The sequence below is a fragment of the Miscanthus floridulus genome, chromosome 5 (assembly GCF_019320115.1).
Source record: "Miscanthus floridulus cultivar M001 chromosome 5, ASM1932011v1, whole genome shotgun sequence".
Lineage (NCBI taxonomy): Eukaryota > Viridiplantae > Streptophyta > Magnoliopsida > Poales > Poaceae > Miscanthus > Miscanthus floridulus.
The window spans coordinates 8,059,075-8,131,163 of NC_089584.1; the positions used below are offsets into that span (position 1 = coordinate 8,059,075).

The 72,089-nt window shown below is 44.6% G+C and overlaps 1 protein-coding gene, 1 long non-coding RNA gene and 1 pseudogene across 7 annotated transcripts; 1 reads left to right on the forward strand and 2 right to left on the reverse strand.

The window, feature by feature from the left end:
* Positions 1 to 742: 742 nt before the first annotated feature.
* LOC136454207 (uncharacterized) lies at positions 743 to 3,595 on the reverse strand (annotated as a pseudogene).
* Positions 3,596 to 23,661: 20,066 nt separating this feature from the next.
* LOC136454208 (uncharacterized) lies at positions 23,662 to 24,951 on the reverse strand. The gene has a single exon (XM_066454715.1). The coding sequence runs from the start codon at positions 24,949 to 24,951 to the stop codon at positions 23,662 to 23,664; it is 1,290 nt and encodes a 429-aa protein (XP_066310812.1).
* A 2,976-nt stretch (positions 24,952 to 27,927) lies between these two features.
* On the forward strand, positions 27,928 to 54,957 carry LOC136449450 (uncharacterized). Of its 6 annotated transcripts, XR_010758037.1 has the most exons (9): positions 27,928 to 28,674; positions 28,754 to 28,833; positions 29,006 to 29,113; positions 29,191 to 29,250; positions 30,186 to 31,085; positions 31,216 to 32,064; positions 35,598 to 35,666; positions 54,661 to 54,769; positions 54,847 to 54,957. It is a non-coding gene; the product is annotated as an uncharacterized lncRNA (long non-coding RNA). The 6 variants fall into 6 exon arrangements; XR_010758033.1 differs by having other exon boundaries at positions 54,661 to 54,957; XR_010758034.1 differs by having other exon boundaries at positions 31,216 to 31,458; positions 54,661 to 54,957.
* Positions 54,958 to 72,089: the final 17,132 nt, after the last annotated feature.

Sequence of the window (72,089 nt, forward strand, 5' to 3'; positions counted from 1 at the left end):
CTGAATTGAGGCCTTATTGTGTTGTAAATTCAAATATTTGTAGGGATATTCAACACATGCATCGTTTGAGCAGCACTATCAAGTCTCAACATGCGGTTTCTTTAGAATTAAACAATGTGCCAGCTAATAAAAATACTAATGTGGCAGTATCATTGGTGAATAAAGAGAGCAAAATGATGAGAAAACGGTTTTTTCATAAGAAACAATGTCAGCTCTTGCTTCAAAGCTTGAAGAAACTGTCGCTTTTGCGTTGGGATCGAGCTGTAGTTTCCACTGGACTCGTGACTCCCAGATCCTGTGTCAAGGCTGTGTCTGTGTGCTCGGCCGCTCGCACGGCAGTACCAACTCCCAACCAGCGGCGAAGCTAGAGCAAAATGACGGGGGTGCACCTCTTAATTCACAACTACACTAACCGATATGATGTTCAATCAAAAAATAGCATAACTAATGTACAACTACTAGATTTTAATATCAAATTCGACTTCTAGCAATAGAGATGAGAATTTGGTCGAAACATAACACTCACCGTTTAACAAAAAGAAGTGTATTCAGTTGATAGAATGTCAAAATCATGAACAAAACAAGCCCAATATAGCAAAATATGTGATCCAGAAGACCATGATGAAGATCCCACTAGCCTAAAAGGAAAGAAAACAAATAGGTCAATTATTTAGCAAATAAATTGTAGAAGTATCGATTAAAAGTAGATACATTGCATTACCTATCAGAGATCATATTTACGTCATTTTCCTTCCATGGTCATGAAACGATGAACCACAACCTCGTTGCTAACTTTCTTCATTTCTTCTTTCTCTAGATAGCAAATAAGTCTATGACTCAAGTGTTGATCACTCATGCGATTAGACAAGCTTGTTTTGACAATCTTCATTCCAGAAAAGCATCTCTCAACTGTTGCAGTAGCGACAGGCAGTACTAGTACAAGCTTCAAAAGTCGATAGACCAATGGATAACAACGATGTTTCCCTGTCTCAACCATTTTTTGAGAGAGCTCACCAATAGTGTTGATGTTGGAGAATCTAGCATCTTCTCGCACATCGGCAATGTAAAGGCAAAGGTAATGACTAAGGTCTCTCAAATCATCAGTACTAAAATCATCAGGATATAGTTTTGCTAAGCTCATCAAAGTCTCCATATCAAAAGCATGAAATCGATCCCTTGGGTCGAAAGCGACCGAGCAAACAAGCAATTGAGAGCTTGTCTCACTAAAGCGGCTATCAAGCTCTTGAACTAGCCAATCAATAACATCATTAAAGCAATCCACTTCATAGTGATGCTTGTATGTAATTCCTGATTTTTTTCTAGGTTGTCGGGGATCAACATAGGACATCTTCCATTTCCACTCGGTCAATTTCATGCATGTCACAAAACTCATTCACTTCATCTAATAATTTGTCCCACCCATCTCTTCTAAGATTATTCAAATGGAGTCTAGTTGATTTCACACATCCAATGGCATTTACAATGTCTTGATGCCTTGCGTTGCAATGCTAATGACAAGGCATTTGTGGCAGTTAATGTAGTCAACATGAGATGCAAATAAAAGGCAAAGTCAAATGATTTGAAGTATACTAGAAGATTTGATGCTTGATCTCTATTTTTCCAATCTCTGTCATCCTTTTCAACAACTTTTAGCACTTCAACTATTGTAGGAAACATGTTGACTAAACTTTTGAAAGTTTTATAATGAGAACTCCAACGAGTATCTCCGGGTCTTTGAAGGCATTGCTCTTGATTTAACCCTGTCCCAGTCTCAAGTTGCCAACAACCTAATGCCTTTGTCACTTGTTCATGATTAATATCTCTAATCATATCCCTGTCTCTTAGCTAATCCACCCACCACATTTAATAAGATAGAAATCATGCTTAAGAAATTGCTTACGCCCTTATGTTTTCTCATGACTGCCACAATGACTAATTGAAGTTGGTGAGCAAAGCAATGCACATAATAAGCTGTCCTACTTTCTCTCATGATCAATGATTGCAAGCCATTGAACTCACCTCGCATATTGCTAGCACCATCATATCCTTGGCCTCGAACTTGCTTTAAGCTTAGTTTAAACTTTGCAAGTAAAGAATCAATAGATGACTTCAGGTGGGAAGAAGTCGTTTCAGTCACATGCACAACGCCAACAAACCTCTCTTTCACGATCCCACATTTGTCAACATACCTCAAGACCACAACCATTTGTTCTTTGCAAGAAACATCTCTTGACTCATCAACTAGCAAGCAAAACACATCATTGCCCAGTTCTTCAAGGATATAGTGTACAATCTCATTTGCAAAACATTCAACAATGTCCCTTTGAATTTCAGGAGCTAGCAAACAACTATTAGCTGCAGCATTTGTACTCACCGCTTTGCGTAACTCTAGATCATGTTGTGCTAAGCAATCATAAAACTCCTTGAAGTTCCCTTTATTGTTGGATTCTAGTGACTCATCATGACCACGAAAAGGCAATCCTTGCTTCAACAATAGCCTAGCAGTATCAATGGATCCATTCAACCGAGTAAAATAAGCCTTCTTTGCAGTCTCACTTATCTGATTGTAAGCAACATCTATGTGTTGCCTTCTTTGTAACAAATCATCACACTTCTTCATTGCATTATAGTAGTGTAAGCCACCAACATCACCAACATGTGACTTTAGCCTTCCTTTCCTATGATAACCATTCCAACCATTAACTATAAATGATTCATATCTTGCATCCTTCTTTTCTCTGAATAAGAAACAACAAAAGCAATATGCTCTGTCCTTTGACTCACTATATTCAAGCCAACTTCCAAACTCATCAAACCATTCCGGGATAAATCTTCTCGGCTTGTCTCCAATATCTGAAACAGGAAAATTACATGTGCGAGGCTGGCAAGGTCCATTTTCCAAATATTTTCTTCTGACCTTTTCTCTATGGTTAGGATGGTAAGCATCAATTTGTTTTCTCAAGCCTGGATCATATTTAATCTCCTCTTCCCAATTGAGATCATCTAGACATGAATTTCTGTTATTGTTGGCGGTGTCTGTGTCTGGAGCTTTCCGTTTATAAAACCTCTCCATGATTACCTATAATGTGCAAGCATAATCAAATTGCAGATCCATACTATCATAAATGTATATGCATATACTAAAAAGAGAAAACCCCAATTAATCACTAACCCTAAACTGCAACCTACTCAATTTCAACATATAACCAGGAAGAATCGAAATCGGATGTGAGGCTTAACTTGATTGAAATACAAGATAAATAAATTGAGGGTTTGATTCCTTGCCTTTTCTTTTGGAGCAGAAGTCCAGAACAGAGATAGCTAGAGAGGCCGTGAGGGTGAGCACCCTCACATCAGGCTGTTGCCGCGACCATCGGGCGCTCGGCTCGGCTCGACGAGATGACGACAGGGAAGGGGAAGGGGCGCCGGCGTCAGCGACCAGCAGGGATCGTCGCCGGCATGGCGGCATCAGTGCCTTGCCACCCCTGCCCAGCTGCCCTTGCGTAGTTGCGTCGCTGGCTCGCTGCGTCAGGCGAAACGCCGCGGCCTCCTCGCCCCTCGCGAACTCGCGCGCGGCCACGGCGAAAATTCCCATGGAGACAGGCAGACAGCCGTGCGTGGAGACTCGATTGGCATCCTTCTCCTGGAAGCAACCTGCGACGTGGGCTTGGGCCAGTGGGGGTTGTCTGCTTTTGGGCCGGGGGGTGCACAAACGGTGGAAATTTGCTCCTCATAACATAGTTTCGATTTTGGCCTGGGTGCCTAGGCATCCAGCGCTCTCAACGTGGCTTCGCCCGTGCTCCCAACCATTCAGCTCCGCCATGCTACCTACTGCATGTCGTGTGGGCGCCTGAGGCTGTCCGCACCGCAGACCTGCAAGCGCACCTGCAGCACGCGCGCGCCTGTAAAGCCCGCAACGCGCGCCTGTAAATCGTCCGGAAGCGTAGCGGCCGCACAGCGCTGCGCCAATTCCAGCGTACCGGCCACACACACGCTAAATATTGTAGCAAGAGAGAGAGAGAGAGTAGGTGAGAGAGAGAAAGAGGAGGGAGGGAAATAAAATATGAAATAGTGGGTATAGAGTATGGGATAGAGATAACACGGGTGCGAGAGAAATGGATATAGAGTAGAGAATCTCGATGACTAGGATAGAATATTCCTTTTTAGAGATAGAAATAGAGGTCGACGAGTGCGGATAACCTGATCGTGCGCCACTCCGCGCGTGCAGTTACATGCGCTACCTCACCTCAATACCTCATCGCCTTGTTCGTTTGGTTTACAAGACATATTTTTTTAATAAATAAATATTATTTTCTCTTACAATAAACATTCACTCGTGATATATCAACCGAGCAAACAGGGCACGTATATGCCGCCTGCCCCATGGCCCCATGCAAGTGCCCGACCCCGGTGCAGCGCGCTGCTGCCGCCCGCAGCCATGCCTGTGGCCCCGTTGAGCTGCCGGCCTGCCGCGTGTGCTCCGGCCGGATCCTGTGGTCTCTGGAGAGGCAAGTTGGGAAAGAAAGAAAGAAGCGGATATGTTTGAGAAAACGGACGGTAAAAATCTAAAGCTCTTCCATGCAAAGAAAGTAGAGGTTGGAGGATATAACTTCTTGCTACAGTGTCTTAGTCTGTAGAAACAACCTCATGTAGGGGTGGAGCTAGAAAGTGGATATTTTTAATGTTAGGAGGGGCCAACAATATTCAATTTTTAAATTTTATTTTATTTTTAAAAATTTCAGTGAAAAACTCACATTCATAGGGCCTGGGCCCTGCCCCGCCCCGCCTTGTCTCTGCTCCTGACCTCATGGTTTTAGGGTTTGAGTCTGTCGTTAGCTCCAGTTCCTTAAGATCGATTTGTTGCACTGATGAAAAGCCTACACTCTTTGTCCCAACATAAGTACACATTTAAAATATGGTGTAGAGATCAATTATATATTGTATTTCGAAAATGAAAAAAATAGCGAAACCTACTAGTGGTCCACGATCTAAACGTACACTTATTATGGGACACATTTAAAATACTAGAAGTACACTTATTTTGTAACGTATGATCAAATAGCGGCGGGAGAGAGAACAAGATATGACGAAATCTCAATGTCTGAGGAGATAGGGCATGCTATGTGGGTACCAAACCATGGAATAAACTTTAGGTATATATAGGTCACTATCTAAACGAGTAGACTAAGAGTAAGAGGTGAAGTACTAGTTAGTCAAACCAAATGAATTCAGATTAGAAGGTGACACCGAATATCGAATTACGCTACGTCAATGTTCCGCTACCTTCCTCTTTCTTTCTTCATCAAAACAAGGGCACCTCGGTCTTTGTCCAAAAATACTGCTATCAATGTTTTAAATTATAAACCGTTTTAACTTTTAACTATGTATCTAGACATAATGTGTATTTAGATACGTAGCAAAATGTACTAGTATGTACCTAAACAAACTAAAATAATTGACAATTTATAATGAAGAGAATATAAATAGCACAAGACTGAACTCTAGTTCTAATAATGACTAGTGTTGACTAAACGATTCAAGCACAGACCCTAGCCTAGCCATGTGCCCATGTACCGAAGGGCAGCGTCCTTGTGTTTCAGATGGAGTAGGACATGTAGGCACTAGGCAGTCACGAGAAAGATCGACGACTCCCATCCATGGACATGGACATGGACATGTACATATCGCATCCGCTCCTTCCCGTTCCATTTCCTCCTGCCACAGCGGGTCTGTTCCCAACGTATTTTTCTCTTATAATAAAAATAGCTTCGGCCCACTTTAATATCACTCAGCCGCAGCGCGACATGTTTCTCGGCCTGCTACTGTCAGCACAGGAGCCTAGAGCTGTGGGCACGGGCGGCGGCAGGGGGTATGCCCCTGTATGCCACCCAAGATTTGGCAGACAAACAGCCTGTTCGGCATCGTGGATTATTTACTGCTGGCTGGTTTGGTGTGAGAAAAAACACTGTTCCTGGCTGGAAATTTACGATCGTTTACGAGTAAGCGAACAGGCTGATATGTATATATACACACTAATACACAGGTTTATACGTATCTTGTTACATTCCCTCGTAGGCCCAATAGAACAGCCATTTCCTGTAGCCCACGAAGGAAGCCTAGAATACATTCTGCGTGACTCCATCGCCCGGCCGTAGCACGAGCACGGAGCACCTCCCACACTCTGGCGACCGGTGCCGCTGGGCAGCACCTCGCCACCTCCCCCACTCCGGCCGACTCGCCCCCTGCCCTCCACCTCGCCGGCTTGCCCGGTCGCCCCCTGTGGCCCTGCCCTTTTCCCTGCTACGGTTGCCTCCTCCCAGGTCCCAGCGCGAAGGAGCCGGCCACTGGCGGCAGCGGCGCCCCTTCTGCAGCACCTTCCAGCGACCGGCGCCCTCCCCCTCGGCCTCAGCGCTCGGCGGCTTCGAGCAAGGTGAGCAGAGAAGATGCAGAACACCCCAGGGCCTAGATCCACTCTATGGTTCAGTGATCTAATGAAAATTTCTTTTTCTAATTCTCTTGGTTGTATTCTTTATTTTTGTAATGTAGATGAAGAAGAAGGGTGTTAACATATTTGCATCGTGGGAGAAAGCTGCAAAGGCAAAGGCAAAGGGAAAAAACTCCACATCCACACCAAATACTCATTCCGCTGAGATTGAGAGTAATGGAGCGATATGCAGTTAGCACTTGTGCCAGCACAGAATGATGGTGAAGCTCCCCAACTTGTGCCAATGCGGAATGATAATTTATTTATGTTTCGAACTTGTACTTTGGTTATTATTATGGATTTGTTTTGTCCATTATAACTTAACGTCTTGCTTTGAAATTTTACCCGTGTGGCATACCCAGCCGCAAATTTCTGGCTCCGCCACTGGCTGTGGGGCCGTGGGGTTGTGGCTGACGCCTAGAGCCCAGAGCCCAGGACACATCATCCCGTGCAATGCAATGGATCATCGTCGAGCTTCTCCATGTGTGTGGGTCGACGAAAAAAAAAACAGAAATGCTATACAACACATATGTGTTTTAGCAAAAAAAAGATTTTTTTTTATCTCTATCTCTCTTTCTCACCGCCGTCGGCGCCCGCGCCCGCGCCGGCCATGGCAGTGGCGGTGGCGGCGGTGGCCGCGTCGGCCATGGCAGTGGCGGCGACAGCGGATCTGTGATTTGTCCTTCCATAGAAAAAAAATGTGATTTGTGATCTGTGATCTGTGAAAAGTTGGAAGTTGGAGGTAGAAGAAGGGTGGAGGCTGTTGGATCTTAATCCTATGGTGTAAAAAAATTCATACGTTGAAACTGCATAAAACACATGATTGTGTAGTGGACAGACTCATAAGAAATGGTTAACAGAACATGTCTACTCCTGTCTACAGTACACCCGTTCATTCGCAGTAGTTTCAGGCTTCAGAGATGTGAAACAGATGTTGCAGCGGGTCCTCTATGCCAGTCAATACTCCTTGTATTGGTCATTCGATTCGGCCCATGCCAGGCTCGCTCATCCCAGAAGTCAGGCGCCGACTCGCGCAATGCATGCATTATCGTGAAGATTCTCTATATGTGTGTGTTGGTGGAAAGAAATGGTTCAAATGAGAAGTCTACACAAGTTCAGTAGCCAGTGACCAAGGACGAAATAAAATTAAGATAGGACAGAATTAATGGCTCTGTTTGCTTCTCTTATAATCCGTCTTTTTCAGCTTGTTTTTTTTTATCCGGAACAATGTTTTCAATCGTAACAAATGAGCCGAAACATTGTTTCGGCTTGTTTTTTCAGCGAAGCGAACGGGGCCAATCACATCGTCAACACCATGACACGTGGCATAATGGCTTTAGAGTATCTCTATCAGATCTCTGATTTCTTCTTCCCTATAATCAGGTATACGAGATCTCTCATAAGCAATATGAGGATATGAGACCTTTACTCCAGCAGATTGTAAAAAATCTCATTCTGATTTAAGAGATAGATCTCCCCTTTCTTTTATGAGAGAAGGTGATAGATTTAGAAGACCTCATAAAGAATATAGGGATAAGAGATGTGATAGGAGATTTACTGTAACTGTTACATTTCCTATTTAAGGCGTAGGGGAGAGTATAAGAGATTGGGTAGAGATGTGCTCTTATATGTAGCCGTCCTCCTCATAAATACATGTACTGAAAACAGACTCTCTAACATTCTTTATGACAAAACTTTTGACCAGTGTCTTGAAAAAAAAACAATTTTACTTGATCGCATGAAAACAAAGTAACTAAATTTATCTGTGAAAAAATGTTTTGGTATATTCAACCCTACATCAATTTCTATTTCTACACTGTCAATATGTTCACGGAAGAAGAGAATAATAAGTAAGCAGAGATTGATTTGTGCCTTTGTGTGCTTTTGCCGTCTCTTTGAACATTTTTATCTTGTACACGCAATGCTTTTGTTGAGGATACAGAACGAAGCAAAGGTAACTGTATGATCTATCTTGAAACTGAGCTTCTTTATTGACAGAGCCGTTCCGTTGAAGTTTAATTTAGAGAGACAAATGATGTTATCAAATGGAGAAAATAAGGATGGAAAGAGGCTACAACGTGCAGTGCTCTTGAATCTTGATCATTGCAGAATGGCATATGGCTATTTGACGGACTGGGAAGAGCTGCCATGAGCTAAACGCTCGCTGTCTGCCCATTAAGCAAACAAAATGAGTGTCTCAAAAAAGTATTAGCAGTCCAAAGGACAATAACAGTCCACCAACAAGTCCACTTCATGCCTCCTCTTCTCAAATCGCATCTACAGAGCAGTCGTGGCGTTCGCTGTCCAGCCATTCAATGAATCAGAGGCTAGAAAATTAAAGAGTAGAGGTATTCCTGCAAATGCAAGGTATGGCGAGTAAAGCCCTCCTTGGCTCCGCCCCAGTCCGTAGTAGTTTAAGCTTCAGTGATTGGGCCCATGTTGGTTCCACTCGGCCCTGCTTTGATTGGGCCCACCCAATACTCCGTGTGTTGATCATTCCTCGGCCCTTGCCTTGATTGAGGCCACTGTTTAGACCTTGCTCGGTTCTTTGATCTAGAGACACCTCCCCTCCAAAAAAGACAAAAGAAAAATCTGTAAGTATCCTTTTGCTTCACTAATAATAAACCTTTAGCAACACTACTGGATATCTTATTACTCCTTTTTCTATACTACTACCTCTATCTGCAATTCTCACATTTCAAGGAGTGAAACAGTTTAAACTTTAACTAAAATTATATAAAAAAATACTAACACTCATGGGACAAAATAAGTATCATTAGATTAATTATAGAATATATTTTCATAATAAATTTATTTAGAGACATAAATGCTAATATTATGTACTATAAATTTAGTCAAACTTAAGGTCCTATTTTGATTGGAGGATTCACAAAGGATTTTCAAAGGAATGCACTTCTATAGAAATTTTTCGAAGATTGCTGTTTGGAATGGAGGAAAGATGCATCCCATTCCAAAGGAAAGGATTCCTATGCTGTACAAAACGTAGGGAAAAAAAGCATCCACTCAAAGTCAATGGCTTGCTCGGTCGCTCGCTCATCACGGGCCTGCGGTTGTGACTCGCCGCCGCGACCGCTCGTGCTTGCACTCACACTGTCACACAGTCACCTGCACCGCTGCAGCCTCGGTGGCTCACGCCAGCCACGTGCCCACACCACCGTCGTGACGAAGAAAGGCTAGGAAGATGAGAACGGCCAGAGCTCGGGAAGATAAAAGTTTTTTTTTTTATGAAACGGGACGATAAAAAGTTAGAAACATATAGGAGAGAGAACGGTCAAAGAGACTACTATGCTTAAGGCTATAGATGAATTAAAAAATAGTATCCCAAATGACTTGAAAAGCACCTAAACCAGGTTAGGATGGATCAATGGCCATAATCGCTGCGTAGATACATGTGATGATCTAAACCTGTTCCTGCAATCCAAACGGCTCAAAGTATCTATTCCTGCGTTTTGAAATACTGTAGTTTTCCACCTTTCACTTGATTCTATTCCTATGTTTTTTCTCATTCCTCTGTTTTGCTTCCTTTGTTCCAAACAGACCCTAAGTTAATTTGACCGGCACAGTTCCTATAATTACATTTTTTTTTTGATAGACAGAGGGTTTTGCTTTTTTTTAGCGACTTCAACAGTGAATGATATAACCACCGCCAATGGAACATTTATCTCTATTAGCGTTAGGCTAAGTTAATTATAAGTAGAATAGGTCTATTTCTACGATTCAACTGGTCGTATGTTAGATCAACCGCTAGTAGAAATAGATCTTTACGGACGGTTCTAAACCGTGGGCCTACAAACTACTTTGTACTTATGTCTGTATTTTGTGTGGCATAAGTGGGGAAAAGACACAAATTGTCCCAAGAAACCGTTTTTGTATTGTACTAGTGACGACCCTAGGGTTTGTGCTGATTTCGCCACTAAATGAACGTCACCCTGCACACCCGTCTCTTTTGCCATGCGTGGCCCCAACGTTCCACAGATGAGCATTCCCGTTCCAACAACATTCGACAGCCCGTGTTGCTACGGGGATTCCAAATAATTTAAAAAAAATTAGACTATTTATATTTATAGTTATATGAATAAAACAATCTTAAATTAATTTTGGTGAATGGTTTGACACATCGATGTGGACAGCTAAATGCATGTTAGTGAATGAAGAGATAACTATCATAATTACATGTGCTAGTTGGCTATAATTGCAAGTTCTAGTGGATTATTGACGTGTATAGCTTGCATGTTGAGAGAAATCTCTAGTGGGGTTTAACTTTATAAGAGTATATTAATTAATTGCAAGTTTCTAGTGGATTGTTGATGTAGATAGCTTACATGTTGAGAGAAATCTCTAGTGGGTTTAGCTTTATAAGAGTATAAGATTTCCCGGGCAGAAAAAAAATGGCATCTTCAGTTAAGTACCATTCCCTTTTACACTACTTGAACTTCTGTAGCCAAGCATGTCAGTTTAGGGTCTCCCACCCTCCATACCCCGCTAAGTACAGTCCAGAAATTTTTTTGACGTTAGTTAAATACAGTCCAGAATTTTCCCCAACGTGTTCATATTTTCTCATTCTCCACATGTTTATCCCAATTCCCACGTTTTTTTTACAAATACACTGATCATGAAATTAGTCACAACTCACAAGATCCGTAGACCATCTCGATCGCTCACACAGTCACACCCACAGGTTAGAAATCTTGCATGGTTGAAACACGAGTACACGACCCATATACTGATACAGCGGCATGCATCGAATCAAATGTCACGACACTGCCTACCTATATATGGATTCTTCAGTTCATTTCCACTAGGCGAGCATTGCTACCATATCCCTCGCCGATCACATTTGCCGCCCCTTCACTGATACTATCGAGATCGACAGATACCTCAGCCGCCGCTCCGCTAGGTTCTCCATTCTCCATAGATGTCCCCGACAGTGGATGACCATCCTCTGATCCATGACCATGAGGGTGCAGGTCATACCTAGCGGTGTACTCCACCAGCATCCCTATTGCAGTCACCAGTTCGCCACCGCTGCTCAGCTGCTTGGCGTGGGAAACCTCGGTGCAGTGGCGTGCGGCGTACCACAGCATCTCGATCCACACTCCGGCGATCATTTCCAGCACGTCAGGTATACCTGAGCGCTCGCTAAGGAGCAACCCGGTGAGCCCAGCGGCGTCGATGTAAGCGAGACCGTGGGGGTTCTTATCTTCCTCTCCCATCATCTGAACGGAAAAGGATGCTGCTGGACTAGCACGGTCGTCGTCGTCGTCCGATCTGTCTCTGTACTCGCGGTAAAGCAATCTAGCTAGGTTTTCCCTTGGTGTCAGCGTCGGGTCCATGCCGTCCTTGTCAGCTGAGTGTTGTTGCCAGAGCGTGACCAAACCGTCACAGTTGTTGTCATACCGGCTGTTCCGAACCCGGCCCGGAAGTATGTGGGGCTGGACGACGAAGAGGAACAGCTAGCATGTAGTCGGAGAGCTCCTTGACGGCTTTGGCTAGGCGATGGTGATCCTCCGCGGCTGGCTCAGGCTGGCGGCGGCAGCAGAGGTACACGTCGGTGGCGACATGGCAGATGAGGATGCTCCGGTCGAAGTCGGTGTCATTAACGCTCTAGCTGATCTCATCGTATAATATGCGACTACCGCTTGCCCCCGGCGGGTAAGTTATTTGCTGAAGCGTCCACCGGCCCGTGCGTCCCTCATGTCCGCTGTTAGATTGATCTCTAATTTTAAATTGGGTCTAACGGTCTAGTTGGGCCTTTGATCCGCGTCCTGATTGGGGGCGTCCAACCCACTATGGCTGGAGGGTCTCTGTCACACTGCGCAATAAATAGAGGTGGGGACCGACGGCTCTGAGTACGAGGTTCGCCTGAGCCGAGCTCCCCACCGAAACCTAAACCCTAATCCCGATCAGAGAGAGGCGCAACCAGTGACGGGAAGCCACCAGCCGCGCCGCCCCGTTCCACCGACGTCGATGACTTCATCGCCCTCTTCACTGACCGTCGCTCCCTCGCGTAGACACCGGCACAACAACCATGCCCGACGCCTCTGGATCGAAGGCCTACGATGGTCAGTAACCTAGCACTATTCCTCCCTCTAATCTTTGTCTAGTAGATGTGCTAGGACATGTTATCCATTTACAAGATGTACCCGACTAGATTTATGACTATGTGATTAGAATAGATTAACATTGGTACCAGAGCCAGGTTAACAGTGTGTAGATCTAGTATAGTAATGTAGACGGGGATCCCGATCTTCCGTCAGGTGATGGTAACCATCGTTGTGGCGGAGAATGACACACCGATCCGGCTTCAGATCGAAAGATCGAACCCTGCAATCTTAGCACCACAGCTCCTCTGGTTATCAACCAAGTCACGGGCCAAGTTGACCTCGCCAAGAAGGCTAATCCCTGCCTGCACAACGAAGAACACAAGCAAGAACAAGAAAGAAAGCAACCAAATTGCAGATGAATGATTAATCTCACGAGTTGGGGTCTTACAAACCGATGAACGGCGAAACTGTTCTTGACAGAATAATCTAAGCAAAACCCTAATGGAGGGGCGACGGCTGTTTATAAAGACTCTAAGGTTGTGCAAGACCCCTGGACGCGCCCCTAATGGGCCCAAACTCGATACATGGTCCAACGGACCCAAAAGACGGTGTCGCAGCACCTTGGCAGATTCTGGACGCTGACTTGTTTCGACGATTCCCGTTGATTCCGAATAGCTTTTGATGTGAAACCACTTGGATTGGCTTCCTTATCAAATTAGCTTTCCATCCATATATGGATCATCAAAAACGGAGTCCGGATGCATCCTGGGCGACCAGTTTAAGGCAGACTGGTCCTGTAGGCCGAGGCAGACTCGAATTCGTGTTGGACTGGGCCTCCGGCTTGTGTTGGACGTCCTTGCTGGTCATCATCACCTCCTCCACGTCCTCTTAGTCCCTCTTGACCCTCTCCAATGTTCCTAAGCAAGATAACATCATTAGGTAATAGTCTATTCTCAAAAGTATGAAAATGATCGCTTAAGAACGAGCTCACCTGTAAATTGAGTTGACACATTCGAGTCCGGGTCATTGGACCTTGCATGACGGTTGGATGATCAGCTGGTACATCCAAAGGAGTGATGTCCTCATCATCCTCCCCCTCTTGAATTGGAGTCGTCATCGACTCAAGCTCATCTTCTTCTCCCAAATAAGGTTTCAAATCTGCAATGTTAAATGTGGGACTAACCCCGAACTCGGGTGGTAACTCAAGTTTGTATGCATTATCATTTATTTTCTCAATAATCTTATAAGGACCAGCTGCTCTTGGCATTAATTTAGACTTACGTAGCTTAGGAAATCCATCTTTTCTTAAATGTAACCAAACCAAATCACCCGGTTCAAGTTTAATCTCTTTTCTACCTTTACTACCAGCAATTCTATACTTTTCATTCATGCTTTCAATATTTGCTTTAGTTGTTTCATGTAACTTACGAATAAAATTAGCACGCTCTCTAGCATCACTATGTATTCTCTCAGTGGTAGGTAAAGGCAAAAGATCAATAGGAGCACGGGGGTTAAAACCATACACTACCTGAAAAGGACTTACCTTGGTGGTGGAATGTTCCGCCCTATTATATGCAAACTCCACATGCGGCAAACACTCTTCCCACATCTTCAAATTGCGCCTCAAAATGGCTCTCAACATGGTGGACAATGTTCGATTCACAACCTCAGTTTGCCCATCAGTTTGGGGATGACATGTTGTAGAAAATAGCAGCTTGGTCCCTAATTTATTCCATAACATGCGCTAAAAATGACTCAAGAATTTTGCATCACGATCTAAAACAATAGTAGAAGGCATACCATACAAGTGAACAATTTCTTGAAAGAAAAGGTCAGCAATATGAACAGCATCGTCGCTCTTATGACAAGGAATAAAATGTGCCATCTTAGAAAAACGATCAACCACCACAAAAATACTATCCCTCCCTCTCTTAGTCCTTGGCAATCCCAACACAAAATCCATAGATATATCTGCCCAAGGAGTAGAAGGAACAGGAAGAGGCATATATAAACCATGTGGGTTCAATCACGACTTAGCTTTTTGACATGTGGCACACCGCGCCACGTACCGCTCCACATCACGCCTCATCCTAGGCCAAAAGAAGTGTGTGGACAATACCTCCTTCGTCTTCTTGGCACCAAAATGTCCCATCAATCTGCCTCCATGTGCCTCCTGCAACAACAAAAGACGAACGGAACCAACTGGAATGCATAGACGGTTAGCTCTAAACAAAAACCCATCGCGGATCATAAACTTATTCTATGTGCGTCCCTCTCTACAATTAAGCAACACATTCTTAAAATCAGGATCAAGCGCATATTGTTCTTTAATGGATTGAAGACCAAAAATCCGGCAATCAAGTTGAGACAGCAATGTATATCTTCTAGACAAAGCATCAGCAATCACATTATCCTTCCCTTTCTTGTGTTTGATAATATAAGGAAAAGACTCAATAAATTCAACCCATTTAGCATGCCTACGATTCAGATTATTTTGAGAGCGAAGATACTTAAGTGATTCATGATAAGAATGAATAACAAATTCTTTAGGCCACAAATAATGACGCCACGTCTCTAAAGAACGGATAAGTGCATACAATTCTTTATCATACGTGGAATAATTAAGAATAGGACTATGTAATTTTTCACTAAAGTAAGCAACATGTTTACCATCTTGCATCAAAACACCACCAATGCCAAGTCCACTAGCATCACATTCTAGCTCAAAAGTCTTACCAAAATTTGGAAATTGCAGCAATGGTGCGTGTGTAAGCTTGTCCTTCAAAGTGTTAAAGGACTCCTCATGTGCCTCTCCCCAATGAAACACCACTCATTTCTTCGTCAACCCATGCAATGGGGCAGCAATGGTGCTGAAATCTTTGATGAAGCGGCGGTAGAATCCTGCAAGACTAAGAAAACTCCTCACCTGTGTGATGGTTTGGGGAACCGGCCAGCTCTTTATAGCTTCAATTTTCATCTCGTCCACCTCAATTCCCTGTGGAGTTACAACATAGCCAAGAAAAGAAACTCGATCCGTGCAAAAGATGCACTTCTCAAGGTTACCAAATAAACGTGCATCACGTAAGGCATTAAAAATAGCACATAAGTGATCCATATGTTCATCAAAAGACTTGCTGTAAATCAATATATCATCAAAGTAAACTATCACAAAATGACCAATAAAAACTCTTAAAACCTCATTCATTAAGCGCATGAAAGTGCTAGATGCATTTGTCAAACCAAAAGGCATAATTAACCACTCATACAATCCGAATTTAGTTTTAAATGCAGTTTTTCATTCATCTCCAAGTTTCATTCTAATCTGGTGGTAGCCACTTCGCAAGTCAATCTTAGTGAAAATTATAGAACCACACAACTCATCAAGCATGTCGTCTAGCCTAGGAATAGGATGACGATACCGAATAGTAATATTATTGATGGCTCTACAATCAACACACATACGCCAACTTCCATCTTTCTTAGGAACCAAAAGTATAGGAACGGCACAAGGACTAAGGCTTTCACGTACATACCCATGGTCCAAAAGGTCATGGACTTGCCACTGAATTTTCTTAGTCTCCTTAGGATTGGTTCGATATGTAGCTCGGTTGGGCAAGGTCGCTCCCGGAATCAAATCGATTTGATGCTCTATCCCTCTCATAGGTGGCAGTCCCAGGGGTATCTCAGCTGGAAAAATGTCCTCATACTCCTGCAAAAGGTTAGTGATAGCAGGAGGTACCGAGCTAACAATATCATCAAGTAAAAACATAGCTCGTTTGCATACCAAAGCATAGCAAATATCATCATCAGAAATTTCAGTAAAGTCATATTTTATTGCAAGCATAACACCACCCTTCAATTTAATCCCCTCAGCCTTAGAAATAGATGTAGACTTATCCTTTTTAGGTGGGAAAATAGAATTAGCAACTTGTTGATTTTCAGATTGAACATCATTCAAACTAGCAGCGCGTTCTCTATCAGCTTGTACAATTTGAGCAGGGGTCAAAGGTACCAAAGTAATTTTCTTTCCTTTATGCACAAAAGTGTATTTATTACTTCTACCATAGTGTGTAGCATCATTATCATGTTCCCAAGGATGACCCAATAAAAGTGAACAAGCTTGTATAGGTACCACATCATAATTAACAGAATCAGCATAAGAACTAATGGAAAATGAAACTCTGCAAGTTTGTGTTACCTTTGCTTTACCAGAATCATTTAGCCACTGAATATGATATGGGCGTGGGTGTGGGTGTGTGGTCAAGCTAAGCTTCTTGACCAAATCAGAACTCACCAAATTGTTGCAGCTACCTCCATCAATAATGACACGTGCTCGACGGTCGCTGATGACAAAGAAAATCTGGAACAAGTTATGGCGTTGTAGCTTCTTAGGTTGCTGGACTTGTGAGCTGAGCACCCGCTGTACAATAATGCTCCTATAGGACGCCGTGGCCTCGTCACCAAGGACGTCGCCGTCCTCCTCATCTGCATCTTGGTCTTCTTCATCCTCAATGTCAGAGGTGCTGATGTAACCATCTTCTATAGCAATATATGCCCGCTGACTTGGGTAGTCCTTCTGCACATGGCCAATGCCATGGCAGCAGTGGCACTGAATACCCGAAGTGCGTCCCGTCGATACAACGAATGAGGAACTCTTGGTAGGCACCTGTAAAGAATTTTTACCTGAATCTAAAGGTCGTGCGGGAGGTGTCTTAGGTGTAGCGAAAACTCCAGAGGAGGCTGTTGGTCGCTTGCTCACTGGTGGAGGCGTCCAAAAAGTGGTTGGCTTGGTCAGCCCCGAAGATGGTGCCGAGCATGGCGTGTATGTACTGGTGCTGACCTTGCTCTTGCCCTGCTATTCACGCCCCTGCAATTCCTTTTCTGTAAGCATAGTAAACTGAAACAACTGGTTGACAGTGTTAAATTCTTTATAATCAACAATGTCCTGAATGTCACGCCTCAAACCAGAATAAATACAACAAATGACATCTTCGTTTCCCTCTACAACACTACAGCGCATCAATCCCTTTTGGAGCTCACCATAGTAATCTTGTACAGATTTATCTCCTTGTTCTAAACGCATCAATTTCTTATGCAAGTCTCTATGATAAGAAGGAGGAACAAAACGATCACGCATAGCTACCTTAAGTTCTTCCCATGTACTAGGTAAAGCATTCTGTGTAGCTAGCCCATTCCACCAAATAATAGCAAAATCCTTAAACTCACTAGTAGCTTGTCTAACTCTATGCTGCTCAGGTACAAGATGGGCACTAAACTTTTGTTCTACCGTCATCTCCCAATCAAGATATCCCTCAGCATCATAATGACCCAAAAAGATGGTATTGTGAACTTAATCTTAGCATAAGAATCCTCGGGCACACGGTGATTATTACCTTGACGGTGGTGGTGGACACCACCCATACCTGTCGTGTTGCGGTAAAGACGTTACCGTAATCTCTCTTGTTAGATAGCTGCTCGACCTATGTTTCCAGCGGCATCATGCATCGTGTCTTGACCATCGGTGTTGCTGCCGGAAACATCGTTGGTGCCCACCACAAAGGTTTCCAACTCAGTAACCTTATCGGTTAGCGTGGAAATTCGCTTGTCCAATCTCTCCATGCTATTGCCAATGTTGAGTTCAATGAGTGCGTCATTGACGGCCTTCCTGATGGCCTCATTCATTCTTTTTTGGGCATCCTCTACAACAGCTTGTAGTTGCTCTTGGCTGACACACTCGCTGAAACCCTTAGGATTGTTATCTGCAGTCTGTTCACCTCTTGCCATTGAAAACACAAAAACAGGAACAAACAGGTGAAAGTTATCCCTACCAAATGACTACGTGGGTGTAGTGGTGTCACTTTTCACAGTAAGTGGAAGCATCTTACCAAGCTCTTACCAAGTTCTTACCAACGCAAGCAGTGGGTGGTACAACCAGCGGCTGGTTCGTGATACCTGTAAGGTAGTGGTACCGAGATTGCAAGGCCCTTTGTCTGTACTGATCTGAAGAATTTGTGGAGCTTGGAAGGCAAACAAAGAATAATATGTATATCTGGCACATAAGTCAGTAACAGAAAGTAATGCTGAATTATAGTCCAAAGTACTCGTTCTCGTTGCTGGTCTAAAATGTTGCAAGTACCAGGTTGTGACAAAAGTATGGTGGATAGTAAGGTGATTGGTATGAGAAAAACAAGTATGGTGGATAGAAACAGAAACACAAATAAGGAATCAGACAGCACACGCAAACACAGCTCACTTTGGGCTTCTCTATATGCTCCTCTAGATATTATTCCTCTTTTGCCCCTCTCTTTTTTTCTATTTTTAGGCTGTCGATGTTTTTTTTGGGAAATTTTGACTTTTTTATTTTATTTTTTTGATATTTTTCCTTTACTTAGGAGCACAAAAGCAGTAACCATAGAAAATATGAGCTCAAACAAGTGTAAGACGTGGCCTGTGGAATTTTCAGAAAACTGGATGAAAATCGACAAAAACCTTGTGACCACAAAATGAGGATCTTGTGACCACTTTTTGGCCAATCTAAAAATTCCGAACCCACGAAACAAAGACTCTAGGGTCGTGTAAGACCCCCTGGACGTGCCCCTAATGGGCCCAAACTCGATACATGGTCCAACGGACCCAAAAGACGGTGTCGCAGCACCTTGGCAGATTCTAGATACTAACTTATTTCGATGATTCCTGTTGATTTCGAATAGCTTTTGACGTAAAACTACTTGTATTGGCTTCCTTATCAAATTAGCTTTCCATCCATATGTGGATCATCGAAAATAGAGTCCGGATGCGTCCTGGGTGACCAGTTTAAGGCAAACTGGTCCTGGAGGCCGAGGCAGACTCGAATTCGTATTGGACTAGGCCTCCGGCTTGTGTTGGACGTCCTTGCTGGTCATCATCACCTCCTCCATGTCCTCTTAGTCCCTCTTGACCCTCTCCAATGTTCCTAAGCAAGATAACATCATTAGGTAGTAGTCTATTCTCAAAAGTATGAAAAGATCGCTTAAGAACGAGCTCACCTGTAAATTGAGTTGACGCATTCGAGCCTGGGTCATTGGACCTTGCATGATGGTTGGAGGATCAGCTGGTACATCCAAAGGAGTGATGTCCTCATCATATAGGGTAGAGAATTGAAAAAAAATCAAAGAGGAACAGAGGGTTCAATCCGTTTCGGATTAAAACCCTAACCCTAATCGAAAAAGAAATCGTGGTGCAGAGGGTTCAACCGAACCCAAACCCGTCGGGGAAGAAGAACAGTAACCTGTTCAACCGAACCCAAAGTCGTCGGGGAAGAAGAACAATAACCCTAACCCTAGAAAGAGAAAGGGGATGGTAGAGAAGGGGCTTCCTACCTGGGGCCCGACCGTCCCGTCTTCGCCACCGGTCATCTCCATGGTCGGCGCGCGGGAAGAACCAGAGGCGTCGACCGAGCAGGTCATGCCATCGCGTGGCTCTGCCTCGGGCTCGGGTGTCAAGGGCACCGCAGCGCAGACCTTCAATGGCGGTGCGCTCACCCTCGGGTGGACGCACGCACTGGCGAAGGGGCGTACGACGGCACCGCCACTTCCTCCAGCCACCATGCTGCTGCCTATGCTCTGCTCTCCGTCGCGGCGATCAGAGAGGAAAGGGAGGGAGTGAGAATGAGTTATGGTTTGGGGGGTACGGGCCGGTCAGGGATTTTGATCCCCCAAAGACGACTCCTGGCCGTCGGATCTGGATGGACGGCTGAGAGCGTGTTGGACTAGAATCGGCCCAGGCGAGGAGGCACTTTCCCGCCCCAGGCCTAGGTTGCGGCCTAGGCGCGGGGAGACGCCACGAGCGCATGTAAAGAAAATTAAGAAAGATGCCAAACAAAGCGTAGGAATTTTACAGATTATTCACACAGACATCTGTGGTTCATTTCCTATAAAGAGTGTAGATGGTTATGATTCATTCATAACATTCACAGATGATTACTCTCATTGTGGCTACATTTATCCAATCAAAGAAAGAACAGAAGCATTAGATAAATTTAAGATATTTAAGGCAGAAATTGAAAATTAACACAATTTAAAGATTAAGATAGTCAGGTCTGACCGTGGGGGGAGTACTATGGTTGACATACCCCATATGGCCAAGTTCCTGAACCTTTTGCAAGGTTCTTATAGAAGAATGGTATAGTAGCCCAGTATTCTACACTGGATGAACCTCAATAGAATAGAATAGCTGAAAGACGCAATCATACCCTGATGGATATGGTGCGTAGTATAATAAGTTACTCCACCTTACCGTTGAGCCTGTGGATAAAGGTGTTAAAAACCGCAATTCATATTCTCAATAGAGTACCAAGTAAGTCGGTGCCTAAAACACCATATGAGTTATTGACAGAAAGAGTACCCTCACAAAACCACTTACGTGTGTGAGGGAGTCCTGCTGAGGCTAAAGTATTTAACCCAAACATTGGAAAACTAGATCCTAAAACAGTAAGTTGTTATTTTATTGGCTACCTAGAAAAGTCAAAAGGTTTTCATTTCTACTGTCTATACAGACATACAAAGTTTGTGGAAACGAGATACGCTGTCTTCCTAGAGGATGAAATGATGAGGGGGAGCATGATAGCTCGAGAAATTGACCTTGAAGAGAAGCGGGTGTATGCGCCCACTCCAATGATTCATGAGCCATTTTTCTCGCTACCTGCTGTCGCTGCACCGACAGTACAAGATATTATGGTGCCAGCACCTGTTGTTATTCCGCCTGCGACAACAATGAATGACGATGAGGAACCTGTTCTTCAGGATCCTATAGAACCTATTGCCACACATGAGGGGGAGAAACAACAGCCTCAAATAGAAGATGTGCCAAATATGGAGGTCCCTAGAAGGTCTCAAAGAGTTAGAAAATCAGTTATTCCTGCTGACTATGAAGCATATAACACTAAGGAATTTTAAATGGAGGATGATTCCACCTCATTTGAAGAAGCCATGAGAAGTGATCATTCATCAAAGTGGCTTGAGACCATGGAAGATGAAATGAAATCTATGAATACCAATAAAGTTTGGGACTTGAAAATAATTCCTAAAGGAGCCAAAATAGTAGGATGTAAATGGGTCTACAAAACAAAACTTGACTCTCAGGGGAATATAAAGAGATATAAAGCGCGACTTGTGGCAAAAAGCTTTACGCAAAGAGAATGGACTGATTACAATGAGGCATTTTCTCTAGTCTTATGTAAAGATTTCTTCAAAATCATAATGGCATTAGTGGCACATTACGATTTAGAATTACATCAGATGGATGTAAAGACGACATTTCTCAACGGGGACTTAGAGGAAAATATTTACATGGCACAATCGAAAGGTTTTGTCATGAAAGGAAAAGAACGAATGGGATGCCACCTAAAGAAATCTATTTATAGATTAAAACAAGCTTTAAGACAGTGATACTTGAAATTTAATCAGACAATAAGGAATTTTGGGTTTAAAGAGAATATAGAGGACAATTGTGTCTATGCAAAGTTTAAGAATGGAAAGTTTATCTTCCTTATCCTGTATGTGGATGATATCTTACTTGCTAGTAGTGATGTCAGTCTACTACCGGAGACAAAGAAGTTTTTGTCCTCAAAATTTGATATGAAAGACCTTGGTGAAGCTTCGTTCATTCTAGGGATCGAGATTCACCGAGATAGAAGTAAAGGGGTACTAGGACTGTCACAAAAGACATACATAGAAAAGATCTTAAATAAATTCAGTATGCACAAATATAGTCCCTCACCTGCTCCTATAGTCAAGGGTGACATATATTAGGATTTTCAATGCCCTAGGAATCAGTATGAGATCGATCAAATAAAAACGGTTTCATTTGCTTCAGCTGTCGGAAGCTTGCAATATGCTTAAGTATGTATACGCCCTGACTTGGCATTTGTTACCAGGTTACTTGGTAGATTCCAAAGCAATCCTAGAACAAAACACTAGAAATTAGTAAAAAAAGTCTTGCGTTATTTGCAAGGAAGGAAAAGCCTCATGATGACGTATAGAAGATCAGATTCACTTCATACAGTGGGATATTCAGATTCTGATTATGCGGGAGATGATAGAAAATCCACATCTGGATATGTATTTACTCTCGTAGGGGGACCTATTTCATGAAAAAGCTCAAAGCAAACCATCACTACATCGTCCATAATATATGTCGAGTTTGTAGCGTGTTATGAGGCAACGGGATAGGTGAACTGGCTAAAGAAGTTCATACCCGGTTTGAAGGTGGTTGACGACATCTATAGACCACTTAAGTTATACTGCGATAATAATCCGACAGTACAGTATGCTCACAATAATAAGTCAATTGGTGCTGCCAAACACATTGACATAAAGTATTATGTTGTGAAATATAAAGTCCGAGATCATGTCATAAGTCTTGAGCATATAAGTACCAAAAAGATGCCCGTGGATCCACTTACAAAAGGCTTACCACCCAATGTGTTCAGAGAACATGTAGCCGGTATGGGTTTAAGGGAAAGTCTATAATTCCTAAACAAAAGAAGGTCTAAAGTTAAGTATCTATTTCAGAACAGAGTGGTATATTGTAGTTGTTAAATTTATCGGTAATTGACCGTGACGATGAAACATGCTCTATGCGCTAATCTGTAATGGAATGAGTAAAAGTAAATGATATGAAATTGAAAGATGGTAGGAGATCAAGGGAAAGATTGTTATATTGATCTCTAATATTAAACTAGGCCCAATGGCCCAGTTGGGCCTTTGATCCGCGCTCTGATCGGGGATGCCCAGCCCACTATGGCTGTAGGGCTCCTGTCACACTGCGCAATAAATAGAGGTGGGGGGCGACGGCTCTGAGTACGAGGTTCGTCTGAGCCGAGCTCCCCACCGAAACCTAAACCCTAATCCCGATCAGAGAGGGGCGCAGCCAGTGACGGGAAGCCACCAGCCGCGCCGCCCCGCTCCACCAACGTCGACGACTTCATCGTCCTCTTCACCGACCGTCGCTGCCCTCGCGCAGACACCGGCACTGGCCGACGCCTCTGGATGGAAGGCCTACGATGGTCGGTAACCTAGTACTATTCCTCTCTCTAATCTCTGTCTAGTAGATGTACTAGGACATGTTATCCATTTACAAGATATATCTGGCTAGATCTATGACTATGTGATTAGAATAGATTAACACTAGCTGCCTTCTTGGTATCTCTTCCAGCAGGAGGTCCCTGAAGCTGTCCGAAATGCTGACGGTGCTCGAGTAATGGAGCTTGTCCCACCACTTCTCCAGCCCCACTTTCTTGGCGACCCTGCCCCTTAGCTCCGTCCTTTCACGGGTGCAGAAATCCAGCAGGTTGTACTGCCCAACCGACTCCAGCCACCTTCGGCTCCTCGCTGCCCGGACAAGCCGGCGAAGGCACCGGACGGCGCCATGGATCCGGTCCCATCTCCGAGCGTGCAAGAAGGCGCATGCCCAGGAAGACCCTAGTACCCTGACCATCGACGTGATCTCGAGGACAAAGGCCCCAGCCAGGAGAATGTAAGTGACGATGACATCGACTCTGCTGTAAGTGTAACCACCATGGCTGCTGCTGCTGCTGCTGCTCAGCTGGAACAGCAAGAACGAGGCCAAAGTGGCTGCCGGTGAGATCAGACGGATGCACATGCCATACCATGTGTAGATGACCGCTGCCTTGGCGTACAGGATGTCGTACATCAAGGACAGCTGCATCTCAATCAGCTCGTACATGTACTTGCCGCCATTAAACTGTATGCCATTGTTAATAGCTTCGAGTTCTGCTCCCGACGTGATCAGATCGTCGGTGAAGAGGCTCTTGCAGGCATTGAACATGTAGTGAGCACCCAGCAGAACCTCCTCCGAATCCAGCTCCGTTGTTCCAACCCGTCCATCATACGGCTGGCGCCCGTCGCTGTCATCCTGCAGATCAAGAGTGCCTCTGATGCTGTCTATGTTAGCACGTTCCAGCGCCCATGTCCTCTCCCCATACTTGAGAAGGCCAGTAACGAACATCAGCAGGGAGGGGGTGACCAAGGTCCCCTGGCTAGCAACAGACTGGTACAGGACGTAGGCTGCCCCCATGACCTGCACTGCGAGGTTTAGCAGGTGGCGTAGCCAGAGCTGGTTGTCCTCGAAGGCGTAGGCTGTGATGGTGTCCGGGCCACCGAGGTGCAGGAGCAGCAAGCGCGCCCAGAATGCGACGAGCTGCTTCTCGCTTGATCTGGCACGGAGGGAGAGGTGGCCAAGAGTGTAGATAGCTGTGGAGTCAGCCATGAGGTAGGCCAACCAGAGGAGGATCCTCAGAAGAGCAGAGCCTTTGCGCCGGCGGATCCTTGCGAAGCCCAGGAGGATAAGTTGCAGTGTGAAGCTAAGGAGCACCAGTACTTGGATCTCCCATTTCTTCCACATGTCTATTAGCCCTCCTCCATCCATTGTTCCTCGGCTGAAAATGCGAACATGAAGAATTATAGTACAAAGCAAATGGAAATAAACTAGCTGTAAAGATGGGTCCAAGTAATAAATATATGAGTATGTTTACTCATCAAACTTTAAAGTACAAAGCCAGATACCATAATTCACTTTACTGGCTGCTGAGTGGTTACCACTGCTAAGCTAGATAATCTTAATTTTACCGGGCCCGGGAAGAACTCATTTACCGAGTCAAAATATACAGATAAATTAAATGTGACTTTTGTTCCAAATTTTACCTGTGCAAAGTTCACTTGAGGTTTGCCTAATTTCCGTTGTTTATTGGTTGCATTTACATCAAAACTGTAGGCTACATGGATGGGGCACACCAGCACGCGGGGTGGTGGTCATTGTAAATAATTGTTTCAATGTCTGTTTATTTTGACATAAATCTGGCAAGCATAGATTAGGCCTCAAGAATCAGCTTGCCTAGCTTCCTACACAACCGGCAACTATAAAACAGTAAAAAATACAGGAACTTAAAACATGTAAAATTGGAAAGCCAAAATCTAGAATCACGAAGTCATGATATATACATGGTTGCAACAAAAGCTGACATAGCTTAAAGTAAGGTGTCCGCATATATTAAAGACATATACATAGCTAGAGCAAAGTCAAACCATATCTACAAGGAGGGATAAATTATCATGAGTTAACTTTTTTTTTTTCTTGGACATAAAAAAAAATTGTGTACACATATGGAGCCTTCTAATATTGGGGGCTCGGCCGCTTCGACTCCTTTCTGTCTCTACTCGTATGGATGTGCAATGCAAACGAGGAAATTAACTAGCTATGCATATTTAGAATAATTGGCATCATAGCCGGATAGTGATTATCATAGAGTATTTATGTCAGGATTATGTTGTAAAATGAACAGACGGAGAACAAATAGAAGCAATTTTGATGTCGGGATTATGTTGTAAAATGAACAGACGGAGAACAAAGAGAAGCAATTTTGGACCAGAATGCAAGGGGTGTAGCTGCAGCCTGACGTGTAGGACACAATCACTTGGAAGTGGACAACTGGTTGAGTTTACTCCACACGTTTGGCATACTTGATTCAATTCAAAGGATCCCATCGAAAATTCAAGCACGAACTCATCTGAAAGGCGCAAGTAGAAAACAAATGCAAACTGTACGCTTGGATCCTAATGCACAACAAAGTTCTAACGGCGGACAACCTGCAAACGAGGGGATGGCCGAACATTGTGTTTTGTGTAAATGACCTTTGGAGACAGGGCTTCGTCTCTCTTTGCTTTGCCCCTTTGCAAAGGCCGTTTGAGGCCAAGTGTTATCTTAGAAAAATCTCATGGTGTAGCTGTTGCAGCAGTACCCGCCTTGCATTGCCAAATGGTGGGAAGATGCAGCAAGCAAGATCCCAAAACAGGAAAGCAGACATTTCAATGGAGTACTAATATATGTTGTGTGGAACTTGTGGAAGGAGAGGGATAGGAGGATTTTTTTAGAGCGAGTTCAAGACGGCACAGCAGGTTGTCTCCTTGATCAAAGAGGATATTGTGCAAAGGCGCAGGGCTTTTTCCTTTGCGGGGTGAAAATACTGACCGTGGAAGAGGTGTATCTACTTTAGTCCTAGGTCCATTGGCCCAATGGATGCCACGTGTACATAAAACACTATCTTTTCTATACTTAATTTAATGACAGAGCTCCTGCCTTTTCTTTAAAAAAAATTACATATAGATTCCAAACTTATCCTTAGACTTCTAACACTTACGCACCCCAGAAACCTAGACTTGACGGTAGCCAGTGCGAGTCGATGGACTCGTATAGATAATCATATTGTTTTAGGGATATCATAATGCAAATAGAATGCAAAACAATGGAGATATGTCATCAGATTGTTTTGTGTGGAGTGGCGGCTAAAACATAGGAGTAGATAATTCACAAAAAAAACATAGGAGCAGAGAGCACATGAATTTTGTGAGGATTATTGTTGGATGGCTAAAGAAGAGATTGGAAAAGATAGGGATTTTAGAATAGATGCATAAGTGCATGGTGAATTACATTTGTTAATTAATGCCTTATAATGATCATCTGTAGGGAGGATGGGAGGTTGACTTGACTCGATCCCAGTCCTCTTCCTGTAGGACGAGAAGGGTGGGCGTAAGGATGGCAATGGAGATGTACCGTCGGGTATCGCCGGAACGTTCTCTTCTCCGCTACGGAGAATTCATCCTGTCCCCGTCCCCGTTAACTGTCTCGGGTATAGATTCTTGCTTATCTCCGTACCCGTCGGGCATCGATCGGGTAACAGATACCCGACGGGTACTACATACCCGATAAACAAGGACACTTGGGGTCGTAGCTTTACAATCGGAGACATTTCTTCTTCACCCGGGTATAAGTGCCGGAGTCTCAGAGATGCTGAGGAGAAGAAGCGAGGTTGCGAGGAGGACGAGCAAATATGGCAGAGAGACCGAACTGAGGAAGCGAGGGGCACGAGCGCTTGTGAGGGAGGCGTGCTTGTGCTACTGGCGGAGATGATGAGAAAAAATTAAACTAGGGTTCCTGGAACACACAAACTATATATATGATTGTTCAGATTTGGACCAAAATACCTATGTTGAGCTTCTTTGGGCCTAATACTCGCATGACAGCTCAAATAGTCAGGTTCTCCAACGGGTAACGGGGACGGATAAACAGGAAACGTTACCGTACCCGCTATACCCGTCGGAGATATATTCTTGCCCATTTAAATGTCCACGGATAAAGATATAATTCTATCACATCTCTTAATGAATCATATACCCGGGTATCGGAGCCCGTTGACATCTTTAGGTGGGCGAGAACCGACGAGCGGCCAGTAAGCGAGTACAGCTCGCAATTTGCAGATGATTCTTCCCGGTATCTGTAATTAAACTTCTTTAAACGGTGATGCTATGAACAGTTCCACCCGTTCCTCCACACACATTCCTGTTCATCTACTGTTACTTTCTGTCACCCCTCTGATTCTCCGGTTATCGCCGCAGCTGCGCCCTTCGTTCGTCGCGCGGCGCGGCCGCGCTGCCACGCACCACGACTCTGCGCCGGCCCCGTCGCCGCTCTCTCTTTCTCTCTGTCCCTCTTTCCCTCTCTCCCGACGTGGTGGCCCTGCAGAGGCCCAGAGCGCTGCCACCCGCGCGCGTGGCGCACGGCCGGCCCGGCGTCGCCATGGCTACGCGGCGCAGCCCCCCGGCGGGGGCCCTACTGGTGGCTGCCTCCCGGCACGGCTGCCCCCTCTCCGAGGTCGCGACGCCGTAGCTGGTAGCCGTGAGGCCGCCGGTGCAGCCAGCCCGCCCCTCACCCTCTCCGGCTCTGTCTTGCGACGCGCGGGTGGCCTGGTAGAGTATCTGCTCAGTGGCCGGACCTGCTGCCGCATCTGGTCGGCACGCCGCCTCTTCCCCCCTCCTGCTGCAGGAGCTAATTCGCGTCCGGCCTTGCCGGCGGATGGACCGGATGGCGACGGGTCATCGCCTCTTCCTCTACCCGGGGTGCCTACGGCCAGTTCCTCTTCCTCTCCTCCTCCCTCCCCCTCCTAGAGCTTTTTTTGTTGTCATTTTCTTCTACCTCTACTGTGTGTTACATATGCAGATTTGGGCTATGCCCGGACCACCTCATCCTACAAGACTCTGTTGTAGTGATCAGCCGAAGGGCTTCGAATCAAGAGTAATGGCCAGTGCTAAAAAAAGGAGTTCCTGTCTGTACCTAGGTACTAACTAACCAACATGTTATTTTCCAAATTCAGGTACGTAAATGCAGAACCAGAGCAGCAAGGAAAACTCAGAGAAATCAACAATCCTACCCCATTCAAGCTTACGGAATTATGTGAGTTTTTACAGCCTGCAATTCTCACTGTCTCTAAAATATGTTCAGCTGAATTTTTTTCGGCATTCTTGCTTTACCATATACAGCTGTGACCCTGAATTTGTGCTCTATGGTTAAAATGAGAGGAGATCCAACACTCAATACTTTAGTGACACTTTTTTCCCCCTTTCAGGTAATAGTCGTACGATGGTCCACATGATCTCTACCTAATGAATGACAGCTGCGTGAATGATATAGTCACATATGCATTAGTGCTTTGCTCAGACTGATCATGTCTCAGGTATGCTCTCTACGTTTGTGCTTTACAGTCTAATAAGCATTTTTTCGTCCACATGATCTCCACCAAATGAATGACAGCTGCGTGAATGATGTAGTCATATATGCATTACTGCTTTGCTCAGACTGATCATTTCTCAGGTATGCTCTCTACGTTTGTGCTTTACAGTCTAATAAGCATTTTTTCGTGCAAAATAAAATGTATCGCTCAATGTCATACCATACCGTCTTGACAAAACCTTCAACTTTACCTTTAGTCGTAATTTATTTTATCTACAACAACTCAAGTAGTGTGCCCCTAATTTAGTTGTAACTTATTTTATCCCCGCTTTTAAATAGAACCAATATGCTATACAGAAATAGTTTCCATTTCCTCAATGTACCAGGAAATAGAAGCATCAGTCATTGTCCGTGCCATGGCAACATATTTCTTCATCATATTCACCGATGGCGCACTCAAATAAAAATATTATCTTTGGAAACAATTCAAAGGGGATGTGATTGGTCTCGATAAAGTTGCTATGACCCTTGAGTATTCAATTACAAATGTATTATATGTTGATTCGTTAAGTTACAACTTGTTGTCCGTTTCTTAATTGTGTGAGATGGGCTACAATTGTCTCTTTACGGATAACGGCGTGAAAGTCTTTAGAAGGTAGGAATCCTCTATTGTCTTTACGAGTCAATTAAAGAACAAGATTTACTTAGTTTATTTCAACAAAAGTAAAGCTAAGCTTAAGACTTATTTAGTGGTAAAATCTAGCATGTGTTGGCATCGTCGACTAGCCCATGTTGGGATGAGGAACTTAGCCAAACTTTTAAAAGATGAACACATTCTTGTACTAATAAATGTTCACTTTGAGAAAGATAGGATTTGTAGCGCTTGTCAAGCCGAAAAGCAAGTTGACGTACCTCACCCACCAAAGAGCATCATGACCACCAAGCAACCATTAGAGCTAATACATATGGATCTCTTTGGACCGGTCGCCTACCTAAGTATCGAGGGTAACAAATATGGTTTTGTTATTGTTGATGACTATTCCTATTTTACTTGAGTATTTTTCTTGCATGACAAGCGCCAAGTTCAAGAGAAGGTGAAGATATTTGTTAGAAGAGCTCAAAAGGAGTTCGGTCTACCCATCAAGAAAGTGAGAAGTGACAATGGGACCAAATTCAAGAATACTCTAGTTGAGGAGTTTCTTGATAAAGAGGGCATCAAGCATGAGTTTTCAACTCCATACACCCTCAACAAAATGGTATAGTAGAGAGGAAGAACCGTACACTCATTGATATGGCAAGGACAATACTAGAAGAGTACAAGGCGCTGAACATCTTTTGGTGCGTGGCCATCAACACCGCTTGCCATGCCATCAACCGCCTCTACCTACACAAGAAGTTAAAGAAAACTTCATATGAGCTTCTAACCGGTAACAAGCCTAAGGTATCTTACTTTAGAGTGTTTGGGTGCAAGTGTTTCATACTTAACAATAAACCAAAACCTCTAAGTTTGCACCTAAAGTTGATGAAGGTTTTCTTTTTGATTATGGATCAAATGAACATGCCTACCGTGTCTTCAACAAAACCTTTGGGAGAGTTGAGATTATGGTAGACGTGACATTTGATGAATCTAATGGCTCTCAAGTAGAGCAAGTTGATTCAAGTGTTGTAGAAAAGGAGGATCCACCATGTGAAGCAATCAAGCAATTGATAATTGGTGATATTAGACCACAAGAAGATGAAGCCACTGAAGTGGAGGTTCCTCAAGTTGCCGCTGCACCAATTTTCGCCGACGTACCTAATGCTACACTATAGCAAACACCTGCTGTAACTCCTACACACGGCAGTGCCGCACCTACATAGTCAACAGCAGCTGATTCGACTCCAGCTCGTGGACAAAACCTATAACCCATATTTGAGCAAGATGATGATGAAGATCTAGAAGATGAACAAGAGGCCATTGAGCATCCAAGGCTAAGGTAAACAATACAACATGATCATCCCGTTGATAACATCCTTGGGAGTCTTTGAAAGGGGGTAACAACTCGTTCACATTTAGAAAACTTTTGTCAATATTATTTATTTATTTTATCTTTGGAGTCTCTTAAGGTAGAACAGGCACTTGGAGACCCAGATTAAATGATGGCTATGCAAGAAGAGCTCAATAACTTCAAAAAAAACCAAGTGTGGACTTATGTGGAACGACCCAATACCAATGTAATTGGCACCAAGTGAGTCTTCCACAATAGGCAAGATGAGAATAGAGTGGTGACAAGGAACAAGGCAATGTTGGTTGCTCAAGGTTTCACTCAAGTAGAGGGCCTGGACTTTGAAGAAACATATGCACCTGTGGTAAGACTTGAAGCAATTTAAATACTTCTAGCCTATGCCGCTCATCACAACTTCAAGCTATATCAAATGGATGTGAAAAATGCATTTCTCAATAGCCCTATTCAAGAACTTGTCTATGTTGAGCAACCACCAGGCTTTGAAGATCACAAGTTTTCCAACCATGTCTACAAACTCCAAAAGGCGCTTTATGGGCTTAAGCAAGCACCAAGAGCATGGTATAAATGCCTTAAGGAAATCTTGCTTAAACAAGACTTTGAAATAGGCAAAGCCGATCCTACCATTTTTACTCACAAAATTGGCAAACATATATTTGTGTGCCAAATATATGTCGATGACACAATATTTGGTAGTACTAATCATTCTTTTTATGAAGAATTTAGTAGAATCATGACCAAAAGATTTGAGATGTCCATGATGGGTGAATTGAAGTTCTTCCTTGAATTTCAAATCAAGCAAGTGAATGATGGAACTTTTATTAACCAAACGAAGTACGCCCATGATATGCTTAAGAAGTTTGACATGGTGAATGCCAGGCCTATCAAAACTCTAATGCCAAACAATGGACATCTAGATCTCAATGATGAAGGGAAAGCCGTGGATATTAAGGTATATCGCTCCATGATCGTCTCTCTACTTTATTTGTGCGCATCTAGGTCCGATATTATGCTTAGTGTGTGCATGTGTGCTAGATTTCAAGTTAACCTAAAAGAATGCCACTTAGTGGCCGTTAACAGAATCTTAAGATATTTAGTACACACTTCTAACTTTGGCTTATGGTATTCTAAGGGCTCTAGGTTTGATCTGCTTGGGTATTCGAATTGCTATTACGCCGGTTGCAAAGTAGATCGAAAAAGCACTTCGGGGACATGTCAATTCCTTGGACGGTCCATAGTGTCTTAGAGTTCTAAAAAGCAAAATTATGGTGTCCTTTCCACCACCGAGGCCAAGTATGTTGCAGCCGGTGCATATTGTGCTCAACTACTTTGGATGAGGCAAACATTTTAAGATTTTGGATGTCACTTCTCTAAAATCCCACTCTTATATGACAACGAAAGTGCCATAAAGTTAGCCAACAATCCCATAAGCCACTCAAGAACTAAGCACATAGATATCCGACATCATTTCTTGAGAGACCACGAAGCCAAAGGAGATATAGAAATTCGCCATGTGAGCACCGAAAAGCAACTAGCCGATATCTTCACTAAGCCTCTTGATGAGTCAAGGTTTTGTGTTTTGCGTAGTGAGCTAAATATACTTGATTCTCATAACGTGGTTTGAACTATAACACACCTTGATTGATGAACTAGCGTGGATAGGAAAAATGAATTGCAAAAGTTTAAATATTGTACTTAAAAATATTTATCATAAGAAACAAGTGCATTACGATCATTGTTTGTATTGATTATTTGTTGCTGATCATAGTGTGCTTGAGATATATGTCCATATCCTATATGTAACAACCCAAAAATTCATACACCAAAAATACTAACTACAAAATTTTTCTCAAAAACTTTCATGTGTTGATGAGTGTCATGTATAGAAACCCAACCTAAGAGATGCATTAGGTCTAACCCCAACCCAAGACAACACATAAGCATGGCATGCCATATGTTAATCATGTTTATTTAAATACTGACAAAAGAAACATAGCATACATTGTTAACTAAAATGGTGATTTGGATTTTTGTCTGTTCTATGTAATGCCTAACAACTCATTTAAAGAAATACACCATAAAGTAATTATTACTCAAACTAAAGAATAAATGTTTAAAGAGAACTATTTCCATTTTTGTATAACAAAACTACACCTATTTTTGTTATACAAAATAGCTAAATAAATTCCTAATATATATATAAAAGAATGTTATGGGCCTCATATCTAAAAACTCCAATGAATAAGGTGCACCAATTTGGAATTCAAATTTCAAACCAAATTTGAATTTAAACAAAGGAGAAGAAAAATAAAACAGAAAAAGGAAAAGAAGGAAAGAAGGCCCATAGCAGGCTCGGCCTGCTCGGCCCGCCAGCGCGCGCAGCAGCAGGTCGGCCCAACTCGCGCGGCCAGCCCAGCTTGCGGCCCAGCGCGTCGCCCACGCCCGCGCGCCTCCCCGCTTCCCTTGTTGCCGCTGCCACTGGACCCCACGTGTCAGTCGCACACCGCCACAGTGTCGTCTTCTCCGTGCCCACGCCTCAACCGCCCGCGCGATCGGAGGCCGACAGCATTGGCAGGAGCGGGCCAGGGGGTCACTCTCGGGGCATGGCCTTGCTCCCCCTTGCGCCACGCTCACGCAACCTCGCACCACCGTCGGATGTAGCGCGCACCTTCCCACAGCATGATGCCGATCGCCATGGGTGGCATGGAGCTTCGGCTATAAAAGCCCCGGCCCCGGTTGCCCAAAATGTGTCCCCGTGCCCCGCCGTCACCTTGTGGCCATCCACCGCACACCCGAGCCAAGAGAGAGAGGGGATCGAAGAAAGAAGGAGCGCCGAAGCCGTCCGACGTCGCCGGTGCCGCCGCAGCGGGGGACGATGCCTCGATCCTCCACGTCGACGCTGCTCGGCACTGCACGGCTTCGTCTCGACACGGCCACGACCCGCCACTACGTCACCATCCTATCTTCCACGACACCAACGGTGAGCCTCGGTCTTCCCCTGCTCGCCGCCAGACCTCGCTGTTTCGGCCATGGCGCTCCACACCGGGAGCGTGTAGGCCAAGGCCGTCTCCGGCCTCTAGGTACACACGCACGCACACACTGGCTAAGGAACGAGCATACCACGCGCTCATACATGAGAAAAGAGGACCGCTGCTACGCCACCTAGCCTACGTCGTTCACCACCGGACCGCCGCCATGGCCGAATCAAGCCGCCACCGTGGCCAAGGCCACCGGAGGCTCTAGAAGTCCCCTCGACCCGCTCGACGAGCTCGCTGGAGCACCATGACGCTTACGCGCACCACATGATCAGCTTTTGCTGCTGCCATCGCGCCATCCCCGTACACCGTCGTGCTCGAGCCGCCGACCGTCGTGGCCAACGCCCTAGGAAGCCCCGGCTGCCACCTAGACGTCACCATCGTGTTCGCCATGGCCTGGGGAAGCTTTTCCCCACATTAATTGGACGCCAGCGCCACCGTAGGATCACGTCGGTGAGCCCACCACCGGCTGGAGCGCGTCAGGGATGGAAGCAGAGGCCTCCCCTCGTCGGCCGCACGCGCCTGCACTCGGTGCACGTGAGCCAAGCCAAAAGGGAAAGAGGGTGGACTCGGTCCACCGTAGACCTGCCAACGGTCCATGGACCATGAACCTGAGTCCACCGTGGGCCACACAGTGCGGGCCGCACGGTAGACGAAGCCTAGTGGGAGCCCATGGCTACGACGTGGCAGCGCCACAGCTTGCCACGTGTCCAGGCCGACCCGGCCCAAATCCAGCCCATATCTAGGCCCAACCAGCCTAGTTCGGACCCGGTCCATGTTGACCGTTGACCGGTCAACGTTGATGGTTGACCTGGCCCCACATGTCAACGACACAAAGACTCCGGACCCACCTGTCAACAAATGATGTCATGACGACGTCACGCGGGTCCCACCTGTCAGTATCAACACAGCCGAGGTGATGTCATGCTGACGTCACGATGACGTCAGCTGCTGACGTCAGCAGCACTAGCCCCACACGTTAGTGACCCTGACCCGTTGCCCGTTGACTTGGCGTTGACTTTGACCGGCCCCACAGGTCAGTGACCCAAGAAACCCTGGCCCCACCTGGCAGAACGATGACGTTGATGACGTCATGCTGATGTCAAGATGACGTCAGTAGCACCCCACTTGTCAGCTCAGAGCCGAGCCGATGATGTCACGCTGACGTCATGCTGACGCCAGCACGCCATGTGGACCAGTCACAGCGTGACACGTGTCAGCCCAGGATTAATTCAGCCTTTTCTCATTTTCAGAGAGGAATTAAACTTCAGAAATTCATCACTAATTCATACGACCTCAGAAAAATACGTAACTAGGACCAAAATTCATCTAAAATCGAGCTTTACGCAATGAACCTATGTTTGAGTGCATTTGGCTCTTTTGAATTTTCATTGCTTCTTTGTGCTATTCTATAGACGTCGCTAACGCGACTATAATACGATCGTTGTAGAATCGGAGGAGAACCAGACGGACGAGGATCGTGAGTACCGTGAAGAGAACGGAGACGACTACACTGAAGGTGCCACATCCCACCTAATCTCGTAGCACCTATTACGCATGGCTAATATAGAACTGATATTGCTTTACTTTACTGCTACAATCATACTATGATAGGACTTGCATGGTAGTATGCTTACTTGAAGGCCTTTACCTTGACGCAACCTTACCCCTACATACCCAGCTATTAGGCTAGACACACGCTTACTGCTATATATTTCATTACTTATACTTCTACTACGCTTATACTACATGCGTGGTAGAAACTGGTGTTATCTGGACTGTGGGGAGAGTGCTGCGTATGTGACTTGGGTGTGTGGATGGTGAGGGTTGTGTCGACCAAGTTGGAGTATACGACGAGCTTAGAGCAAGTCTTGCCATGTGGTGCTTCCTGGGCACCCCTGGAAATGGATACCTGTGGTGGGTAAATGGTATATGAGGTGGTCCTAGGTGTGAACCTGTGATGGGAGGAGCCCGGGGTGGAGGTGCTGTGGTGGCACGACAAATGGAAACCCTGATGAAGACATTCTGGCTTGGTCATCCCTAAGGACTTACTAATACTCAGATTCACCGGGAAGCCTTACGTACCACTCGCCCTATATGGTGCGGGACGGCCGGACTACTTGGTAGGATATTGCCACTACTGCTAGGTTGATAGCGGATAGTGTAAGGAGGCACGGGGCGTGGAGGATTTCCCCCACACCCTTCGAGACTTCATGGAGACCTTGTGGACCCGGTTCATGACTCACAGTTTCAGCCACCCTAGACTAGACTTGGGGTGTACCAGGGCTGAATGGTAGAGTGGCATTACCTAGGCTAGCAAGCGGCCGGAATCAGCCCAGTTGATGACGGTCAACGAGGAAGGCGGATCTTGTGGTTATGTAAACCTCTGCAGAGTGTATGGTTGATCGATCGATACATGTGCTGACTTGTCGGCTATGGACCTTTCCTGGATTTCGCTTAAACTAGATACAGAGATGAGTCCTTCTCTTCTTCCCCCGAGAGAGTGTCGGTCATAGCCAGGGGCTATGGGCCTTGAGACAGTGCCGAGAGGGAGTTGGCCTGTCGACTGAGCGATGGTATTGTGGTGATGTGGTGATGATATGGAGATGGTGGTATATTGATCCCAGGATCGAAACCTGGCTTTGGGAGAGAATGGGGTGGAATGTGAGGGAATGGTGTTAAAACTTGACTATACTATTATATACTTGATATGCTAATATATATATAGGAAACCCCAATCTTATAGGTTCCTTTTGATTATATCCAACTTGCATTCAATTTTCACAAAGCAATGCTCATAGGGTGAGAGTGGCCAGTACAAATCGTACTGATAAATTTTGGCACACAGGTTCTGCTGAGGAGTATAGCTCCGAGGAGTTTGACGGTTGAGGGGTTCGTGCCTACGCTCGAGTTTGGCGATCTTATCTTAAGCTGTTCTGAATGAATGCAACTTTTTAATTCCGCCAATGCGGAGATGTAATAAATTATGTAATTCCGCACTATTTGTACTCTGATATTATCGTTGTATGGATGTGGTATTCGACTAGAATTTGGGTAATATGATCTACAACGGTCTTATTACACTTCGACTCTGTGGATTTCCCTTCGCGGAAATCAGGTCGTTTTAGTTGGTATCAGAGTCATACTTGACCATAGGACGAAACCCTCAGAAATGGACGATAGAATATGACATGAACAACCCTTCTTTCGGTTATATACCGACCCTGCATTTACTTTTATGCAAGGCTTATCTATTATTGACCTGCTAACACCTGTTCCTTAAAACATGTAGATGGCAACGAACGTCGACTGGCCGGCTCTAGGACCGCTACCTCTGGACCACACCAAGCTTACCTTCGACCTACGTGAGCTCGGGGGTTTTGCACAGACCCTCTACCGAGTTCTCGTCACGTTAGGAGTCCTCGACGAGCTTGTCAAGGTCACCTGCACCGGGAAGCCAGCTCAGGAAGAAGGAATCGAAGGACCGATTGTCACCTCAGTCAAGTTCCCAGCTAGCACTACCTTACCTTCTGTCCTCGCTTTCACCGAGTTGACTATAGAGGACACAGTCGAGGAGGGACTACAAGCTATCTCACACAAGGCACTTCGCAGAGTGATAAGGGACCATTACGAGCACCTAAAGATGATAGAGTTCCGTCTACTTCCCCAGGCCCTCGACCTCAGCCTTACCCCTAGTGAGCAGAGTTTTGCAGTCGGTAGAGTTATCTTTGCCGAGGAGGACAGATGCCTTCGCATCTCAGCTATCCACCTACTGGTGCAGGACAGGTACGTGACCCAGCTGGAGCAGAGGAGACGTTAGGACCAGGCCCTCCTATGGGAGTACTAGTAGCGAGACTCGTAGGGAGCACAGGAGCGAGCTAGTCTGCTTGAGACAGTTGCCAATCTATAGGACGAGCTCAACCGTCGTGAAGAAGTCCACAGAACCGAGGTCATAGACTTACAGGACAAACCGCTGACCTAGGCAACAGGAACTGCTACCTCGACAGCAAGGTCTTGGAGTTGTAGAGAGAGTTGGACGACAAGAAGGCCGAGTTCAACCGCAGAGGAGACAGAGAGAGGTCCAAGGGGATTGATATGCTGAAAATCCAATCTCAGAACAAGACCATGACCCAGGAGCTAGAGGAGTTCAGGAAGAAGGCCATTCGCAACCAGGGTCACCTAATCGAGGCACTCAGGCAAAATGAGTACCTACAGGACAAGTGTGAGAGGACATGGCAGGCTTGGTAGAAGTCTGACAGGAAGCGCCTCAGGGAGATGAAGGGTATGTGGGATCAGCTGCCCAAGGAGATTCGCAGCAAGACGAAGCCTAGGATAGAGGAGTATGAGTTAGCCCCGACTCGCCTCAACCTAGACGCCTGCCCTACCCTACTTGGAGCCAAGCCTACTGAGGAGCTCACCGAGGCCTTGAAGTATGTGTCCTGACTTCACAAGTCTGACGAGGAGATCGAGATCGAGAATAGTCGTATCCCAGCTGCGGTGTACGAGTTAGAGTAGATGACCCTACGAGGTCATGAGTTATGTCAGTGGCTTCCATAAGCTATACCCCATGATGTACCCCTTATGAGATATAATATGAGACACTATGTGTAGTACGATTCTCGCAAGTCTTCAAGTGTAGCTACTGGAGATGATGCTATGTAATAAAACCCATGTAATGAATGTTTTGGATCTTATTGCATCTTATGGATCTTATTGCTTCTGTGTAATGAGTGTTGGATAGTATAAGTGTTTTTCTTTAAATCGTCAAAATCATGTAATCGTACTAAACTATAAGCACTTATGGCACAAACACTAGGATTCCTATGATCTGTGTTGCAGATGCCGAACCGCCGATCTAATCGTCTAATGAACCGTGGACGTGCCCCACCTCTGAACCAGTCGAACCAAATGGGGCCGTGGTGGCAACAACCGTGGCCGCGGCCGTGGACGTGGAGGGATACCCTTCAACCTGGAGAATACCCCGCCGCCTGAGGAGAACCTTCCGCCACCACCACCGAACCTGGTAGAAGTGATGGCACAACTGACCCAATTTCTTGCAGCCCTTGTTAATGGAGCAAACCGTCGCCAGAGAGGTCAGCAGAATGACTTTCAAAGGAAGCTGGAAGGATTTCTGAAGCTAAGGCCACCTACCTATGATGGCACCGACCCTGACTCGCTTGTAGCCGATGACTAGCTCAAGGAGACGGAGAAGAAGCTTGACCTCACTACTTTCACCGACGATGAGTGTGTTGGAGCTGCCACACACCAGCTCACAGGTGCAGCATGCGCCTGGTGGGATAGTTTCAGTGATTCCTATGAGGACCCTGCCAACATCTCATGGGATGAGTTCGTCGAAGCATTCACTGAGTATCACGTTCCCAAGGGTATCATGGAGGCCAAAGCAGAGGAGTTCCACAACATCAAGATGGGGAAGGATAGGGTGACTGAGTACACTACTCGTTTCACCAACCTTCTACGCTATGCACCTTCCTATGTTGTGAACTCTGAGAAGGAGAAGCTGTACTATTACCGCAAGGGACTTAACCTGCACATCAAGCTGAAGTTCGGCGGTATTGAGAGTAACACGTTGCGTGCTCTGGTGGATCGCTGCATTCAGATCGAGAAGGACCGTGCTGAAGCTGAAGAGGAGTACAGGGAGAGGAAGCGTAAGCCTGAGGAGTCCTTCCGTGGCTGTGATCGCAAGAGGTTCCACAGAGATACACCACCTAGGGAACGCTCTCGCCACAACAGGGATGACAACCCTGGATCGAGTAGGGGTAGTGGAGGCTACACCGCCAAATATTCCTACCCTGCTCAGGATCGTTACACCCGGGACCGTTATGCTTAGGACTGCAACATTCAGAACCGTTTCAACCGTTCCCGCTCTGTGAATGAACGCCCAGCACAGAACCGCTCCGCACCAAGCACTGGAAACTGGAAGGCACCCGCACCAAGCCCTACAGGCGGTACGCCTTTCATCTGCTTCGCTTGTGGCCAATCAGGTCACAAAGCCACTGAATGCCCACAGAACTCAACTGCTCAGAAGTCTCAGTTCAAGGGATCTGCTATCCGAGGACGTCTCAACCATCTGGACGCCGAGGAAGCACAGGCTGCCCCTGGCGTGGTATACGGTATATTTTTAGTTAATGGCAATACTGCATCAGTTCTATTTGACTCTGGAGCAACTTGTTCTTACATATCATCCAAGTTTGCACGAGAACTTGACCCGCCTGTAACCCCACGTGAAAAGCCTATCATCATCAGTTCACCTTTAGGAGACCTAAAATGCACCCACATCTGTAAGAGAGTGAGTTTTACCATTGAGGGTCTTATCTTTAAAGCCGACCTAACTCTATTACCTTCCACAAACCTAGACGTCATCTTAGGTATGGATGGGTTAACCATTCACCGATGTATCATATCATGTTCACCTAGATATATCCAAGTGACCCACCCATCAGGCCAAGTTATTAGATGTGAACCTCAGTCTGGAAAGTCCACCTCTATCCTATGTGCCCTTAAAGCTAGTTTAGAATCACAAAAAGAGGAGAAGACAGTTCATGATGTGCCTGTGGTCAGAGACTATACCGATGTATTTCCTGAAGAATTACCGAGTATGCCACTAGACTGTGATGTAGAGTTCATCATTGATCTTTTGTTGGGAACATGACCCATTGCCAAGAGACCCTATCGCATGTCAGTTGATGAACTAGCTGAGCTCAAGAAACAGCTTGATGAGCTCATCTCGAAGGGATATATCAGACCCAGTGCTTCACCCTAGGGATCCCCTGTTCTATTTGTTAAGAAGAAGGATGGCTCGATGAGAATGTGCATTGATTACCGGAACTTGAACGCAGTCACCATCAAGAACAAGTACCCCCTGCTAAGGATTGATAATCTGCTTGATCAGCTTCGAGGTGCCAAGTATTTCTCTAAGATTGATCTCAGATCTGGCTATCATCAGATGAAGATTCGAGGGAGTGACATTCCGAAGATAGCTTTTGTGACTAGTATGGGCAGTTTGAGTTCACCGTGATATCCTTTGGACTCACGAATGCTCCCACATACTTCCTGAACATGATGAATAAGGTTTTCATGAATGAACTGGATAAGTTTGTGGTAGTATTCATTGATGACATCCTTGTCTATTCACCCATCGATGAAGAACATGAACTTCATCTGAGAACTGTGCTTGAGAAACTAGCCCAACATCAGCTCTACGCAAAGTTCAGCAAATGCGAATTTTGGCTACAGGAAGTTGCCTTCTTAGGTCATGTACTATCAGCTGAAGGTGTCGCAGTTGACCTGGCCAAGATTGAAGCTGTGAAAGAGTGGGATCAACCCCATAATGTGACAGAAATCAGAAGTTTCTTGGGATTGGCCGGATATTATCGCCGATTCATTGAGAACTTCTTCAAGATAGCCCGTCCAATGACCAACCTTCTGAAGAAGACTAAGGAGTTTGAATGGACGCCCGCGTGCGAACAAAGCTTTCAGGAATTGAAACAGAAGCTTACCACAACTCCTGTGCTAGCATTGCCTGATATCAGCAAAGATTTCGTGGTCTATTGTGATGCATCCCGTCAAGGACTTGGTTGTGTACTGATGCAAGATGGAAGAGTGATAGCATATGCGTCTCGACAGCTGAAAGAACACGAGAACCGTTACCCTACTCATGATCTTGAGTTAGCAGCAGTTGTGCATGCCTTGAAGATCTGTAGACACTACTTGATAGGCAACAAGTGTGATATCTATACGGATCACAAGAGCTTGAAGTATTTTTTCACTCAAGAAGATTTGAATATGAGGCAACGCCGATGGCTAGAGTTAATCAAGGACTATGACCTGGAAATTCACTATCATCCGGGAAAAGCTAATGTAGTCACAGATGCCCTTAGTCGCAAGAGTTACTATCACACTTTGATCACTGAATTCGTACCACCTGAGCTCAAGGAAGAGATTGATGATTTCTAACTTGAGATAGTACCGCATGACTTGTTGAATGAGCTCCGCATATAGTATGATCTCACAGATCGCATCCGTCAAGCTCAGAAAAGTTGCGAAGAGATCGAATATCTCCGTGGTCTGATGAAACTAGGCTACAAGACCAACCACTAGGAAGATGAATAAGGAACCATCTGGTTCAAGAACAGAATCTGTGTTCCATCTGACCCAGTACTACGAGAGGAAATTCTGTCAGAAGCTCACGATTCCAAGTACTGTATTCACCCTAGGGATCAAAGATGTATCAAGACTTAAAGAAACACTTATGGTGGAAAGGCATGAAGACAGACATTGCAGGACATGTGGCACGATGTGACACGTGTAATAGAGTCAAGGCTGAACATCAAAGGCCTGCAGAGTTGCTGAAGCCTCTTGACGTCCCCGAGTAAAAATGGGAGAGCATATCCATGGATTTTATAGTTGGATTGCCCCGTTCATAGAAAGGCAATGATTTCATCTGGGTGATTGTCGATCGTTTGACCAAGATTGCTCACTTTGTACCAGTTAAGACCAAAACCGATGCCGAAAAATTAGTAGATCTATATGTCGAGCATATTCTCAGACTACATGGAGCTCCATCTAGTATTGTATCAGATCATGGTCCTCAGTTTGTGTCCTGATTCTGGGAAGCTCTGCACAAGTCCATTGGAACCAAACTTGATTTCAGTACCGCTTATCACCCACAGACAGATGGACAGACAGAATGAGTAAATCAGATCTTAGAAGACATGCTTCGCGCTAGTGTAATGAATTATGGCTCTGATTGGGAGAAATGCCTACCCTATGCAGAGTTCTCTTACAACAACAGCTACCAAGCCAGTATCAAGATGTCGCTATTTAAAGCTTTGTATGGCAGACCTTATAAGACACCTTTGATGTGGTCCCAACCGGAGAAAGATCGTTCTTTGACTCCGCTAAGATTCAAGATGCCGAAGGAGTAGCTCAAGTGAAGGAGAATTTGAGAATTGCCCAAAGTCGATACAAGAGCTATGCTGACAAAAGAAGAAGAGAACTTGAGTTCAATGTGGAAGACTTTGTCTATCTCAAGGTATCCCCGCTACGTGGAACTGTCAGATTCCATGTGAAAGGAAAGCTTGCCCCTAGATTTATTGGCCCATAAAAGATTTGCAAGAGGATTGGAAAGCTCGCCTACAAACTTGAGCTACCTGAGGAATTGGTGGGTGTACATCCCGTATTCCATGTCTCACAGCTACGTAAGTGTTTGAGAGTGTCTGATGAAGTAGTTCCAACTGATACACTTGACATTCAAGACACTCTCGAGTAGAAAGAACATCCTATCAGAATTCTGGGAAGAGATAACAAAGAGACTCGAAGCAAAACCATTCCTATGTGCAAGATCCAATGGAGCAATCACACTGAGAGAGAAGCAACATGGGAGAAAGAGTCTGACCTCTGGCTACGATATCCTTACCTCTTCGAAGAGTACGTTACGCTTTAATCTCGGGGACGAGATTCTGTTAAGGGGGTAGGACTGTAACAACCCAAAAATCCATACACCAAAAATACCAACTACAAAATTTTTCAACTTCCATGTGTTGATGAGTGTCATGTATAGAAACCCAACCTAAGAGATGCATTAGGTCTAACCCCAACCCAAGACAACACATAAGCATGGCATGCCATATGTTAATCATGTTTATTTAAATACCGACAAAAGAAACATAGCATACATTGTTAACTAAAATGGTGATTTGGATTTTTGTCTGTTCTATGTAATGCCTAACAACTCATTTAAAGAAATACACCATAAAGTAATTATTACTCAAACCAAAGAATAAATGTTTAAAGAGAAAACTATTTCTATTTTTGTATAACAAAACTACACCTATTTTTGTTATACAAAATAACTAAATAAATTTCTAATATATATATATATATAAAAGAATGTTGTGGGCCTCATATCTAAAAACTCCAATGAATAAGGTGCACCAATTTGGAATTCAAATTTCAAACTAAATTTGAATTCAAACAAAGGAGAAGAAAAATAAAACAGAAAAAGGAAAAGAAGGAAAGAAGGCCCATAGCAGGCTCGGCCTGCTCGGCCCGCTAGCGTGCAGCAGCCGGCCAGCCCCGCTATCGCGCAGCAGCAGGCCGGCCCAACTCGCGCGGCCAGCCCAGCTTGCGGCCCAGCGTGTCGCCCACGCCCGCGCGCCTCCCCGCTTCCCATGCTGCCGCTGCCACTGGACCCCACGTGTCAGTCGCACACTGCCACAGTGTCGTCTTCTCCGCGCCCACGCCTCAACCGCCCGCGCGACCGGAGGCCAACAGCATTAGCAGGAGCGGGCTAGGGGGTCACGCCCGGGGCATGGCCTTGCTCCCCCTTGCGTCGCGCTCACGCAACCTCGCACCACCGTCGGATGCAGCGCGCACCTTCCCACCGCACGATGCCGATCGCCATGGGTGGCATGGAGCTTCGGCTATAAAAGCCTTGGCCCCGGTTGCCCAAAACGCGTCCCCGTGCCCCGCCGTCACCTTGTGGCCATCCACCGCACACCCGAGCCAAGAGAGAGAGGGGATCAAAGAAAGAAGAAGGAGCGCCGAAGCCGCCCGACGTCGCCGGTGCCGCCGCAGCGGGGGACGACGCCTCGATCCTCCACGTCGACGCTGCTCGACACTTCACGGCTTCGTCTCGACATGGCCACGACCCGCCACTGCATCACCATCCTATCTTCTACGACACTAACGGTGAGCCCTGGTCTTCCCCTGCTCGCCGCCAGACCTCGCTGTTTCGGCCATGGCGCTCCACACCGGGAGCGCGTAGGCCAAAGCCGTCTTCGGCCTCTGGGTACACACGCACGCACACACTGGCCAAGGAACGAGCATACCACGCGCTCATACATGAGAAAAGAGGACCGCTGCTACGCCACCTAGCCTACGCCGTTCACCACCGGACCACCGCCATGGCCGAATCAAGCCGCCACCGTGGCCAAGGCCACCGGAGGCTCTAGAAGTCCCCTCGACCTGCCCGACGAGCCCGCTGGAGCACCATGACGCTCACGCGCACCACATGACCGGCTTTTACCGCTGCCACCACGCCATCCCCATACACCGTCGTGCTCGAGCCGTCGACCGCCATGGCCAATGCCCTAGGAAGCCCCGGCCACCACCTAGACCTCACCATCGTGTTCGCCATGGCCTGGGGAAGCTTTTCCCCACATTAATTGGATGCCTGCACCACCGTAGGATCACGCCGGTGAGCCCACCACCGGCGGGAGCGCGCCGGGGATGGAAGCAGAGGCCTCCCCTCGCCGGCCGCACGCACCTGCACTCGGTGCACGTGAGCCAAGCCAAAAGGGAAAGAGGGTGGACTCGGTCCACCGTAGACTTGCCAACGGTCCATGGATCGTGAACCTGAGTCCACCGTGGGCCACACTGTGCGGGTCGCACGGTAGACGAAGCCCAGTGGGAGCCCATGGCTACGACGTGGCAGCGCCACAGCTTGTCACGTGTCCGAGCCGGCCCGGCCCAAATCCAGCCCATATCCAGGCCCAACCGGCCCAGTTCAGACCCGGTCCATGTTGACCGTTGACCGGTCAACGTTGATGGTTGACCTGGCCCACATGTCAGCGGCATAAAGACTCCGGACCCACCTGTCAACAAATGACGTCATGCTGACGTCATGACGGCGTCACGCGGGTCCCACCTGTCAGTATCAACACAGCCGAGGTGACGTCATGCTGACGTCAGCAGCACTAACCCCACATGTCAGTGACCCTAACCCGTTGACCGTTGACTCACCCGTTGACTTGACGTTGACTTTAACCGGCCCCACAGGTCAGTGACCCAAGAAACCCTGGCCCCACCTGGCAGAACGATGATGTTGATGACGTCAAGATGACGTCAATAGGACCCCACTTGTCAGCTCAGAGCCAAGCCGATGACATCACGCTGACGTCTTGCTGACACCAGCACGTCACGTGGACCCGTCACAGCGTGACACGTGTCTGCCCAGGATTAATTCAGCCTTTTTCCATTTTCAGAGATGAATTAAACTTCGGAAATTCATAACTAATTCGTACGACCTCAGAAAAATACGAAACTAGGACCAAAATTCATCTAAAATCGAGCTTTACGCAATGAACCCATGTTTGAGTGCATTTGGCTCTTTTGAATTTTCATTGCTTCTTTGTGCTATTCTATAGATGTCGCTAACGCGACTATAATACGATCGTTGCAGAATCGGAGGAGAACCAGACGGACGACGATCATGAGTACTGTGAGGAGAACGGAGATGACTACACTGAATGTGCCACATCCCACCCAATCTCGTAGCACCTATTACGTATGGCTAATATAGAACTGCTATTGCTTTACTTTACTGCTACAATCATACTATGATAGGACTTGCATGGTAGTATGCTTACTTGAAGGCCTTTACCTTGACGCAACCTTACCCCTGCATACCCAGCTATTAGGCTAGACACACGCTTACTGCTATATATTTCATTACTTATACTTCTACTACGCTTATACTACATGCGTGGTGGAAACTGGTGTTATCTAGACTGTGGGGAGAGTGCTGCGTATGTGACTTGGGTGTGTGGAGGGTGAGGGTTGTGTCGACCAAGTTGGAGTATACGACGAGCCTAGGGCAAGTCTTGCCATGTGGTGCTACCTAGGCACCCCTGAAAATGGATATCTGTGGTGGGTAAATGGTATATAAGGTGGTCCTGAGTGTGAACCTGTGATGGGAGGAGCCCAGGGTGGAGGTGCTGTGGTGGCACGACAAATGGAAACCCTGATGAAGACATTCTGGCTTGGATATCCCTAAGAACTTACTAGTACTCAGATTCACCGGGAAGCCTTACGTACCACTCGCCCTATATGGTGCGGGACGGCCGGACTACTTGGTAGGATATTGCCACTACTGCTAGGTTGATAGCGGACAGTGTAAGGAGGTACGGGGCATGGAGGATTTCCCCCACACCCTTCCGAGACTTCATGGAGACCTTGTGGACCCGGTTCATGACTCACAGTTTCAGCCATCCCAGACTAGACTTGGGGTGTACCAGGGCTGAATGGTAGAGTGACATTATCCTAGGCTAGCAAGCGGCCAAAATCAGCCCAGTTGACGACGGTCAGCGAGGAAGGCGGATCTTGTGGTTATGTAAAACCTCTGCAAAGTGTATGGTTCATCGATCGATACATGTGCCGACTTGTCGGCTATGGACCTTTCCTGGGTTTCGCTTAAACTAGATACAGAGATGAGTCATTCTCTTCTTCCCCCGAGAGAGAGTGTCGATCGTAGCCAGGGGCTATGGGCCTTGAGACAGTGCCGAGAGGGAGTTGGCCTATCGACTGAGCGATGGTATTGTGGTGATGTGGTGATGACATGGAGATGGTGGTATATTGATCCCAGGATCGAAACATGGCTCTGGAGAGAATGGGGTGGAATGTGAGGGAATGGTGTTAAAACTTGACTATACTATTATATACTTGATATGCTAATATATATATAGGAAACCCCAGCCTTATAGGTCCTTTTGATTATATCCAACTTGCATATAATTTCCACAAAGCAATGCTCATAGGGTAGGAGTGGCCAGTACAAATCGTACTGATAAATTTTGGCGCACAGGTTCTGCTGAGGAGTATAGCTCCGAGGAGTTTGACGGTTGAGGGGTTCGTGTCTACGCTTGATTTTGGTGATCTTATCTTAAGCTGTTCTGAATGAATGCAACTTTTTGATTCCGCCAATGCGGCGATGTAATAAATTATGTAATTCCGCACTATTTGTACTCTGATATTATCGTTGTATGGATGTGGTATTCGACTAGAATTTGGGTAATATGATCTACAACGGTTTTATTACACTTCGACTCTGTGGATTTCCCTTCGCGAAAATCAGGTCGTTTCACTATATATATAGAGGTATTTAGTTAGTAGCTAAATTTGTTGTACTGGGAAGTGCGGCTGTGCCGCGCCTGCCCTACGGTAATGCCGCACTTTGAATTCCAACTGGAATTCGGCCCACAATAGCCAGTTACTGTGGGACCCATCTTACCTCCTTAACTCATCCGGCCCTAGGGTGACTCCCTCTCTCTTCCCTTCTGCTCGACGTCGCGCTCTTTCCCTGTCTCACGCGTCAGCGCCGCCCTCACGATGCCGCGCTGTCGCCATCCCTCTAGGCCGTACTCCGGCGGTGCCACGCCAGTTGCGGGCACTCTCCCTCATCGCCAGCAACTACTGAAGCCCGTGAACAGAGCCATTCTCTCCCTTTCCTCCCCAATCCACGAAAATTAAAGTGAAACCCTAACCTAGTATCGATCTATGCCATGGAGCTCTATCTTTGTTGAATGATGGTTTCTAGTAACTGCATGATTGGGATAGAAACTAGTTTGATGAATGAATTGAATCAAAACAAAGATTCATTGGTTGAGCCTCATCTGTACCCACGGCAGTGCCGCACTCAACATAATGAATATGTAAATACATATGTTGTTCCATCGATGACTCTGTTTTGGTTGGATTTGTGCACCAGATGTATTTCTATCTTAAACATGTAGCTACTTTACCTACATTGTAGACAACTCCATGTATTTGTTTAGGTCTACTCATTCTGAGATTGTCTAGTGGTTTAGAAGAATGGTTGAGAAATAGTCTAAATAGTTGAGAAGTAATGAATAGTGGGAGGGGTGAAGCACTAGGTGCGATAGTGCCGCTCCTAGGGGGCAGCAGTGTCGTACCCTCTGACTAGATTGGTTCAGGGTGCTTTCTTAACCCAAGATTTGAATCATCTCATCTATTCAGAGTGTTTTACACAAGTGTTCTTCTATACCCCTTATGTACAGTTTCTCATTTGGACCTATATTTGTTTCAATAGATGGCCTCTGGAGGTGATGATGACCAGAGGGGGAAGAGGAAGATGACCAAGCCTTGGGATAAGCAGATGCCTCGTCGTGGTCGTGGCAGGACCACAGGAGGCAGTAGTAGTGTTGCAGGTAGAGATGTAGCCAGAGATAGAGGGAGGAGAGATCAGATGATCTAAGATGAGGAGAACCTAGAGAGGGCTGGTCGCATCATTACTTTAGGTGCTTGTCCAGATACTCCACCTCATCTTAAGGAGTTTGACAGGAGCTACATCAGAGAGTATTCTAAGGATATAGTTATGAGGCGTACTATTGACACGTCCTCATCCCATGCTCAATTATGCAGTAAAGCTAAACATGGTGGAAGAAGCACGGGAAAACAATCCTTATGAGTAGTCAAAGGATTTGGGGATTGACTACATGTTTTAGAATGAGTTTCATTCTAACTTCTATGCATATGTGAACTTTAACTCCAAGAAATCCAAGGTTGTCAAGATGCAGTATGTTGATTGGGAGGAGATGAAGGGAAAGAATGAGCCTGAGTTCAATAAAGTGATCAAGGCTTGTGAGTTGTTTGGCCTCACTGGTATTATGAGCTTCAGATATAATTGGAATGAAGAAGTGCTAGCCCAGTTCCATGCTACTTTCTTCTATAGCATCTACACTGATGAGATTTACTGGATGACTGAGAGACGATATTATAGAGTTGATTTTATGACTTTTCAGCTGGATCCTTGGTTTTGGAGAGGAGGAGCGGGGTTTCACTTACATTCATGATGAGGCTAGAGCTAAGATCCGTGATATTGCCTATATGTGGATTGACAGGAGGAGTGTAGATGGGAAGGTCAGTGGCCTGAAGAGCTATTATTACATTCTAAACAATTTGATCAGGCACACTATCAATCCCAAGGATGGAGCAGCTTCTTATCTTAATGGATATGTTAGGAATATGCTTGCTAGATTTGCTCCTAGAGGTGACAGGTTTAATGTCCCTCGCTTCATGTGGCGTGAGCTGAGGAACACCATGGAGGATGGGAGAAAGGGGATACCCTATGCCCCCTATCTCATATTTATAACTGAGAGGGTCACTAGCTACAGATTTAAGAAAGATGGTCTTCACACCGTCTACAAAATTGAGAATACCCGAGGGGCAGGTGCTAGCAGGGCAGTGAGATGGTCTCCATCAGTTGAGGATGTGCCTGAGTCATCCTGATCTAGGCCTCGCAAGAAAAAGAAGATGGAAAAGTTTGGGAGATGGATTAAGGTCATTTTCACCACTTGCACCTATGCAGCGAGGACCGCATATGAGGATCGGTTGGAGAACCATGAAGCCAACCAGGAGGCTAGAGAGCGTGCAGGGCTGCCACCTCTTTCTCTAGTTCAGTCACCGTCAAGGTTTGATGACCTCCCTAGTATTTCTGAGACAGATTCAGAGGATAAGGAGAGGAGCAAGAGCAGCCAGAGCTTGATCCTCACACGAGTTTGAGATCCACCTTGCAGTCTATGAGGAGGAGCACCAGGCGTGAGTGCCACACTTTGACCACTCATCGCCAAAGGAGGGCGGTGGTGTCTTCTTCTTCTTCCTCCTCTGACGATGATGATGATGATGGAGAGAAGGACGTTGTAGGTGCTAGTGGAGCTGCTGGTGGGGATGATGTCGATTGGGACCCATCCAAGAGGATGAGGAGTGAGTGTTGGTCTTTCTTCTTTTCTTCTCTTTTTGGTGCTTTATGCCAAAGGGGAAGAAATTATAGGGGTCAACAACTTTTTTGATGCCATGGAGAGGCGGTTGCTACAACTAGAGTCATATTCGTATCCGTTTAGAGTAGTCTTCGTTAGGTGAGAGTTTGATAGTCCATTAAAAACTCTATTATGTAATAATACTTCTTAAGTACTTTATATATGTGTAAGAAATGGATATATATTAATCTATGCTGTCGCTTGTGATACAATTGTGATAGAATGTATATCTTTATATGTATCACATGCTGTGTGGTGTTTGTTCTGATCTGTGCTGTTATAGCAAGTGCGGCAGTACCACACTCTGGTGCGGCAGTGCCGCACCCAGCTGTAACAGCAAAACATGTTGTGCATAAACTGTCATTCGCATCATGTTTTATATACCTAACACACTATGCATCACCCACAAGGAGCATGGATGTAGGGGGAGCCCTATCACTTTCACTAATATGTGAATCTTGGCTTCTTATGCTAATTTGAGAATTTAATTCTCTATTCACATATTTAGGGGGAGGCTCTACACTCATGGGTCAAAAATCTCTAGTATTTATTTTATATCTTTTGTAAGCTCTAATTAGGTTGTCATCAATCATCAAAATGGGAAAGATTGAAGGCGCAATCAAGCCCTAATTGTGGGTTTTGGTGATAATAACCACGTAATTAGAAAACTAATGAGATTTATCAAGATGACAAGTAGGTAATTTATATTTGAGGATGCTATACGAAACGGAGGAGCCTCCAATTACAAATGTTGATGGCTTCAAATTCAAAGGAGATTTAAATTCTTTTATATTTTGAATTTGAGTATAGAAAAAGCCATACTATGAAGGGGACCCAATACTTAAGCTAACATGTGCTACCAAGTGCTCCAACATACATATGCATCCTCAGATTCACAGACAAGATAGACTAAACTTCACTCTTACCCTTGTTGTCTTGACTGGTGCGGCATTATCGCACTTGAAGAGAGGCACTGCCGCACTTAAGTGACCGTTGGGGCTGAGGGGGTATTTATACCCATCCTCTTCCTCTCCAACGGCTATCTTCTTTCTTGTGCTCATTTTAGCTCGTCCAAAACAGAAAAGGAGCTCTATCTCTCTCTCCCTCCATCAATCCTTAAGAGAAAAGGGTCCAGAACTCAATTAGAGAGCAGCTCCATTGATTTCTCAACTCAAAAGAGCACTTGGTTCACGTTTTAGCCGGCGATTGTGTTTGTTACTCTTAGAACTTGGCTCATAGCCGGCTAGAGCGTCGCTCGTGGAGCTTGCCAACTTGTGTGGCAGCCCCGGGTGGTTTGTAACAATCTCTTAAAGCTAGTAAACTCACCCCTCATCTCAAGAGTAAGTCTCTTGACTTGAGAATGAGGAAGGGTTGGAAAGCCCTAAGCCTTAGTGGTTAACCTCAACAACGTGAACATAGGCAAGTCATGGTGGCGAGCCGAACCATGGGATAAATTATTGTGTCTCTTGTGCTTGATTTACATTACTTGCATGCCATATTATTGTTGAAGTGATTTCTAGGGTTTCTAGTCGATCTAGTTGTGTGTGGTGTTTCTATAACTTCTAACTCTTGATCTGTGACTATCATACTTACAGTAGGCTGAGAAATTTCTCCGATCTAAGTTTCCGTTCACTGGTTTTGAACTGTGACTTGAAGTTGTCTGCAGGTATGACAGTGCCACCCTCCAGAGCGGCAGTGCCACATGATGAATTTGATAAAAGTTTGAGTGTTTGTTTTGACAGGCATATTCACCCTCTCTAGGCCAACCAGAGATCCTACGCACGTCGACGCGAGCTCGCCTATGCGTAGACCGCATCCGCTATGATTTTTTATCCTCTGCGCCACCACGTTGCGGCTCACCAGCACGCTGCAGACCATCGTTGCTCACTGCTCTGTGTTGGATGCGCACAAGGGAGCAGATTGGGGAGAGAGAAAAGAGGGGCAAGGAAGCGAACGGATTGTATAGGAATGAGTGGATGAGCAGAGCGCTGTGCTCGAAGGCAGCAGGCGAGCGGATAGGAGCTATAGGAATGAGTGGATCAACAGTTTTGAGAAACGAAGGAGCGGGAGGTTATTAGGCTGGCGACGTGGCCCACTAATGGAGCGTCTGGGCGGACGGATTCTTTTTCGTAACCATCCCCCTGTTCGCTTGGGCTTGTTTGGCTTATAAGTCGTACTTTTTCAGCCAACAAACAATATTTTTCTCTCACATCAAATCAGCCAAAAGTACTTTCAGCCATGACTTATCAGCCAAACAAACTCAAATGAACAGGATGCATATCATTGTGACACTTTTTTATCGAAAGGAAGTAGAATTACAGAACCCAGCTCAAAGAGAGCTCTGGTAGTGCAGGTTATTCAACAGCTTTGCCATACATGCACACATGAATGATTTCTGAAGCCAAAACCTAATAAAAATAGTGAATCTGAAGTTTTTTTTCTGATAAGATGAAGTCATCAAAATATGTTTTTTTCCTAACTTTAATGTTTCTGGAGAAGACCAATCACTACAAGAAGAGATCTTACATTGACAACACAGTTTTGCGACTGCCTCTCCCCCTAAATAATTAGATTGGTAGCAAGTTTAGGATAGATTAGTATGACAGAGAAAAGATCATACAACCTGTTCGTTTCGGCTGAATTGACTTATAAGTCATGGCTGAAAGTACTGCTGGCTGGTTTGGTGTGAGAGAAAAATACTGTTTAAGCCGTGGATTATAAACCAGATACGAGCGAATGAGCTGAAACGAACAGACTGATAGTATCCTTCATTATCTAGAGTAGTTACAGAATGATCGGTGATTATTCTAAGAGTACACTAATTATAGCATAGAAACTAAGACTGGATTGGAAGTTGGCAGGGGATGCAGTAAATGCAAAGAGACCTTTTGAGGAAAATAAATGGTCTGGTAGACCATTTAATTTATTTATTCGGGATAGAGTAAGTACTATACTAGATCCACCACTGAAAGTAAAACTCTTTTATATAATTGGTTCCGTTCGTTGATCTGAAACTTGGCTGAAACTGGCTGAAAAACACTGTTTCAGCTAAATTGTTGTGAGAGAAAAATACTGTTCCAGCTGAAAAAAGAAGCCGAACAAGCCGAATATGGGGTAAGCCGAACAGGGCCATTATGGGAGTGTTTGGAAATGTTTCGCTCCACTTGTTTTAGCTAAACGGTTTTAACTTCACGCACTCTATTTGAAGAAAAAAGGGTGGAGTTGTGAGAGTACTTAGAGAGGTACTACACAAACTCTAGTTTTTTGTGGAGCTGCTCCACGGTGGAGTTTGTGGATCAGTCTCAAACACCCGCTATATATAAGCAGTGATGCTTCCTCCCAAAAAATCAACCTTTACCATTGTCCCAAGTTATTTTTTTTAATTTGACTAAACCTATAGAAACGAAAATCAATATTTATAACACAAAATTAGTATAATTAGATATATCATGAAATATATTTTGATACCCTTCTTAATCTGAGGGGCCTTTCTTAAGTACTAAGTATTTGTATATAAGATTTACCCCTCAACCAGGAATAAATTGGCGTGCTCTGAAGGCCTCAGCCAGTGTTTAATCATAAAATTTCAAAGCTTAGTATTTTTTATTGGCTAACAAACATGACCTTTGTGAATTTCCAGGTACAGCTTCACTTCCTCATTTGATTTTTAAAGGGTAAATTTAGTTTGCCGTGGTTATTTTCGTATTGCCTGAACTGTTCATGTTTGGTGTGTGCTGATCTTTGTTATATGCACTGCCTCTATTTTTAGATTTTTAACGTTAGTTAGTTCAGTGTTGGGCTATCCAATGTGAAATATTAAAGGGTACGTACTACACCTAATATTCTTGATGACCAATTGTTCAAAATGCAGTCCACATTATTTTCATATAAGTCAGATGTGTTCCCAGATCTTAGAGTCTCTGATCGTGATGTGTGCAGGTCATACGCAATGTGCCATATCACTGGTGCAGGGACCTTTCTTGCTCAGATGAATTTGCAGGCTGATGATCTGATGCTTCGAAGGCATTATTTCTGATACACATGAGGGGTATGCAGTATGCACTATCACCGCCTTTCCTTCTAATGGCACACAAAGTTCAATTGTTTCGCTTCATGTGAATTTAGGAAAAGGCAATGCATATGTCATTTAACTGGTTGAATATCCTGATTAAATGATATTCGCGTCTGTATCATTACAAGGACCATTGCTTTATATATAAGGTTAGGTGCCCCTCTCTTTGGCCTCTAGATGAAGATATGAAGTGTTGTTCCATGTACGTTTTCTTCCTGTCCCTAAATGTGCTATTTGATAAAAATGTTACTTGGTTTCATTCTGACAAATGCGCCTAATTTCCTGTAGCAGTGACATGTGCAATAGACTAAGCATTTTGCAATGTCTTTGCTTCAGGTTTATCTGGGTAATTTGTTGCATCAAATATACACATACCAACTTAAAACTTTATGAAAAGGTTTAAGCAAGCAAGTTAGCTCTACTGTTTAGCTTTAGGGTTTTTAGTGGCATGCTTTTGTTTGATTATACCTACACTACGCAATGTCTAATAATGGACGTCATCTAGCCACAATGATAGTTATTTTAGGCCATTTTCTTTTTTACCTGATGATGTACAGTGGCATGATAACGGTTTTATTCCATTTTTCTTTGAGTTGATGATGATGTCCAGTGCCTAGCCTCTGTAACCATGATACCTGTTTTGTTCCATTTTTTCTTTTAGCTGATGATTTTCAGTACTTAACCCCCATAACCATGATAGTCATTTTTTTGCATTCTGCTTTGAGCTGATGATGTCCAGTCTTTAAGAAAAATGTGTTGCTGATTCCGATAGATAGCATGATTGAAAAACAGACTCCGATACCTGCTACCTTTATGTCTTCAAATGTGTAGCGCCAATTTTCCCCCCTTTCATTCTGTACACTGACTAATGAGAAAGCTGGCTTCCCCAACACCTGCTACCTGTAATATCAAATCTACACTGTGCTTGATATGTGGTTCTCCAGTTATTGGATGGACTTATGGTGCCACCACTTGGCACAGGTAACATAAGATTTGTTCGTTATTATTCGCTAGGAGAGCATGTGATTTAATTCTGTCAATCACATCAGTCCTTTGCAGTTTATATTAAACCTTGATTAATACCTGAGCTACTTTCCTTCATTTCTTTAATGACCTGTGATCATGCAGTTCTACTTCAAAAGTGTAATTTCTCTGCTGAAAAATTATGTGAAAATGTGATTACGTGAACCTCAATTTTGTCCTTAATTTTGTGCTTCCAGATATACACAGACTTTGCCTTCCCCTAGCTAGGCCCCAACTCTTGGAAGACTTTGTTCAACCGAATTTGCTTATGACTCACCTGTGATGTATTCGTTCTTTCAATTTCTTTTCTTCTTTCTAACTGATGGTGTTAAATGTTAATGCATGGTGGCATAGCACCAAGGTAGCTTATTATATGGTTAGCCTCTTCCCTTCTCAAATTTACTGTAACTTCTTAATGTGTCCGTTATGTTACGATGTACAAAATTCCGAACTGTGTATATACCAAAATTCTGGGACGCTGAGCTAGCAAAGGAAACATCGACGATGTTAGCACAAAATATTTTATGTGATGTCAGCACATAATGTTCTACATAATTTCATCGAGTGACAAACTCCGATCCTACATTAGTTAACCTTCATATTGCGTTCTTTAATTTCAGTGACAAATTGCTGAAGAAATGGTCTGTAAATTTTTTGCTGTGACTGACAGCCTAGGTACAAAATATTAAGAAAAGCAAAATCGCGTACACGCACACCAGAAACCGGCGCAGCGGAGCGCGCCCGTTTGTGCTAGTTATTATCATCCGCTCTCAAACTCTGCTTAGAAGCGAGTGAACCCAAGGTTTTTTTGATAAGTAGATATTTTAATTAACTATACGCACAGTGCAGAAATTGGAGTGAGTGCATCCCAATTTAAATTTTTTAGTAGCCACTATTGGGTAGAACTGAGCATACCTTGGTCACGAATGTAGTCAGAATATTCTGTCGGGTATGACTAACTTGTGTCGTGCTGTATATGGCATGATCAACCTTATATAAATAATAACGATAATTATTATCCCCAAGCATCGAACGGTCGGACGCACCAGTCCGAAACGCGTGTGTTGTCTGAGCGACGCTGTCATTGCCCTCACCTGTCCTCTGCGCCCCACCCTGCCCTCTGCGCGTTGTTGCCTCTGCCCCACCCGTCCTCTACGTCATCGTGCCCACCCCACCTTGCCCTTTGCGTGTCGTCGCTCGGCTCGTGCGGCGTCGCCTTCTGGACGCCGCCGACAGATCCGTGCCACCGGCGAGCTGCACGCACCGCTGTCGAGCTCTGAATGTCAATGAGCTTCTGTGCGCCCAAGCAGATGGAGATGTTGCTCTAAAAAATCTATGTTGCAAATCTATGTTTCGAATCTTTCATGTGTTTTAGAGCGCATGTTGCAGGTGCTGTGTTGCAAGGAGATGTTGCTCTGAAAGCCTTTGTTCATTTGTTTCAAGTGTTTCGAGCGCATGTTGCATGTGCTTCAGGCGCATGTTGCAGATGTTGTGTTTTACGGATGTTGCAACAACGATATTATACACGTTTCAACACTAATCCGGACATGTTTCAGTAGTACAGTGTCAATGCTACAACAACAATATTGTACATGTTTCAATAGTAATACGAGCATGTTTCATTAGTACATCGCCGATGTTGCAGTTGTGAGCCCCAAGGGCGTATGTGCGGAAGCCAACATCCTCTGCGCCGCCACCGTCCCCACCCATCCTCTGCGTCGTCGCCGCGCGCCAACCACGCCCTCTGCAGGCCGCCCTCCCCCTCCCGTTCTTTGCGCCATGGCCGTGTCCCATCCTGTCCTTGCACGTCGACGCCTAGCTCCGTGCGGCGCCGCCCTTTGCGTGCTGCAGAGCTCCACATCGCCAGCCAGCCCCACTTTGCCGCCTAGATTCGCGACCGAACGCTCCGTCCCGAAACGTGCATGCTCCTGTGCTCTGCGCGCTATTGCCACGCCCAACCGCGTTGTTGCTGTCCCAAGGGGAAACTAAGCAGCCTCGGGGTGTCCGGATGTCCGGACGTTAATCGTTCCGAAATAATAAAACATTTGAAGCGGCATGTCGCTAGGCGCGCTCATGGGCTGCACCACACGGGCTAACCTTTTTGTTCATTCCCTTTGGCCCGTGTGTAGATTCCGCCTAATAACTTCACTTTGGTAGGCTTCATTTAGCCCACGACATGGGTTGGCCATTTTCTTTATCTTTTCACAGACACATGTACCAACACAGGAAAAACTAATGGTACCTCCCTTCCATCCATCCAAGAAAGAAGAAAAGATCCCCTAAAAAAAAGAAAAAAGAAACAAATTATTTGCACAAATAAAAATCCCGTCAGTGCCTTTCTTTCAAAAAAAAAAAAAATCCGTCAGTTCCAGACTTTCAGACTAAGTACGCGAACAGGTTTGAGGAACAAAGCCTGGTCAGAGTTTCAGACAGAGACACAGAAATTAAACTTAAAGCTGCAGTCATCAGGTACCCTTTTTTGCTTGTGGCCGCTAACCAACCTAGATTATTACGATCTGTCGTAGAACGCCGTGCGGATAGAAATGAGGGTGGATGCATGATGATTCGCCTGCATGATCCAAAGCCTCCAAGCAAGCCCTTTTATCCATTCCTCTCTCATCGGAGAAGCTGCGCACTCAGGTTCAGCCTGCTACGTGCGAGCACTAAAGAGCAGACAGCCTTGTGCTAGTACCATTAAGACGAGAACGGATAATGTTAGGTTCCAAGATACTACGTACGTAGACGACGACTGAGATGAAAACTGTACGGATATTTTCCGACCGTATTTGAAACCGAATCCGTTTAGAGGGGTTGAGATCTGTCCGTATCCGAGTCCGGATATCCAACGTCCGATACCGTATCCGTATCCAAATACTCAAATCATATATTTATGATGTCGATATCCAATCGTATCCTATCCGACATAGTTGACACTATCCGTATTCGAATATGAATCTGGACAAAAATATGAAAACAAATATAATATCGGTGATATCCGTCCCGTTTTCATCCCAAGTGGTAGCTAGCGCAAAAGTGCAAAGACTAAAGATGAAATGGACAGAGACTGAATCTCTGAAAACCTTTGAGAGGTAAAAAAAATACTAAACGAAGAAACGCTTTGGTCTGTCATAACGAACTGATCTTTTGTTTGTCTTCTCTTCTAATTTGCATGCAACAGGAAAAGGGAGTACTCGATAGTATATGGGAAGCTTCCTGGTCAAGCCCCCCTGGCATAGCTAGAGTGTCATGATCAGTCAGGACCAGCCACTGTCCGTTGCTACTGGCCGGGTTTGATCTTAGGCCAATGCCATCCATGATCCATGCTCGAGCTCCGAGACTTCAAGTGAGATGAATGGCAGGCAGCGCAGAACTGAATTGTGGAGCAAGGCAAGGAGGGGATTAAAAGCGGCGACGGTAATGATGGGTGGTTCCTTGTTCCTTTATGGGGGCAAGGGCAAAAGGAAAAGCCGAGGCAACAATTGCTTTGCTCTTTGGGCGCTGATTGCCGGAGGCAAAGGGGCCAGCTCCTGCGTGCATGCCTCGCTAAGTCGCTCGCCCCTCACATGCCGGCTGCTTCGTTGCCAGGGTTGCATCGCAACTGCAGTGCATGCGCACTGCAGAGTGCAGAAGATGCTGAACCCATGCCTTGCCGCATGTTCGGATTCAGGCATCCAGCGGTCGCTTTTCTGGTAGGCTGGCTTCGGCCTGGTCCAACTCCGACTCGTCTCTGCTTCTGATCCCTCCCCGAGTCCGCATGAGATGAGATCTGATCAGACATCAGACAGCAGAGTGATTGATTGGCTGGCCTCTTCTTTATCACCAACAATCATCTCGTCACCAAGGTGTGCCAAGGGCTTAAGGCCAAAGTGGTACGGTGGGCGCGCGCACCTTACACCCAGCTAGCTCTGCGTTAATCTGGATAACAGCAATGCATTTGTAGAGTAGAGTGAGGCAGCCAGAATGCTCATCTTCAGAGTTGAGAATTGTTGCTCTGAACATGCATGTGCCGTCGGCCGGCCGCCGGTGCTGGCGGTAGCAGTTGTGCAGCAGTGCCGATTCTGTCCTGTCACCATCTTGCACGTGCTGCTGAAAGGCGTGAGATGGGATGAGCAGTGCGTTGAGTTGCGTGGTGTGGTGGTATGGAAGTGGAAGCTCGGTCGGGCTCGGCCGTCGGCAGTCGGCATCACATGCGGTGAACGCCTGATCTCCTCTCCTCTATCACATATTTTCCGCTTTATGGTTTAGGCTGTGTTTAGTTCGCGAAATGAAAATTTTTGGACGTTACATCGGATGTTTTGGGATGTTGGAAGGGGTTTCGGATATTAATAAAAAAACTAATTACATAGCTCGCCTAGAAACTGCGAGACGAATTTATTAAGCCTAATTAATCCATCATTAGCGCATGTTAGTTACTGTAGCACTTATGGCTAATCATGGGCTAATTAGTCTTAAAACATTCGTCTCGCGATTTCCAACCAAACTGTGCAATTAGTTTTTTTCGTCTATATTTAATACTCCATACATGTGCCGCAAGATTCGATGTGATAGTTTGGGGTGAAAATTTTTTGGAACTAAACCAGGCCTTGTTGAGCAAATAATGGACCAATGATTAAGGTAAAAGCAATGTGCCTTATTCCTCTTCCACAAAAAGAGGCGCAATGGGGCCTGATTAGTGTTTAATTTCCATCATCAGGACTAATCACACAAACCAGATTCTGATAATGGACTAATCGGACAAACCAGATTCCGATGATGCGAAACTAATAGCTGTCTTTTGGGCTTAGAATATCCTCGCTGCTACTAGGAATGCGCATATACAACGTGCTTCAATTGCAGTACTTTTATTTGCTCGCCCTTGCAAACAGATACTCCTACATAATTGCGACAGGCAGCGGAACTAATCATTGAGCAAATAAGCAGTCCATGATGCCACTTGTCAGGCCCAAGCAAATTGATGTGAGGATAGATTGTCCCCTCTACTAGACAGTAGTATCTAGTCTAGTACTGAACCTAACAAACTCCTGACCACAAACTTGTACATACATGCGCCAACTGCCTGTTGTATGCATGCTCATCGTCTCTACATGCAGGTATTAAGTAGGAGGGCATCAGACTTGGCAAATTCAGAGCATTAAGGTTGGTACGCCAACACTACATGTGAGCCGAACTGGCACTTGATGGTTGCTTCTCATGCAGCCATTCACTGTTATACGTCCATATTGTAATAATGGTCCAAATAAATCAAAAGGAGTTAATATTCACCTTCGGTCTCTAAACTTTACCGGCGGAAACATTCCGGTCCACAAACTTCCAAAATGATATATATATATATATATATATATATATATATATATATATATATATATATATATATATATATATATATATATATATATATATATATATATATATATATATATATATATATATATATATAGAACTACTATTCTGTAGCTGGCCATAGAATAACTTATTCTGTAGCCACTTTGAGTTACGATAATTACTATATTAATTTACAGTAACTCCTTACTAAGTGGTTTACTATAACGTTATGGTAAATATTCCCATGTGTTATAGTAACCCAACTATCGTAAATATGTATTGACATTATGGTAAATTAGTATATAAAATTATGGTAAATAGAGGTGGCTACAGAATAACTTATTTTGTAGCCGGCTGCTGAATAGCCTCTCCCTATATATATATATATATATATATATATATATATATATATATATATATATATAGGGAGAGGCTATTCAGCAGCCGGCTACAAAATAAGTTATTCTGTAGCCACCTCTATTTACCATAATTTTATATACTAATTTACCATAATGTCAATACATATTTACGATAGTTGGGTTACTATAACACATGGGAATATTTACCATAACGTTATAGTAAACCACTTAGTAAGGAGTTACTGTAAATCTCGTAAATTAACATAGTAATTATCGTAACTCAAAGTGGCTACAGAATAAGTTATTCTGCAGCCAGCTATAGGATAGTAGTTCTATATATATATATATATATATATATATATACACACACACACACACACACACGATCCTTAAACTTGGCAAACTGTGTCATTCCAATCGATAAACTTCCAAGGTGACCAATGTCAACCTCTAAATTTGGCTGTTGGTGTCATCCCGATCCACGAACTTCCAAAATGGATATTCAGGTCTCTAAACTAGGATTCGGGTCTCATGGGTCAAAACGGACCCTAACCCACTCTATATGCTGACTGTGCATTTGACGTGGACCCGACATGTGAGGTCTACATGTCGGGTCCATCTCTTCCCTCTATCTCTAATACTATGAAGAACGAAAAAACATTCATGTGTTTCGCTCGAAGTCCATCGTTTGCTTTGTCCGTCACTTCCCCACGACCCACGTAAAAGTCACATGCCTCAAAAAAACAGACCCTTCCCCCACGGTCTCCGCTCCAACAAAAAAGCAAAAAGAGACACGCCTTTCCCACAATGCCCCTAGCCCCTGCTCCTCCCCTCCCCGCTCTGCTTGGTCACTCAACACTCGACCCACCCAATCTCGCCCGCGCGTCACATTAGCGTACGGAGTGGGTTAGGTTCTGTTTGGGCCCAAATGAGACCCGAAACCAACTTTAGAGACCCAAATATACCATTTTGGAAGTCCGTGCACTAGGATGACGACACAACTGGCTAAGTTTAGAGACCAGTAGTGATTATCTTTGGAAGCTCATGGACTAGGATGACATCGCTGGTAAAGTTTAGAGATCCGCATATATCACTTCGGAAGTTTGTCGACCGGGATGATACTGCTGGCCAAGTTTAAGAACCGATGACGAATTTTACTCTATATTAAAAGCTATAGAAAGAAATCAATCAACATCAGAATTATATTTCACCATGGTAATAAAAAAGCAAGCAAACCACAAGAAACGTCTGTGAAATATATTACACGCAAGATCAGAGCTCTGTCAGACATCATCATCTTGACACGCTCATAAGAATTCATCGAAGCACTTATGATCCCCACGTTGCTCTTCCATTGGCATGCTCTACACTACTTGTGAGTTGTGACTTGTAAGGGACATGTTAGTAGTTACCACTTGTACCAAAGTCGATTAGGAGAAGACGAGGAGGGATGCAAGGCATGCGCATAGAAGAAAACTTGATGTGGATGCATATGATTCTTTCAATGCCATGGACCGTTGGAGAAGGAAAAGCGCAAGAGGTGGATAGATGGCGCTGCATGCGCTTAGGGCAAGTGACCACTTCGAATTTCTTGCCTGCTAAAATTCGAGTATTATTCAATTGGTAGAACGTCCCTGCATGCGGCATGCCGTGCTGTTCAAGTACAAAGCTAGGCTGCGATGCCCTCTCCTGCAATCTGCATTGCACGTTAGTGCTGGAACGGCTTAATTATACAACAAGTGTCCATGTCCACGAAGACACTATTGGCGGTCAGGAGCCCAGGACGAACAGCGCTGAGCAAAATTGCGCAATCTCCGCTACAAAAAGTTGGGTGCTGTGTTGCTTGTTTGTTGCCTGTGCCTGGACTAGACGGGTGGTCTCCTGAGGAATATAGAATTGGGACCAGTAATTACTACTACCAGTAGAGATTAGACTGGACCAAAGCCATTTGGAGCGGATTAAAGATGACACAGTTTCCCCTGCAAAATTTGTGCCTCCACAATAGTGCTTCCTTCCTGCTGTATATAAGCGTGTAATAAATAAAGTTGTGAAAAAAGAGGTGCCAACATAAGGTTTGATATATGCCCTTGTGTGTCGAGTTGTGAAGAGTGATCGTTAGGAGATAGTCGGCTTTGGACGAGTGTTGAGACTAACCATGGTATGAGTATGTGTGTGCAACATGTCTCTTCGCTGCGTTGGTGTGCAGGTATGGGGCACAGAGATAGTCGACGGACATGGTAAAGGTCAAGTAGAGACGCGTCGTGTCGATGGATTGTGAGCGGTGAAGGATAGACGTGAGGCTTGAATCGAGGGACCAAGATGACCGAAGGACTGACCGTGGTGGCTCATACTTGGGGACATCAATAAGGAAGAGCATATGAAGAGGAGTAGATCGTGTTGACCAAGTCAAGATGGCGGTTGACCAAGTCAAGCGGAGGCGCTAGAGGACTTGGTGATCGGATGATAGAGGATGATGGTGACATGTGTCGAGATCATGGAGGAGACATAGCGGATACGCTTTCTCTAGAGGGTTTTTTTGTTTGGGCCACAAAACCACTGGCAGACAGTTTTTTGGTTCGGGCCTCAAAACCCGATTGGAGTGCTAGCGAGAACAGGAGGAGGCACATGGAGTCAGCCCGAAGCTTTTTTTTGTGAATGAGTCAGCCCGAAGCTTGCACCAAGGTGAAGCAAAGTCGTGAAGAGCTCATGGTCATGCTCCGATGCTTGGATCTTAAGTTGGAACATTATGGCCCTGAGGTTAAGTGGTGTCAGGTATCGATATTAGGGATACCCAAAGCAAGGAAGTTAGCGCCCACGCTGACTTCCTCGGACGGCTCGAGACATATTAAGAGGTCTTGCCCGACCCCAAGGCCATCGGCTCCATCTCGCCCAACCCCTTGGGTGCGGGCTTCGTCTCGCCCAAGTCCACGGGCCCCGTCTCGCGCGACCCCTTGGGTGCGGGTTCCATCTCGCCCAAGTCCGTGGGTTCCGTCTCACCCGACATCGAGGTCGCGGGCTCCATCTTGCCCGATCTCGAGGCCGCGAGCTCTGTCTCTAAAAGCTCTAGTTTGGTTTTGGTGAATTGATAAAACCCTAAGTGCTAATCTAGTTTATCAAGTGATCATGAGATAGGTAGCACACTCCAAGTGATGAAGCAAGTGAAGATCATAGCATGATGATGATGATACCATGATGATGATCAAGTCCTTAGACTTGGAAAGAAGAAAGAGAAAAACAAAAAGCTCAAGGCAAAGGTATAAACCATAGGAGCTATTTTATTTTAGTGATCAAGACACTTAGAGAGTGTGATCACATTTAGGTTTGATAGCCGTACTATTAAGAGGGGTGAAACTCGTATCGAAATATGGTTATCAAAGTGCCACTAGATGCTCTAACTCATTGCATATGCATTTAGGATCTAGTGGAGAACTAACACCCTTAAAAATGTTTGTGAAAATATGCTAACACATGTGCACAAGATGATACACTTGGTGGTTAGCACATTTGAGCAAGGGTGGAGAAGGTAGAAGTGAAAAATGAGTTAGTGTCGCTGGTTATATAGTGACCGGACGCTAGACCTCTGGGGGACCGGCGCGTCCGGTCAGGTGTAACAGTAAGATGCTGTCATCGGTCATATGACCGAACGCTGGGTCGCTCAGTGACCGAACGCTGAAAGGCTGCGTCTGGTCATGTTGTCGGATGGCACAGTAATTAGGGTTAAGCACCGGACACTAGGGTGTGTCCGGTCAAGCTTGACCGGACGCGTCCGGTCGGTAAAAACACGTTTTGGACCCTTACTGTAAACGACCGGACGCTGAGGGTCCAGCGTCCGGTCAACTCTGTCGGAGCGTCCGGTCAACATGTCGACCGTTGAGATCAAACGTTCCCTGTTGAACGCAAGAGACACATGGCCACCATCGGGCGACCAGACACTGAGGAGCAGCGTCCGGTCAATAGGACCGGAGCATTCGGTCACCCTAATCAGTGCCCAGTGAAGGGGTATAACGGCTCTATTTCATGGGGGCTTCTATTTAGGCCCTATGGCTGGTTCAAGCTCACTCTCTTGGCCATTTACATTGACATAGCAACCTTGTGAGCTTAGCCAAGCCCTCCCACTCATCTTCATCATTGATTCATCATCATAGTAAGATTGGGAGTGATCCAAGTGCATTGCTTGAGTGTTTGCATCTAGAGGCACTTGGTGTTCGTGTTTCACTGCGGATTTCGCTTGTTACTCTTGGTGGTTGTTGCCACCTAGATGGCTTGGAGCAGCGAGGATCATCGAGCGGAGGGTGGTGATTGTCTCCGGCTCCGATCGTGATGATTGTGAGGGGTTCTTGACCTTTCCCTGACGGAGCGTCAAAAGGTACTCTAGTGGATTGCTCATGGCTTGTGTGATCCTCATCTTGTGTTGGTTGTGCGGCACCCTATTGAGGGTTTGGCGTATGAAGCCAATTAGCGCGTGAACCTCCAAGTGAATGAATCGCCACAACGAGGACTAGCTTGCCGGCAAGCAAGTGAACCTCGGTAAAAATCATTGTGTTCATCATTGATTTCAAGGTGATTGGTCTTCATTGTTATTCATCCTTGTGATTGATTGGTGTCTTTATCTACACGGTGGTATAACCTTCTTGATCACTCTCTTTACTTTACCATAAACTAGTTGACAAGCTCTTTAGTGTATATAGTTGTGAGAGCTTGCTTGTTTGGTTGGTGTGGCTCTTTAGTTAGCCTTTGAGAGCACACTAACATAGGGTAGTGTCATAGCTATTGTGTGAATAGACACTATCTAAACTAGAATTGTGGTAGGTGGCTTGTATTTTGAGTAGGCTAGCGCAATACTTGCTTCGCCTCATAATTATCTAACCATTTTGTTAAGTGTTGTTGTAGAAATTTTATTAGGCTATTCACCCCCCTCTAGCCATTAGGACCTTTCAAGTGGTATCTGAGCCGAGGTCACCGTTATTTGAGGCTTAACAACCTTCGGTGTTAAAATAGCTCAAATCAACAACACCAAGAAGCCACCCCAATTTGATGGCACAAATTATCCTTATTGGAAGTCAAAGATGATCACACACATCAAGTCAATTAATAGAAATGTGTGGATGGTGGTAGAAATCAAAATTAAGATTGGTGATCCAGAGAATCCCACCGTGGCCAAAGAAGTGCTTCTCCAAAACAATGACATTGCTCTAAGTGCTATTTATGATGCAATTGATGAAAGAACATTTGAGCAAATCAAGAATATTGAGATGGCCCATGAGGCTTAGAAGAAATTGGAAGAATCATTTTAGGGCACTCAAGCCATGAAGGGTGCAAAGGCTTACATTCTCAAGGAGAAGTTTGCAAGTTTCAAGATGAAGGAGGATGAGAGTGTGCCGAAGATGTTTCATAGGCTTCAAGTGCTTATCAATGATCTCAAAGCACTTGGAGAAGAGGTGAAGGATAAGGACTTCTCCCATAAGTTCTTAAGATGCTTACCTTCAAGATTTGGCACATTGGTCATAATTCTAGTGAGGAGTGGTTTGGACACCATGACACCAAACCATGTGTTGGGAGACATCATGACCGATGATACATATAGAGATGAAGATGAGAAGAAAGAAAAGAAGGAGAAGAAAGATGAGAAGAAGGATGAGAAGAAGAAGAGTGTGGCATTCAAGGCCACATCATCCAAGGGCAAAGCTAAGCAAGAAACATCAAGTGAAGAAGATGAATCTTGGGATGATGATGATGATGATGATGATGATGAAAAGATGGCTCTCTTTGTCAAAAGATTTGGCAAGTTCATGGTGAAGAAGGGCTACCGTGCAAGAAGAAAGAAATCTTCATTCAAGAATAAAGAAGAGTCAAGAAGGTGCTTCAAGTGTGGAAGCAAAGATCATCTTGTTGCTCAATGCCCATACAATAGCGACAATGATGATGACAACAAGAAGAACAAGAAGAAGGATAAAAAGGAAAAGAAAGAGAAGAAGGACAAGATGGCATTCAAGAAGAAGAAAGGTGGTTCATATGTAGTCACTTGGGATAGTGATGCTTTCTCAAGTGATGATGATGATGATAGTGATGATAACAAGACCACCAAGAAGAAGGTTCTTGCAAGCATTGTTATCAATGAGAAGCCTTCTCTCTTCGAATCTTCATCATGCTTCATGGCTAAGGCCACTAAGGTACAATCTTGTGATGATGAAAGTGATGAAGAACATGTTGATGATAATGAACATGAAAATGAAAATGATAGTGATAGTGATGATGATGAACCTACTAAGGATGAATTATTTGACATGCTAGAAGATGCTAAGGAACACTTTGACATTAAGAGAAGGGAATATAAGAGCTTGAATAAGGAGGTAAAGGCCCTTAAGCAAGCCCTTGATGAGCTCAAGGCAACTCATGAGAGGCTAGAGGAAGCCCATGAGAAGCTTGGCAAGGCTCACAAAAAGCTTGAAAAGGCTCATTCCACTTTGCTTAATGAACAAGATAAAAAGAAGCATGTTGAAACTTGTGATGTAGGTTTAACTTGTGATTTAATTGATGCATCACTATCTATACCTATCATTGTTGCTCCTACTAATCCTTCTTGTAGCACTTCCACTTCTACCTCATCTAGTAGTGATGGTCTCACTTGTGATGCCTCACTAGTGGTTGAGAATGAGAACCTCAAGAAGGAGGTCACTAAGCTCACTCACACCTTAGCTAAGGCTTATGGTGGTGAGGACCGCTTGCTTATGTGGTTGGGTAGCCAAAGAGCTTCTCTCTACAAAGAGAGATTAGGCTATAACCCTAAGAAAGGCAAGGTGACCTTTGCTCGTCATAAGACTAGTTTTGTGAAGAACAATGGTCGGTTTTGCACTAGTTGCAAGCAAGTTGGTCATGTAGAGCAAAAATACATGAACAAGAAATCACAAGCTAATATATCCTTCATAAAGCTTGATTCATGCTATATGCTTACTTAGGGGCACAAATGGTGTGAAGGCTAAGTTCATTGGTAAACCATGGATGAGCTCAAAGAAGAAAGCCATTTGGGTACCAAAGAGCTTAGTGACTAACCTTAAAGGACCCAAGCAAGTTTGGGTACCTAAGAAGAATTGATCTTTTTTTGTAGGTTAATTACAAAGCTAGAGGAAGGCATTGGGTTCTTAATAGTGGGTGCACTCAACACATGATCGGTGATGCAAGAATGTTCAACTCAATCAACACAAATGACAATGATGGTTATGATAGTATCACATTTGGTGACAATGGCAAAGGCAAGGTCAAGGGGCTTGGTAAGATTGCAATATCCAATGAAATGAGCATATCCAATGTGTTGCTAGTAGAGAGCTTGAACTTTAATTTGCTATCTGTGGCTCAATTATGTGATCTTGGATTTAAATGCATATTTGGAGTAGATAATGTAGAGATCATAAGTGTAGATGGCACTAACTTGATCTTCAAAGGTTTTCGATATGAGAATCTATACTTGGTTGATTTCAATGCTAGTGAAGCTAGATTATCTACATGTTTGTTCACTAAGTCTAGCATGGGTTGGTTATGGCATAGAAGGCTTGGTCATATTGGAATAAAACAATTGAATAGATTGGTTAAGCATGACTTAGTTAAAGGCTTAAAAGATGTTGTGTTTGAAAATGATAAGCTTTGTAGCTCTTGTCAAGCCGGCAAACAAGTTGGAAACACCCATCCTAAGAAAAGCATGATGAGCACTAGTAAATCATTTGAGTTATTACACATGGATTTGTTTGGGCCAACACAATACACTAGTATCGGTGGAAACAAATATGGATTTGTGATAGTGGATGACTACACTAGATACACATGGGTATTCTTTCTAGTGGATAAAAGTGATGTTTTTACAACATTTAAATCATTTGTTAAGGGCATTCACAATGAGTTTGAAGCAACCATTAAGAGAGTTAGAAGTGACAATGGTAGTGAGTTCAAGAACACTAGAATTGATGAGTTATGTGATGAATTTGGACTTAAACATCAATTCTCGGCTAAGTACACACCTCAATCAAATGGTCTTGTTGAGAGAAAGAATAGAACACTCATTGATATGGCAAGGTCTATGCTTAGTGAGTACAATGTGAGTCAATCTTTTTGAGCCGAAGCTATCAACACGGCTTGCTATTGTAGCAACCGCCTCTATTGTCACCGATTGAAAGAAAAGACACCATATGAGCTCTTGAATGGTAGAAAGCCCAACATTGCATATTTTCGGGTCTTTGGTTGCAAATGCTATATCTTGAAGAAAGGCACTAGATTGGGCAAGTTTGACAAGAAATGTGATGAAGGATTCCTACTTGGCTATTCCACTACAAGCAAATCATATAGAGTTTGGAATTTGGATAGTGGTATTCTTGAGGAAGTTCATGATGTTGAATTTGATGAAGCCAAGGGTTCACAAGTAGAGAATGAGAACTTGGAAGATGTTAGAGGCATTTAACTTTCAAATGCCATGAAAAACATGGATATTGGTGAATTGAGGCCTAGGTAAGTGAATGATGATAAAGATGATCAAGTACTAGTGCTCTCCAACTCAAATGTGCAAGATGATACAAATCAAGCTAGTACAAGTGGATCTCATGACAATGAACAAGATTAAGTGGCTTGTACATCATCTCAACCCAATGATCAAGCAAGTGCAAGCAATCAAGTTCCAATCCTTCAACCAACCAATATTGCAAGAAATCATCCATTGGACACTATCATTGGTGATATTTCAAGAGGTGTACAAACAAGATCAAGATTGACATCATTTTATGAATACTTCTCATTTGTGTTATCCATTGAACCAAAGAAGATAGATGAAGTGTTGAAGGATGTTGATTGGGTGAATGTTATGCATGAAGAATTGAATAACTTCATAAGAAATCAAGTATGGGAATTAGTAGAGAGACCAAAGGGACATAATGTGATTGGAACCAAATGGGTCTTTAGAAACAAGCAAGATCAAGATGGGATAGTAGTAAGGAACAAAGCAAGATTAGTAGCACAAGGCTATACTCAAGTTGAAGGTCTTGACTTTGGAGAAACATATGTCCCGGTTGCTAGATTGGAAGCAATTAGAATCTTGCTAGCCTATGCTTGTGCCCACAACATCAAGCTCTATCAAATGGATGTTAAGAGTGCATTTCTCAATGGCTACATCAATAAAGAAGTATATGTTGAGCAACCTCCCGGTTTTGAAGATGATAAGAAGCCCAACTATGTGTACAAGTTGAAGAAGGCATTGTATGGCTTGAAGCAAGCACCTAGAGCATGGTATGAGAGATTGAGGGATTTCCTCCTCTCTAAAGGGTTCACAATGGGTAAAGTTGACACCACTCTTTTCATCAAGAAGATTGAAAAAGATCTATTTGTATTACAAATCTATGTTGATGATATCATATTTGGATCAACAAATCAAGAATTTTGTGATGAGTTTGGAAAGATGATGGCTAATGAGTTTGAGATGTCCATGATTGAAGAATTGAGTTACTTCCTTGGTCTTCAAATCAAGCAATTAAAGAATGGTACATTTGTGAGTCAAGGCAAGTACATCAAGGACATGATCAAAAGTTTGGCATGCTTGATAGCAAAGTCATTAGCACACCAATGGGAACAAATGACAACTTAGATAGTGATGCAAGTGGAAATATGGTGGATCAAAAATTATATCGGTCTATGATTGGAAGCCTACTCTATGTGACCGCATCAAGGCCGGATGTCATGTTTAGTGTATGCGTGTGTGCAAGATTTCAAGCCTCACCAAGAGAAAGTCATTTGAAGGCTACAAAGAGGATATTGAGGTACTTAAGGCATACACCAAATGTTGGTTTATGGTATCCCAAAGGAGCAAAGTTTGAGCTAGTTGGTTACTCCAACTCAGATTATGCGGGATGCAAGGTTGAAAGGAAGAGCACCTCGGGCATATGTTAATTGTTGGGAAGATCACTTGTTTCATGGTCATCAAAGAAGCAAAATAGTGTTGCATTATCAACCACCGAAGCCGAATACATATCCGCCGGTAGTTGTTGTGCACAAATACTTTGGATGAAGGCCACTTTGTATGACTTTAGAATCAAATTCAAGAAAGTGCCATTGCTATGTGACAATGAGAATGCAATCAAGCTAACCAATAATCCGGTTCAATATGCAAGAACAAAGCACATAGATGTCCGCCACCATTTCATAAGAGATCACCAACAAAAAGGGGACATTTGCATTGAGAGTGTAGGCACTGAAGATCAACTTGCCGATATATTCATCAAGCCATTGGATGAGAAAATGTTTTGCAAGCTAAGGAATAAGTTGAACATATTGGATTTTTCAAATATGTGTTGATGCACCCCCACTCATATGACATGCCTCTCCTTTGAGCAATCTAAGATAAAAGTTGATTGGCATGACATACATCCTTGCTAAGGACATGGTTAGTGCATCTAGTCACATTTTCAATTTTATTAGGACCTTTCAAGTGGTTCTATTTTATTAGACTCATTCATGAAATCAAATGAATTTGATATTTATATGGTATCACTATTGCTTCTATGCTTGATTTGATCTAGTGATAGCATATGACATGTTTGTGGGCTTGTAAATCTAGTGTT

Bases quoted from the DNA above. Each gene is read 5' to 3' on its own strand.
- LOC136454208 (XM_066454715.1), bottom strand. From the start codon at position 24,951: ATGTGGAAGAAATGGGAGATCCAAGTACTGGTGCTCCTTAGCTTCACA.